The sequence below is a fragment of the Triticum urartu genome, chromosome 6 (genome assembly GCF_003073215.2).
Source record: "Triticum urartu cultivar G1812 chromosome 6, Tu2.1, whole genome shotgun sequence".
NCBI lineage: Eukaryota > Viridiplantae > Streptophyta > Magnoliopsida > Poales > Poaceae > Triticum > Triticum urartu.
Genome location: NC_053027.1, coordinates 447,680,478 through 447,752,566, shown reverse-complemented (window position 1 = coordinate 447,752,566; position 72,089 = coordinate 447,680,478).

Genomic DNA, 72,089 nt, shown 5'->3' with positions numbered 1-72,089 from the left:
CTTCAACGTCTTTTCATGGTCGAAGAGACGGCCAGACAGATGACATGGCACAAAACAGGCAAAAGAACCGAACTAGATGTAGATGGGAATCTGATGATGGTACACACATCAGATGGTGTTGCGTGGAAAAAGTTTGATGAATTACATGCTGACAAAGCGGCAGATCCGAGGCATCCTCGAGTCGGCATCAACACGGATGGGTTCAGTGTGTTTGGTATGATGGCAGCCCAATACAGTTGTTGGCCCGTATTTTTCTTTCCACTCAATCTCCCCCCGGACAGATTATGCAAAGAAAGAACATTTTCCTGACGTTGATAATTCCAGGACCCAACTATCCGGGGAAAATATGAATGTGTACATGCAGCCGCTTAAGGACGAATTGCAAGAAGCCTGGGATAATGGGTTCAAGACATACGACGCCTTTAGCAAACGGAACTTCATAATGCGTGTCTGCTACATGTACTTGATGCATGACTTGCCGGCGTATGCGCTATTCGTTGGCTGGTGTGTGCATGGAAGGTTCCCGTGCCCCACATGCAAGGGAGCTCTTGAGTTTCATTGGCTTCAGGCCGGTCGCAAGTTTTCTTGCTTCGACATGCATAGACAGTTCCTGGATCCTCGCCATAAGTTCAGGAAAGACAAGAAGAACTTCATCAGGGGTAGAGTTGTCAAAAACTATGCACCACCTGCATTGACAGGCCAACAGACCCTAGATCAGTTAAACGCTCTCAAGCCAGATCCACAATGTCCAGGGTACTTCAAGGGGTATAATACTAAGCACGCGTGGACTCACAAAACATGCTTATGGGATCTACCTTACTTCAAAGACCTCCTTTTCCCACACAACATCGACGTGATGCACACTGAGAAGAATATCGCCGAGGCACTTTTTGGTACATTATTCGGCATAGATGGGAAGTCAAAGGATAATACTAAGGCTAGAGTCGATCTGGAGGCGCTATGTGATGGGCCGTTACAAAACATGAAAGAACCGAAAGGAAAGCAGAACTGGGCGAAGCCAAAGGCATGGTTCAATCTTGGAACGCCAGCTAGGAGGGAAATTCTCTTGTGGGTGCAACAACAGTTGATGTTCCCCGATGGGTATGCAACGAATCTAAAGAGGGGAGCGAATCTTGATAAACTGAAGATATTTGGTCTCAAGAGTCATGATTGGCACATATGGATTGAGCGGGTAATGCCGGTGATGTTGCGTGGCTTCATCCCTGAGGATGAATGGCTAGTACTGGCAGAACTCAGCTATTTCTTCCGTGTTCTTTGTGCGAAAGAACTATCGCCTGGCGTGCTAGAAGAAATGGAAGAGTTGGCGCCGGAGTTGATCTGCAAGTTAGAGAAGATCTTTCCACCGGGCTTCTTTAATCCAATGCAGCATTTGATTTTGCATCTCCCGACCAAGGCAAGATTGGGGGGCCCGTGCAAAATCGTTGGTACTACCCAACTGAGAGGATGCAGAAGACGCTTCGAGAAAAATGTAAAAATAAACATAGAATTGAAGCATCGATGGCTGAGGCATTCATCACAGAGGAGGCGGCAAACTTCGTAACAGCGCACTACCAAGCCAAAAATCGTCATTTGCATAATCCGAAGCCTCGGTACAATGCTGACGAGCCTAAAAAGGGTGGATCCAACCTCAGCCTATTCAAAGGGAATCTCGCACCACCTAGTGTTTCACATCCAGTATCTTTGGATAACGAAGAATGGTGGACCATTTCGTTGTATATCTTCAACAACCTGATAGAAGTGCGGCCGTACATCGAGTAAGTTCTCGGTACATTGTTTCGCAACTTCTATTTCCTTTGAACTGCTCTTATTCCTGGATATGTCATACAGTTGATACGTCGCCCTATTCTCGTATGGAGCGGAGATCCAAAAGGATTCAGTCGAAGAGTATGAGCTTCTCACAAAGCAAGGAGGCGGCTATCCTGGTTTCATCTCTTGGTTCAAACAAACGGTAATTTCTATTAGACAATTTCATTTCATTCGCTAATTTGTGCATAATGCAACAATCCTTTCATATTAAACTTGTAGGATAATTCAGAGTCTATGGACGCCGAATTGAGACAAGTCGCTAATGGTTTTGACTATAAGGTCTGTTCATTTGACAAGTACGACATCAACGGGTATCGCTTTCGTACCTATGGCAAAGAGCTATCTATGGCCGACCGAAAGTCTACAAAGTGTTGTGTATCTGCTATCGGCGAAGGAGGTACCGAGTATTATGGGAGAGTTGAAGCAATTTATGAACTTCTGTTCTATGGTGAAAACCCACTGAATGTCGTAGTCTTCAAATGTTATTGGTTTCAGCCGAAGGAGACTAGAAGGACTCATGAACATATAGGGCTAGTTGAAATCAACCAAAGAACCCATTTAGATGTTCCTGATGTCTATATTACGGCTCAACAGGCGACCCAAGTATTCTATCTACCGTGGGCCTGCCAAACTAATCCAAATCTGAAAGGTTGGGATGTCGTTTATGAAGTGCCGCCACGTGCTAGACTTTCTCCCCCAAAGGAAGAGGATTATGAACCTCACATTAACCCAGACACATATGAAGGAGAATTCTTCCAAGAGACACGTCTTTCCAAAAAGCGTTTCAAGAACCGCTATACTTCACCCCAAAACATTGAAGTAGACAGCGACAATGAATCCGACATCACCCCAGAGGAGGAACAAGAAGAGCCGGAACAAGAAGAGGTTACTGCTGCGGATGACCTATCAATGCTTGACCGATTACGTCAAGGTGGCCTTGCACATGTTGATGCCAATGAACCCTATGAGCCCATCATTGATTACAGTGATGATGATGATTATGCATTTATTGATGATACTGATCGAGATTATTAGTAGTGTCAGGTATTCAATTTTTTATGTTGTACTTGATGATGATACACTTAAGTGATACACATATTATTATTCATGTCGGTACTTTTTTTTATGTTGTACTAATTTCGTTTATTCTTTGTCATGGCAGGTGTTGAAAGATGGTGGGCGCTGGTCGGGAGCGCGCCGAGGCCCCTTCTTCGTTGGCGCATGGTGCGAGGTCTTCCATTCCACACGCACCTCTCCGCCGAGCGTTGCTGGACAGTATGGCGACACCGCCGGGCCCTTCTTCGTCGACCGTGGTGCCCAGCAGGGGACGAGGTAAGAAGAAGAGAGGAGGTGGAGCACGTGGTCGCGGGAGAGGAGGTAGGGTGACTCTTACGGCGCCTTCCTCGCCGCCGCCCCCAGCTGTTTCACCCGAGCACGTGACTGCTAGGGTGGACTCGTCTGAGGAGGAGGCTGCACGGACTCCGGTCCACGAGCCTCCGGTCCACGGGTCTTCGGCCCACGAGCCTCAGGTCGACGGGCCTTCGGCCCACGAGACTTGGGCCCACGAGACCCCGGAGGAGCACACGTCTGGATGGGGTACCTGGTCAGGTCAGCCTGAGGAGCCGAGTGGCCACGCTGATGATGGCGGGGAGCCGAGTGGCCATGCTGATGATGGCGGGGAGCTGACTGATGAGGAGGGGGAGGAGGGGGGCAACGTCTACCAGCGTGGTGCTACACGGCTCCCGTCCGTGCCGGCGACCCGCGAGCAGAGGTGGTTGATTTTCCCTGATGGGGAGAGGTAAGTGCATTTAATCTTTTTGTACCTTCTGCATTCATGTTTCTTCAAATAACTGATGTGTTAGCCTTGTCATGCTGCAGGGGTTGGGACCACCATGAAAGTGTCCGCCGGCCCAACTCCGTCCTTGGAGTTCTGATTCGGCAAAACTTCCCGGGGTTTTTCATGTTGCCTGGTGAGGGTCAGCTTCCAGAGGTTGGATTGACTTGGGAGCACTACTTGACTGCCCCGGCCCTGCCAGGTGAGATTATCGACGGTGTCTTGTGCAAGACGAGGGCAGACGTCGTGATCAGAAAGTTCTGGGTAATTGCTCCTTTACACAATTAAAAATCTTCAACTAGCTAGTTATTAATTGTACTAATCAATATTGTCTCATTTGATTGCAGACATTCTACAGGTGTGAGGAGGGATACGAGGAGGAGGCGGATCATGTTATCCACAAGGAGTGCAAGCGCCTACTTCAGAACTTATGGCATGAGGTTCGGGTGCAGGCTGTTCGAGACTACTACGCCGGGCGTGGTATCAAGAAGCCCAAGCAGGAGTGCCGCGATAAGTTCTTGAGTAAGGAGAAGTACATGAAGGTAATTCTTAAGGCCTTGTACTTACTTCCTTCATTTAGTAATTCATAGCCGTAGCGCTCAAGTTTCTATTTGCTAACTTAGGCCCCTCCGAGATGGTGTGCGGATCGGATGGATTGTTGGGAGGTGTTGGTTAATGCATGGTGCTCAAAAGAATGGTTGGCCACCCACAAAGAGGCCAAGGACAAACGTGCCCAAATGGAAGGTGTGCCTCACCACCAAGGCAGCTCCAACTTATTTCAATACGGGCGGAACTGGGTATGTGGTTTGCTTCATGATTCATGCAATTCATTCATCATGCTAGCTTTAGCCCTTTAATTACTAATTTACTTTGTTTCTCTCTTTCAGGCACGCTACAATAAGGCGGATAAGGTGCCAGAGGTGTACGACCTGTATGCCATGGCCCACACTGGCCCTTACAAGGAAGTCAAGGCATTCTCTGTGTCTGACCTCGATGATCCAAAGAACTTCACCAACATCTCCGCCCACGACAAGCTCGTGCAATATAGAGATCAGGGGAAGGCGAGGAAAGGGGAGGACTTTAACCCGAGCCAGGGTCCCATTGATACAGAGCTGCTGATGATATCTGGTGGCGGGAGGTCCCATGGCTCCATAGCCATGGGAGATGGACTTATCCGTTGTCCTAGCACTGTCCCGGAGATCAAGGCGCGCCTGTCGAGCTCCGCTCCTGAGATAAGGCCTCGTGAACGGCCAGTCCAACTCGCCTTCAAGGTTAGTTATACGTACTCAGCTATCTTTCTCCATTACATTGTGTGCGCTTCCATCAATGATTACAAATGGTCATGTGAGTGGTGTTGCAGGCTGCTATACAGAGTGAGAGAGATAGAACGGAGAAACTTCTGGCGGAGGCGGCGGAGAGGCAGAGGGAGTTGGAGGAGAAGACGACAAAGATGTTGGAGCAGGAGAGGGCACGGAATGACATGCAGGCAAGGGCCATGTACGAGCTCCTTGTGGTAAGTTTCTTCTGCAGATTACTTGCTAGTCTTAACATTTGAGTCTCATTACTAACTAGTATGACTCTGTTGTGAAAACCAAATGTGCAGTCTGTGTGCAAGAAGTCCGGTCAGACCGCTCCGCCGATGCCAGTGATTGCTCCTAGGAGCACGGTGAGTTTAATTTGAATGGACATTACTTGCTAGTCTTAACATTTGGGTGTCATAATGCTAATGAGACATTGGAAATGATCTTTGGTGCAGCTTAACTCCAGAAACGCATCGCACGATCCTTCTCCAGCTACCGGTGCGAGCCAGCCCGCTCCTTCTCCAGCTACCGGCGCGAGCCAACCCGCTCCTACACCTCCGTGATCACGGTAAGTTTCTCTAGTGTTTTGCTTAACAAATGCATAAAGACCTAGACTTAGCTTTATTTCCACCAATATGCTTACCATAATGACCTAGAGTTAGCTTCTTTTCCTCCAAAATGACTTAATAAGCTTACTAACCTCATAAACCATCCATTCTACCTAAGTTAGCTCTAAAATGAATGATTTTACCTTAGTTAGCTTACAAGTGATCCAATTTATCCAAGTTAGCTCTAAAATGACCCATTTTACGTAGATTAGCTCCTAAATGATCCATTTTACCTACGTTAGCTTTAAAATGACCCATTTCACCTAGGTTAGCTCCAAAATGACCCATTTCACCTAAGTTAGCTCAAAAACGATCCATTTTACCTTAGTTAGCTCAAAAACGTGGCATTTCACCTTAGTTAGCTCATAAACCACCCATTTCAACTAAGTTAGCTCCAAAATGATCAATTTCACCTAGGTTAGCTCATAAACGACCCATTTCACCTGGTTACCTCATAAACGACCCATTTGACCTAGGTTAGCTCATAAACGACCCATTTCACCTAGCTTAGCTCATAAACGAGCTATTTCACTAGGTTAGCTCATAAACGGCCCATTTCACCTAGGTTTGCTCATAAACGACTCATTTCACCTAACTTAGCTCATAAACGACCCATTTCACCTAGGTTTGCTCATAAACGACTCATTTGACCTAGGTTTCCTCATAAACGACCCATTTCACCTAGGTTTGCTCATAAACGACCCATTTCACCTAACTTAGCTCCAAAATGATCCATTTCACCTAGGATAGCTCATAAACTACCCATTTCACCTAGGTTAGCTCATAAACGATACATTTCACCTAAGTTAGCTAATATATGGCATATACTTCTTCTTCTAGTCTTCTTCTTTTATTCTTTTTCTTCTAGTCTAATTCTTCTTCTAGTCTTCTTTTTCTAACTTTCTTATTTGTCATTTTGCAGGTTTCATTCACTTCACGGAAGCCAGCTTCCTATGATGGATTGCTTGCTTTTTCCTGTTTTTTCCTTTGATGCACTTCTTGTATTCCGCTCGCTTGCTATGATGAAACTTTGCATATTGTATTATGTATGGATCGATGGGACTATGTGCAACCTACTATGTATGTATGGATGGATATATATGTGCTGGATATTTATTATGTTGGATACATATGTGCTGGATATTTATGTGATGGATATATATGTGCTGTGAAATATTTGTTGTGATAATTGTTGGATATAAGAAAAATAGAACAAAAAAGAGGCAGTGCAGGCTCTTTGCCGTCCGCGACAGACGGCAAAGACCCCTTTGCCGTCGGTGGAAGACGGCAAAGGGGGCACGTGGCGCCCACCTGTGCTTCCTGGGGATGGACCATTTGGCCAATTTGCCTACCGTGGCAGATGGCAAAGCCAAGCTGATGGCAAAGACTTTGCATTTGTCGCCCGCCGGGCGGACGGCAAAAAAGAGCGGGCGCTGACGTATAGCTGACATCGTCTGGCGGACGGCAAAGAGGCGCTCAAGTTTGTCGTCCGCTGGCGGACGGCAAAGGCCGCCGTTAGCCGCCTAACGGAGTACCACTGGCGGATGTGCAACATTTTGCCGTCCCCCCTCTTTGCCGTCAGCCGCTGTAGGCAAAGGGCTCTTTGCCGTCCGCCATAAAAATCAGACGGCAAAGGACCTGTTTGCCGACCCTATCTTTGCCGTCACTGTTTGCCGTCCGCCGCGGACGGCAAAGTGCTTTGCCGTCAGCCGTCCTTGCCTTTGTCGTCCGCCATGGCAGACGGCAAAGTACTGGATTCCTGTAGTGGCTGCTCCTCACAGTGAAGTGACAAGACCCTGCGCCGGAGATGACACCTGAGTATAGGCGCCGTGTTCGGCATACCATAGTCAGCCTCACCGTCTGCAATCACTATCATCATGGCTGTAGAGCTAGCCTGCTTACAACTAGCCCTGTTCGACATAATTTCCCGTGCGTAGATGCCCGTGCATTGCACGAAACACCAAGATTGGGGGTGGACGGCTCCGGTAGCGGCCATCGCGCCAGATTTTTCCACGGCCTTCTAGATGTGGTGGGGAGGAGATAAGGTTGATTGTGAGAGACAAGGAGTTGTTTATAAATAGGGAACAAGTGCGGGCATCTTTTTGCAAAAATGGAGAAGCTTGGTTTGTACGCGTCAGATCTAGATGCGATGGCTATCAGTGAAAGATGGGAGGCACAACATCATCACCAACTCAGGACCTGTTTGATTCGCAAGATTTTGAAAATGCAGGAATAGGACACGGCAATATTACAAGTTGTGATGAAAGGATCTTGGAGACTGCGGCCATGTGTTTGCAATCCCCATCGCAGAGGCAGCTGTCGACGGTGAGGTTGAGGGGGACGCAGCGCCAGAGGTGGCGCCACCGCAGGGAAAGCAGGGCGGTCCGCACGGCAGATTTTGTGGGGAGGAGGCCGATGATGACGAGCAGCATGTCGTCGGGGAGGCTGCTGATGAAGTCCAGGCTCGCCGGATGCGGTTTTGGGTCGAGCCGCCTCCTCTTGTTGGCTGCCTCACCGTCCATCTCAACCGGTGGCGACGCCGGTGTACACGTGTGCTGGTGTGTGTTGTGTGCTAGGTGTGCGTGAGTGCGTTCTTCTGTGCATGCCGCCGCGCAGTGGTGAATTGTGCGCGAGTGCGTCCTTCACGCGCAAGAAGTTTGTCCTTAATTCACCCTCAATTTACTAGCGTGCGGGGTTCTACCTCGAGTGGTTTCAACTTTGTTTACTTCACCGCGTGTCAGATGGGCCTCTAGTTTACTTATTTCCACCCACTGCCACATGGGCCAGCACACGAAGATACAGAACACGAGCTGACAAGGCAGTATGTGGATTGGTTGACCAGTTAACTAAACAATATACAGAGCTATACGCTGACACAGTGAGTGTATAATCCGTCGGTATAGAGAGTTCGAGTGAGAGGGGAGGCCCGTGAGAGATAGTAGAGAGAGAGAGAAATAGCTACTCCCTCTGTTTGATAATGTAGTTCCAACATTTTTTTAAGTCAAACTTTTGAAACTTTGACCAAGTTTATAAAGAAATTACTTATATCTACAATACCAAAGATAAATGATAGTATGAAGTAAGTACATGTTGTGATGAATCTAATGATCGTTCCAGATGTAAATGTTTTTCTCCACCTATACCTGATCAAACTTTTCTGAGGTTTGACTTTTCAAAACATCCATATGCTTATGGACGTGATAGAGTCCCTAACTAGAGAGAGAGAGAGTGAGTGAAAAAAGTGTGTGTGCGTGTGTGAAAGAGACATGGACAACACACGATAAAACTAGAGAAAAAGCATGCGTGTCTTATGCAAACATATCACACATGCATCTTCGACAACGGAGGCAAGGTGAGGAGATAGTGTGTGGTTGTTTGGAACCGAGAGATCAAGACCCCTAGCACGTGGGCAAGAGGGGTCTGACAAACAAGGGAGAGAGGTCGAGAGAGACATACGGAGAAAATGCAGACATGGGGAGGAGAGATTGTATGTTTGTCATAAAGAGATCCCCTGGAGATCGTGATGGGACTACATGGGTGGGAGATCGGGTGACAAGGTGTGTGTGCGATAGAAGATGCCCCGAGAGATATCGAGATAGACATATGGATGGAAAGAGACAATGCGTGTGTTCCTGATGGCTAGTAAGAGATAATCATACTTAGGAGGGGGGAGTGCTTGCGCCTATGATGGAGTGAGGGATTATGGTACTTAGGGGGTGCGTGTCACATGGAGATAGAACAAGGGCGGAGAGTGTTGGATGGGTCTATATGTATAGCGCGAGCGAGACATGTGTATGTGTGAACCAGGGAGATATAAGGCCAGTTTGGCTTGCGTCCTGAGCATCTTTTCCCTGGCCTTGGGTTGTGGCTGGATTTGATGCACGCTTGTTTGGTTGCTACCCTGTGAAAAAGAAAGCCCGCCTGGCCTGGGTTCCCTTGCACTTTACTTAGCCTGGCTGAACTCCATACACTGCAAGTAGCCTAGCCCAGGCGGCCGATTTCGAACGCCTGGCCGTGCCTGGTCATGTGGCCACGAGGCTAACAGCAACAGATGGATATTAGCATTAAATAATTGATGCATGGATTGATTGATAGAACGTTGATGCTTTGCCTGGCCCAGGCATGAACCAAACGCTTCAGCACCACACAAGCCTGGCCAGGCAGAAATATTTTACATCTCACGTCCACACCAGACAGTACCGGCCATCAAGGCATGAGGGTCAGGTCATGAACCAAACTGACCAATAAAGTTTGAGAGAGATTGAGGAGCCCCGATAAGGCTGAGTGGCGCGTCAGATAGCTGAGAGGGGGAAAGAGATATTCCATCCGCTCGATAATGCAGTGCATGTAAATTTTTTAGAAGTCAAACTTTGGAAACTTTGATCAGGTTTACGCAAATGTTATTTATATCTACAATACCAAAGACACATCATACAAAACTACATCTCATGGTGAATCTAATGATATATGTTTGCCGTACTAGATGTAATTCTTTTTTCTCCACGTACATGGTCAAACTTTGTGATGTTTGACTTTTCAATAAATCTATATGCTATGGACCAAGGAGAGTGCCTCAGTCGAGACAGATCAAGTGCGTGTGAAGGAGAATGAGTAAGTGCGCAAAAAGAGTATGTGTGTGAAATAGAAAGTGACAACGAATGATAAGTAAGTGCGAACATATCACACATGCATCTCCGAGATAGAAAAGCGAGGCGAGGAGATACACGAAGATAGCTAGTGTGTGATTGTTTGCAACGGAGAGAGACACCCCTGTAGCACATGTCCAATAGAGGTCTGGTCAACAAGGAACAAAGGTCGAGAGGGACACATGGATGGCATGGACGCATGGGGAGGGAGAGAGGGTGTGTTTGTGATAGAGAGATCCCATCAAAATCGTGAGGGGACTATATGGGTGGGAGATCGAGGGAGTGCGTGCGCGATAGAAAGATGCCCTGAGAGAAATCGAGATAGACCATGCACCTGTTTGTGATGGAGACTAAGATTAGCTAGTCATAAACATATAGGGGGGACTGCGTGTGCCTACAATTGAGTGAGAGACCATCATACTTGGCTAGCTGGGCATGAGATTGTGTGTGCGTGCGTGTGAGATGGAGAGAGAACGAGGGGGAGAGATAGAGTTTTAGATGGGCCTATCGAGTGCGAGTGAGATATGCATGTGTATGTGTGAACCAGGTGGATGGAGAGTTTGAGAGAGGGGGGAAGAGCTCCGAGACGACATAGTGGTGCGTGAGAGAGTTACGGGCAAAGAGCCAAGGAATTTGTGTGTGTACGATGAGTGCACCCAAGATATATAGCTTGGACTAGCTAGAGTATCATACATAGTGTGCGAGAGAGACCTATAGATGGTGTATATATGCATGCGAACTAGAAAGACCCCCCCACACACACACACAAAGAGAGAGAGAGAGAGAGAGAGAGAGAGAGGGAGAGAGAGAGAGGGACCAACAAGGTTTTTGTGTCGGATGCGTGCAATAGAATTGAAGATTGTTGGAGAGAGAGAGAGAGAGAGAGAGAACATGAGTCCGGGAGAGGGGGAGGTCGCGTTTTATGCATCAAAGACTGATATAAACCATGTTTCGATATAAACTTGCATTCAAATATTTAAATTGGAGAACATGTTATCTGCAATCCACACATGAACGGATATATGCGTATATCAAACAAGTTCATTAATTTGACTTTCAACATGTTCATGGAGTACTATAATACTGTACAACATGCTACTCGATTGAGGTGTTCAATTTTGGATTTAGTTCACTATTTTGACCTACTGAACGAGCTATTTCATTGAATCGAGATATTTCATTTTGGGTTTGATTCGTTTTTGAGTGGGTCAACTATTTGTCATATAGTAAATCGCTAGCAACGAGCATGTAAAAACACATTACTCCCAAGCATCATCTCTCCATCTAAAAAAGAAGTGGCAAGCTAATATTTCAAAATTTGATCCGAATCGACTTGGTAAGGTAGACATGGATGATCGTTCTCCCAAAATTTGAACGAACCGTTAAACATCCTCTCTGCTCGGTGGAATTCGCCCGAGCAAATAAATGGGAGACGCGAAATTACCGTCCCATGTGGGAAACGCATCAATTGGCCCGTTGTACATCGAGGGTAGGTTCGTAACTTCATCCAAGCACGCCTTCTCCTCGGCCGAAATGACATGCGCCGAATAATTCATAAACCATGGTCGGCAAAACATGCTCTCCTCGCCCGAAATAGCTCGCGCCCACTATTTCAAAACACGCTCTCCTCGCTCGAAATCGCTCGCGCCCACTATAGTTCAAAACACGCCCTCCTCGCCCGAAATCGCTCCCGCCCACTATTTGGGGAGAAGCAAAGTTACTCTACTATCCCCGACCCTTAGTACACAGACCCAAGCCGAGAAGCCTATAGGCAAGGGTAGAACTATAACTCCCCCTCACATTTCAGACAAAATGCGTCCGTAAGACATGGTTCCACTCCCCTCCCAATCCCCCCCCCCCCCCCCCCCCCCCCCCCCCCCCCCCCCCCCCCCCCACCCTCCCCCCCCCCCCCGCCCGCCCCATTCATACCTCGTGGGCGCCAAATCACCTTCTCCCCGGGAAGCTCCCTTCTCCCGAGCCGCGAAACCTCAGCCCCACCTCCATGGCGCCCCCACTGCACCAATTTCACAGCCGCCCTCTTCCCTAATGCCGGAGACGCTGTCCATTTGCCGTCGTGCACTGGGCTGTGTGCCTCTTACTCCGTGCTGCTGGTGCTGCCTCGACGACGGCCGCGTGAACCATACCGGAGCCGATTCCCCCCCGCCGTTGTTCACGGCGCCGGAGCGGCTCCAACTTCGGATCCGTCCAGAGTCCTGGCGCTGCTTCATCGTAGCCGTCGACCATCGCGACATCGCTCTTTCCCTGCCGCCGGTCGCCACCGCAACCGCGCCGGCCTCACCGACTCGGCAGCTGGACCTGCCTACTTCACCATGCCGCCAGATAGGTCGCACCCTCATCTCAAATCACTTTATTTAGACGTCAGTTGTCTGAATTTTTATTCTGGGCCAATCGATTCCCAATGGGAAGCAGCACCCCTCGAGGATGCCCAATGGGAGGCGGCGGAGCTCCTAGGATGCCGGTTGGCTGGTGTCTAACGTAAGGGTGTGGGACCGCAAGTTCGGCGCGGAAGCAACGCTTACATGGCTATCTTTTAGAGTTGCATGGGTTGAAGGTACTGCCGCCGCCAGATCTGAATGACGGGGAGTCTTTGTGGATTGGCCCGGGGGCGGCGCAACCACGGCAGTGCGGTGGGGCGGGGAGCGGGGTTTTGGCCGGGGCCACGGACGGCGGAGGCAGGCTGCTCTGCCGTTGGTCGCTGGCTCTTCGGGGAACATTCCGAACAGTGTCAGGCGGGAGGCACAAGATGGCCAGCCATCCGACATAGATCGGACAGTACCAAAATAAAATAAAATCTTGTGACCCCAATTTAGTCTTCATTCAACAGACGTGTGACCACTCTCGTACCTTGTTGTTGATCTCTTAGTGTATTTCTTCAGATCAAAGAGATATGTCGTTCTTAACATTATGCATTATCTGCATCTTCAGACACACCGTCTTCCGACTCACCGCAGCTGCTCCAACAAGGGAAGCATACACCAGAAGGGAGCTATAGTCCCCACTCAACAGTTCCCTGCATCGGATGCGCGTGCCCGACATGGACAGCCACAACAACTACAGGGCCATCGACAAGTCAGCACATGATGCTCACTCCTATAGATGGCAGCCAGATAGGTTGTACCCTCATCTTACTTGTGTGCAACATTTATGGCTTTGTTATTCATCTAAGCATGGAAAATAGGTCATCACATTTCACTGTATATTCATGCTGATCTCTTACGGGTCTTGTTCAGGAGTTAACGATGTTCCATAGTTCAGCTAAGATACTTGTTCTTTAGGTAACGCTGTTCCATAGTTATCATCCATCAGCCAATGCTATCCCACAGGCTGGTGGTTATAGTATTATACCACTTCTAGTATTACCTATGTTGTTCTTTAATACTTTTGTGTGCCATCTAGTTAATCTCGAGTACAAACGATACATATTCTGTAGCTTTCATCTATGTTCTCCCTTTAGTTTATGAGACCTGTTGCTGCTAGTTAACCCCAGTCCTACTATTTATGTCGTCTCCTACATGCACTCATTACATAAATCTAAGTACTAGTTGTCTTCCATGCATGTCAGATATAATTGCACACACTAATATATCCACAAGAACCTCACGGAGCAATGTAAAGGCCAATAAACCTGATGTCAATGATACCCAATATGATGGAACATGTAAAGGAAGTTCTTCAGAAGACTTGCAGAAAGATGATGAATCCTCTTCACCCCAAAAGGTCCTTGCTCTAACTTGGCCTGTGATATGGGTACAACATGCATATAATGTCCTGGAGTGTATCTACTCTGTTGCAATGCCATGTGCTTAGCATGCTGATCATGCATGTAAATATGTCATGCCTTCCTGTTTTTCAGTACCTATTCCATTCATGATAACATGTTTTCAAATTCAAGTACTGTCATTCTACTCTATCGCAATGCCATTTGCTTAATTTGGACATCATGCTTCTGAATATCTTATGCATTGTTATTCATCAGTATGTACTTCATCTGTCTACCATACCATGTTTTTTTACATTGAAGTGCTGTTCTAGTGCTCTGTTGCAATGCCGTCTTATTTTCCCAATCATACACGTGTATGTTGCCTTAGTTATTTCTGTACGTATTCCGCTACCATACAATTTTACATTCAACTAGTGTTTTTTTGCTGTGTTGTCCTGTCGTATCCCTAGCTCTTACACCATACTCCCTCCGTACGGATTACATGTTGCCGAAATGGATAAAAAAGGATGTATCTAGAACTGAAATACGCCTAGACCCATCCATTTTTCCCAGATGGAGGGAATACATGTCAATATGTCATGCCTTTCTATTCTTCAGTACCTATTCCATCTCTCTGTTGTCGCATGTTTTATAACTAAAGCACCATTCTTCTATACAAGGCATGCAAGGGGAAGACGACTATGTTAGAATCTGAAGGGTTCCAAACAAGGCGTTTGCAAAAGATCCAAATGCCAGGAGATAATAAACCAACTCCAGTTTTTATAGATACTGCTCCAGCACAGAGAAACCCAACTCCTACTGATAATAAGCATATTCCAGTGGCTAAAGAACTAGTCTGCTCCAGTCCAGCAAAAACATGTCAACTCAATTCTAATAAGCATGTGCGTATCCTTGCATCATGAAATTTTATAGCATGCTGATCATATTTTCTACATGTTTCTTACCCATCTCTCTTTTAGAAAATAAGCTTAACAGATAGAAGAATTTCTGCAATGGTATCATTTATGAGGAAAGATTCTTGTAGGAATTCTCTGTGCTCCAATGTAGATGTTAGTACCAGTTGTATATCACTATATTTTTACATCAACATGTATTTTGTTAATCGGCGTGAATACAACCTTTATCTGATCTAAATTTAGTTGTAGCAAAATGTATGATTAAAGGCCACAATGTTGATTTTTGCAAGGAAAACTGCCTGGTAGTTTTGCATCCTGAGCTGCATGAGTGTACTATCTCATATCAGTGGGTTTGAATACTTTGGTTCTGCAGTGGGTTTTTCAGTGTTTTTTTACTGTGTTGTCCTGTCGTATCCCTAGCTCTTACATCATACTCCCTCCGTCTGGATTAAATGTCACAGAAATGGATAAAACTGGATGTATCTAGAACTGAAATACGCCTAGACCCATCCATTTATTTCCGGATGGAGGGAATGCATGTCAATATGTCATACCTTTCTATTCTTCAGTACCTATTCCATCTCTGCTGTAGCATGTTTTATAACTGAATCACCATTCTTCTATATAAGGCATGCAAGGGGAAGACGGCTATGTTAGAATCTGAAGGGTTACAAACCAGGTCTTTGCAAAAGATCCAAACGCCAGGAGATAATAAACCAACTCCATTTTTCATAGATACTGCTCCAACACAGAGAAACCCAACTCCCACTGATAATAAGAAGATTTCAGTGGCCAAAGAACTAGTCCGCTCCAGTCCAGCAAAAGAATGTCAACTCCATTCTAAGAAGCGTGTGCATATCCTCGCATCATGAAATTTTATAGCATTCTAATCATATTTTCTACATGTTTCTTACCCATCTCTCTTTTAGAAAATAAGGTTAAACGATACAAGACTTCCTCCATTGGGATCGTATTCGAGGAAAATATCTTGCAGGAATTCTCCATGCTCCAATGCTAATGTAAGTACCTATTGTATATCACTATATTTTTACATCAGCATGTATTTTGTTAATCGGCATGAATCTAACCTTTATCTGATCTAAAATTAGTTGTAGAAAAATGTTAAAGGCGCCAATGTTGATTTTTGTAAGGAAAACTGCCTGGTAGTTTTGCATACTGAGCTGCGTGAATGTGCTATCTCATATCACGCACATTACTGAATTGTAGTGCTTCTCTGGTTGCCCATTCATTCATTGTGTCAGTGTTGCTTTCCTATTACCTTACCTGGCTGATGATAGCTGTGCCATATTGTGTTAATTTGGTGTAGGCTAGTTGCCCAAACATTCATTGTGTCAATGTTGCTTTCCTATTATTTGACTTGGCCAATGATAGCAATGCTAGTGTGTTAATTTTGTGCAGGCTGCTGAAGATAAGAAGACAAACTCTGAAAATAGCAAGGCAACCCCATTGTTTCTTTCCAGCAAATCTAGGCCAGGTAATATGGCAATAACTCATGATTAATCTGTTTGGTTCTCGTCCTAATTTATGTTATGATGCAGTGGTCGAGACACTCTCCACTATCAATAATACAAGCCTGCCAAAATCGCCATCTGAATCTGTTCAGTATCCTGTGTATCGAATGCAATGGAATAAATGTATGTTTGTGAAACAATTAATGGCTGAAGCAATGATGGAAATGGTGGATGAATCAGAGGTGCAGAGTCGTGCGACACAACAACTAATCAATGTTTTCAGAGACAGTGTAGCAAAGCAGCAAGAACTTGCCCACATGTTTATGGGCGTCATCTGTGCTGAGGTTGAAGATTGTGACGTTGTAGATGGTTAGGTTCTACTCATTTATTTGCACTAGCAACAATCTTTGATTGCCAGTGGATGTAATTTCCTGTAATATATGCTGGATGTGCAACGTTATTCCCTGTATGCCGTACCTGTGCTTGATCGGTTTTGGTCCTGTGCATAATTGCTCGTCGTAATGGGCTCAAATTATCTAATTTGGCCTAAAGACATGAACGAACATTAGTGGGTCCATTAAGTTAATGGGCCGTTACTAGGCCGAAAGTTAATGGTCGGCCCTCTTACCTCCTGGGTCGTTAAAAGGCCGACATCGAAGCGGGCAACAGGTGGCCCCAATTTATTTCACGGGTCGTTAACAGGCCGTTACTAAGTTTGGGCTACATATGACCCAACTATACTGTAGGCCTTTAGCAGGCCGAAAGAGACATGGACCATGAAGAGCATGGGCCGCTAAGAGGCCGAAAGTCAGGCCGTATTGTAAACGGGCCAACTGTGTTGTGGGCCTTTAGCAGGCCGAAAGAGAAACCGGGCTGGTATTGGACCATGAAGGGCATGGGCCGTTAAAAGGCCAAAACTAAGGCCCGAGTACAAATGGCCCAACTCATTTATGGTCCGTTAACAGGCCAAAATGCACACAGGGCCGGGAATTGGCCCAACACTTACATGGGTCGCTAAAAGGCCAAAACTCAGGTCCGACTACAAATGGCCCAACTGATTTATGGGCCGTCAACAGGCTAAAAGTGACACCGGGCCAGAAATTGGCCAAACACTTAAATGGGCCGCTAAAAGGCCGAAACTCAGGTCCAACTACAAATGGCCCATCAGATTTATGGGCCGTCAACAGGCTGAAAGACACACCGGGCTGGAAATTAGCCCAACATTTAAATGGGTCGCTAAAAGGCTGAAAGATGTACATCCTGAAAATTGGCCCATCCATTAAATGGGCCGTTAACAGGCCGAAATATCATCGGGCTGATATTAAGCCCAAATATATAGCGGGCTGTTAACGGGCTCGAACTGATGATGGGCTGCAATGGTGTCAAATCTTTAACGGGCCGTTGACGGGCCGAATTGGCACATATCATATGGGACGTGGGCTTAAATGGACCTGACACAAGTAGGCCTTATATGGGCCGGCCTGCTAATTTTTACGGGGCCATCCTTTTTCACTGGAATGGGCCACTATTGGGCCATGCCACATGTCGACCTATCATAGGCGCCTCCTGTCCAATGAGTGGATGAAATTTGTCCCAACGGTGAGGCAACACGTGTTTCCTTCGGCCAATCAGAATTTTACACGTGGAAATTTCCCATTGGTCAGGGCTGTTAACGGGTTATCGGATCCAAAATCCGACCCGATAGCTTAACGGTGTTCTGTTATGGTGGATGCCACGTGTCGGTCACCCTTGACGAAAGCACTTCTGTGACGCGCGATTTATCGTCATGGAAGTGGACACTTCCGTGATGATAATTTTGGTAATGTCATGGAACACTTCTATGACAGCACATGTATGACTATCTTGCTTCTGTCATAAAATCGTCATGGATGTACATGCATGACAAAAAACGCGACCTACTGTGACAAACACGTATCATCACGGAAGTGTATTTTTTTGTAGTGCTATCTATGCTTTTCTCGTCTCAAACTCTATTCATGCTACATCACAAAGTTTGATCAAGTTAGATTTGGACCACTCTGTGTGAGGAGCACTCGGAGTCCCCGATTCGTCATAGACTTAAACTTCCAAAACTTCTTTGTGCGTTTCGGTCTGACCGATTCATCCATTTCGGTCATACTGAGATCACTAAGTCGATCTAGGTTTTTAATCTCGGTGCAACCGATTTGAACTTTTCGGTCACACCGAGTTGTAGTAACTGCTTGCAGTTATGCATCCCGGTGCCACCGAGTTGTTCCACTCGGTCACACCGATAGGGTCAGGCTATATATATCCCCGAGCCAAAATTTGGAAAATTCTCCGAACCCCTTCGCCCGCGCTCATCCTGCTCTGCCTCCCTGGGTCTCCGGATCGTCCTCCTCATCGCCAGCTGCCTCCCGCCGCCATCAATGAAAATTGTCTCTGCCATTGCCGCCGTAGCAGGTCCATCACCGCACTTAGGGTATGTACTTGATCCTTGTGCTAATCTCACTCCGATTCCTAGCACATTGTTTTGCCATGTATCTTGCCACGATTGAGATCACTCTATCCAGCGAAATTACTCCGTAGTTTAGTTGTGGATTGAAAATTTAGGGTTAGGTTTCCGCCGAAATCATCTCAGACCAACCGAGTTGTTGAAATCGGTTCCACCTATTTGGCTAAGGCCATTGCACATGTGATTCTCGGTCTGACCGAGAATTGCAAATCGGTGTGACCGAGTTCAATTCTTTGTGAAACCCTAGCAGTCTCGGTGCCACCGAACTGTGACTCTGTCTGACCGAGTTCACTAGTTTAGGTTCCAAAAGCTGCTTCGGTATCACCGAGTTTTCAAATCGGTAGATCCGAAATGCTTTCTGTGGAAAACTAAAACTAAGTTTTTGACTCATTCTTTTGCAAAAACCTCTGTACTTTGTGATGCTCATCTACTCTACCTCATCTATAATCTATTCACAGGGTCTGCTGTCAGTGTGTGCATCATGTCAGATCAGAGTGACAGTCAGAACAAGTCTGAGGAGCAAGTTAACATGAGTGAGGGCACTAGTCCCTCTAGCAGCTATGATGATGGAAGCAGGAGTACACCTAGAAACTTGCCTAAGGCAGCCACCAGGGCCAGAAAGAAGAGAACCTCAGATTCTGAGGATGAGGACTATGTGGCTATTGAGGAAGAGGCCACCTCAAAGAGGAAAGTTCTGAAAAAGGAATATGGCACAACTGCTGCCACTAAGCCAGGAGTGAGGACAAAGGTTCCTGCCAAGAGAGTTCCTATGTCAAAGGCCAGAACATCTACTAAAGAAACTTTGGGATCTACACCCAAAGAATAGGTTGTGGTAGAGAAGAAAAGGAAATAAAGGATCAACAAGACCATGGCCAGAGTAATTGGGAAGCCCTCAATGATGCAAGAGGAAGAGGAAGAGGTTGCTGCACCAGCACCTAAAGCTCAAAAGCTTATGGGAGATGCTATAAGATCAGGGGCTGCTCCATCTAAGCCCATAGAAGCTCCCAAGGCAGCTGCTCCAAAACCCAAAGCTGCACCCAAGAGAAGTAGAAGGAATATTCTAGCTGCAGAGAAGAACAAGGCCCCAGTGCCTGAAGCTGCTATAGAAGAAGAAGATGATGAGTCACATGTCTTGAGGAAGTTGAAGGCCAAAATTCCAGATCACAATGATGCTCATCCAGTAGCTGAGGACATGAAGCTCAGGAAGGATGCATGACTCAGACAATGGAGATCGACTGATCCCTATGTAGTCAGGAGAAGAACTGATGTGGACTACAAGTTCCATACAAAGGAACAACAGGACTTCTATGAGACAGTGTTGCTTGACAAGAAACCTATAGTCTGTGATATGAGATGGGTGGACTGGGAGTACATCAGGGAAATTTAAGAACACTATCCTGGAGTCTATGATAGTTTCAAGTCTTGTGGAGTAGAAGACTTTGTTGGGCAGAAGCTCACAAAGTGGAATGATGAGCTTATTATGCAGTTCTACTCCACAACTCATTTCTACCCAGATGGAAGGATTGTCTGGATGTCTGAAGGTACTAGGTACCAGTCAACAGTTGAAGAATGGGCAAAATTGATCAATGCTCCTAAGGAGAATGAAGATGACTTGGATGTCTATGCCAAGAAGAAGAAGGATCACAACACCATGGCACATATGTACAGAGAGATCCCAGATGCTGCTCTTGAGACACACAAATTTGGATCAGTACATTACCTTCTGTCAGGTTTGCCAACAATCAACTGGATCCTCAGGCACACTCTATTGCCAAAGTCAGGTGATCACAAGATGATCAGAGGCCATGCAATTAACCTGCTTCACATATTTGATGTGCCTTAAAAGTTCAAAGTCATGAGCCTAATTGTGGAAACTATAAAGAGAACAGCTGCAGATCAGAAGAGAAGTTGTGGGTATGCCCCACAGATCCAAGAAATAATCAACTCCAAGATGGGCACTGGCACATATCTCTGGGACAAGTATCATATGCCCATCTACCCAGACTTTGAGGACAACACTGTGGTGATGGATGAGAATGAACCATCTTCTGTGCAAGCACAAGCAAAGAGGGAGAAGGCAAGGACTGAAAAGGCTGCAAAGATGCCAACCATTGATGAGGCATCTCAATATGTTCTGAAGAGAAAGCAAGATTAGCTTGGCTACTTGATTGCCTCCACTCTAAGGATTGAGAAGGGATTGGCCACCCTGACTCAAAACCAAGAGAGCTTGGAGAGGATCATGGAAAAGAAGTTCTATGATTTAGATGTGAAGGTCACTGAGATACAGTTAGTTGTTGAGCAACTTCAGGATGAAGTGCAGGAGAAGAAGGGCAAGTCTACCACTGATGCTTTTGCTAGAGTGCCCAGAGGATAGAGATCTGCTGCAGTGCCAGTTACAGACACCAGAGCAACTTCATCTGCACCAGCTACAACTTCAATGCCACCAGCTCCAGCACCCACTCCACCGGCTCCATCTACATCAACTGATGCCTTCGTCCTTGGAGTTTTATCTACACCACCACCTGAAGACCAAGCCTGAGAGCCGATCTAGCACTATGCATTTTTTATGAACTTTTTGGTAACTTGTTGCCAAAGAGGGAGAAAATGTATAGATCATAGGCTTCGAGAGAGAGTGTTGCTCTTTGTTCTCTCTTGTTTTTTTGGTGGTTGAACTTTGTTATTTGCTTGTTTGAGATACTTTATGCTTTTGTGTGATACTTGGATGATCATGTTTTTGATCATATGCTACCTTAATGCTTGTTGGATGACATTATCCTTTCATATCCCCATATGATCATTCACTTTGCTTGGTGATGAGTGCATGTATTTAATTATTATCATTTTGAGCGCTCCACCAAGATGTATGTGACATGGAAGAGTAACCCATGATCCTAACTCATTGTGCATTTGCAGTCCAAAGCAAATCTTAAACTATGCAAAAATTTTGGGGGAGCTCTTGCTTTTCACATACTTCTCAAAGCGACAATGTTTTTCATTCTTATTATCATTTGTCGAAGCTTTGATCTATATGTTGTCATCAATTACCAAAAATGGGGAGATTGAAAGTGCAACTATCCCTAGGTGGTTTTGGTAATTCCTAACATCATATAGCTCATTGAGCTAATGCTATTTCAAGATTAATATTTCAGGAAAGCTCAATGATTGGCATGGCATGGATGAGAAAAGTGGACCCCTCAAAATGCTAAGGACAAAAGGATTGGCTCAAGCTCAAAGATCAAGACTCTACATTTTCTATTTTAGTGATCCAAGATCACATTGAGTCTATAGGAAAAGCCAATACTATCAAGGAGGGATGAGGTGTTGCTTAATGAGGCTCTTGCTCAAAATGCTTAGTGCTATGCTCCAAAGCCCTCAACTACTTTCTCACATCCACATATGACCTAAACCAAAAGTCAAACTCGGCCCCACTAATTCTTTCTATCCGGCGCCACCGAGTTCAAATGTCATAGCCACTGCCACAAACCCTAGGCAAACTGGTCTCACCGATAGGGATCTCGGTCTCACCGAGATGGGATTGTAATCTCTCTGTTTCCCTTCATAACGTTTCAGTCCCACCGAGATGAGCGATCGGTCCCACCGAGATTGCAATGTAAACTCTCTGTTTCCCTTTCGTAACATTTCGGTCTCATCGAAATGAGCGAATCGGTCCCACCGAGTTTACCTGACCAACTCTCTGGTTAGCTTATTACCAAAATCGGTCTCACCAATTTTGTGTAATCGGTCTCACCGAGATTATGTTATGCCCTAACCCTAACCATATTGGTCCTACCGAGTTGCATGTCGGTCCCACCGAAAATCCTAACGGTCACTAGATTTGTTGAATCGGTCCGACCGAGTTTACCAATTCGGTCCCACCGAGATTGGCAAGTTGTGTGTAACGGTTAGATTTTGAGGCTATATATACCCCTCCACCTCATCTTCATTCATGGAGAGAGCCATCAGAACAAACCTACACTTCCAACTTAGTTTTTCTGAGAGAGAACCACCTACACTTGTGTTGAGGCCAAGATATTCCATTCCTACCATATGAATCTTGATCTCTAGCCTTCCCCAAGTTGCTTTCCACTCAAATATTCTTTCCACAAAATCCATATCCTGTGAGAGAGAGTTGAGTGTTGGGGAGACTATCATTTGAAGCACAAGAGCAAGGAGTTCATCATCAACACACCATTTGTTACTTCTTGGAGAGTGGTGTCTCCTAGATTGGCTAAGTGTCACTTGGGAGCCTCCGACAAGATTGTGGAGTTGAACCAAGGAGTTTGTAAGGGCAAGGAGATCGCCTACTTCGTGAAGATCTACAGCTAGTGAGGCAAGTCCTTCGTGGGTGACGGGCATGGTGGTATAGACAAGGTTGCTTCTTCATGGACCCTTCGTGGGTGGAGCCCTCCATGGACTCGTGCAGCCGTTACCCTTCGTGGGTTGAAGTCTCCATCAACGTGGATGTACGATAGCACCACCTATCGAAACCACGACAAAAACATCCGTGTCTCCTATTGCGTTTGAATCCTCCAAACCCTTCCCTTTACATTCTTGCAAGTTGCATGCTTTACTTTCCGCTGCTCATATACTCTTTGCATGCTTGCTTGAATTGTGTTAAGATTGCTTGACTTGTCCAAAGTTGCTAAAATCTGCCAAGAACTAAAATTGGGAAAAGGATAAGTTTTATTTGGTCAAGTAGTCTAATCACCCCCCCTCTAGACATACTTTCTATCCTACATAAGGCTTGTCCCAAGGACCCCTTCCCATTGCCGCGCATTGACCAGATTGTTGACTCTACTGTCGGATGTGATCTGTTATCATTCCTTGATGCCTACTCGGGGTACCACCAAATCTTCATAGCGAGAGAAGACGAAGAGAAGACAACATTCATCACCCCATGTGGCACGTATTGCTTTTTACGTATGCCTTTCGGGTTGAAGAGCGTTGGCTTGACGTTTGCAAGGGCAGTCCAGATTGGTTTTGGAGGAGACGTTTGCGAATCTGCGCAAGATCAACCTCAAGCTGAACCCTGAGAAGTGTGTCTTCAGCGTTCCGTCTGGCAAACTTCTCGGGTTCTTTGTGTCACAGCATGGGATCAAAGCGAATCCAGACAACATCAAGGCTATTGAGCAGATTAGGGCACCCAAGCGGATCAAGGACGTGCGTCGGCTCACTAGTTGCATTGCCGCCATGAGCAGATTCATCTCCAGGTCTGCTGAGCATACCCTTCCCTTTTTAGAAATCTTGAAAAAGGCGAGCCTAATGGAGTAGACCCTAGAGGACAAAGCGGCACTTGTCGGCGTTTTGGGAATGGGGGTCCCCAGACTTGCCTGCGGCCTACGGCGTGGCTCAAAGGGGGGCCCAGCGCGGCCCATCTTCACCAACACAAACCCAAGACCCTCGCGAGGGGCCAAGCCTCACGGGGCGGACGACGTGGAGCTTCCTCAGGCACGACCAAATCAGGCTGGCTCGTGAGGAGGCGGAGAGATCAAGGCGGGGTACCTCACGAGGTGCCCGTGACGCAAGCCATGATGACCAAGGGCGCCAGGCGGGTGCCAGCCCGCGCAGTGTCCTCCTTTCCTCTTTGGTGCAAAGGGGGCAAGCGCAGCCGCGGAGTACCGGGGCATCAGGCAAAGGTTGCCATTTCGGTGCAACAAGACCAAGACCAGAAGGACTGCAAGACGGAGGTCATTGTGGAGCCCAAGACGGCGTCACCACCAGAGCTTTGCACAGGCAAAGACTACTTTTGTCAGGGTAGCTAGTACTAGCTGTCCCCCTTCAAATTAGCCCGCCATTGTTGGCTCCCTTCCCGCTCGATATTTGGGAAGAGGACCAGGGCCTCTATAAATAGGACCAACCACCCACAGGAGGGGGCAGCTGGGTGAGAAGTTAGAGGTTGGAGATCAAAATCCGAGAGAGAGAGAGAGAGAGGTGACTGAACTCCTCCCAGCAGTTCATCCCCCCAGCCAAGAACAGACCCTCGCGAGGCTGTTCTTCCTTGTATTGTTCATCATCATCAGCCCAAGAGGCAATCCACCACACCACACACTGGAGTAGGGTATTACACCACAACGGTGGCCCGAACCAGTATAAACCCTGTGTCTCTTGTGTTGTTCTTTCCATAGTTTAGATCTTAGCGAGGCGGAGGGGTGCAGGTAGGTAGGAAGCGAGATCTCTACGCGCACCCCAGTGTTCGAACCTCAAGGGTCTGCTGGAACCCGAAATCCGACATTTGGCGCGCCAGGTAGGGGTGCGCCGGGATTTGTCTTCCACCACCCCATTCTCCTCCGACCATCACGCCCATGTCTGACGCTCGTCGGGCCCGCGCTGAGCACTGGGCCGCTCTTGCTTCCCGCGTCGCCCAGACGGCCCCTGTCAACGGGCGTCCTCGCCGTTCCTCGTCACCTGCCGTCAACACCGCCACCGGCCCGGCAGGGGATGAGCAGCAGGCATCGTCTCAGCATCCGTCCGTGTGGCAAGACGGCCGCACCGCAACTCCCTCGCTCACCCCAGCTGGTTCTTCGTCCCGCGCGCTCCGCGCGCCCATGGAGGCTCGGGCTGCACTCATCGCGGCAAACGAGCTCCTGCGCTACCATCCTGTCGACGACGTCTACGAAGAATGGCTCGACCGCGTCGCCAAGCTCGTCCGCGCCGCAGGGGGCTCTCCTGCGCCGTCCGTTCCACTGCACCGCACCCCGCCCCACGGGGGCGATGAAGCTCCGGCGGCGCCCCGGCCGCCTCCTCCTCAGGAAGGCGCCATGGCTCCAAGGCGCGTGGCCCCTGGGCGGAACCCGCTCCGTCAGGTGCCAGCGCGGCAAGAACAGAGCTGTCAAGAAGTCCCTCGCCCGCAGGAAGCTGCCCGGGCGCTCCCTACTCCAGCACGTCGCGACCATGCTCCCGCTCCCGCGCGTCAAGACCCCGCACTGCTCCCAGCTGCAGCGCGTGGGGACATGCAAGACCAAGCTCTCCGTCACCCAAGGCCTTCCGTGGCCACAGCAGGCTGCCGCGCCTTCACCGCTGAGCTACGCAGCGTCGCGTGCTCCCGGCAAGTTCAAGCCAGACCTGCCTCCTCGTTACGACGGCACGGCTGACCCTGCGGAGTTCCTCCAGCTCTACGAGCTGGGCATCGAAGCTGCCAACGGAGACGAGAAGGTCATGGCGAACTGGTTCCCCATGGCGCTCAAGGATGGGGCCCGCACCTGGCTCCTGAACCCGGCTCCAGGCACAATCTCCTCCTGGGACGAGATGCGCATCCGCTTCATCGCCAACTTCCGAGGTACTCACGACCGGCCACCCGCCGTGAGCGACATGCGCCGCATCAAGCAACAGCCCGGGGAGACCCTGCGGAAGTACATCCAGCGCTTCAACAACGCACGCCTCAAGATTCCCAAGGTGACTAAGGAGGCCATCATCTCAGCCTTCTCCGACGGCGTGCGCGATGTCAAGATGAAGGAGGAGCTGGCGATGCATGAAGACCTGTGCACTTCCTTGGAGCTGTTCAACCTGGCAACCAAATGTGCCAGGGCCGAGGAAGGGCGTCTCTCCCTCCTTGAGCTGCCTGCCGCAGACCCAGAAGAGAAGAAGCCCAAGGCCAAGGATGTGAAGCGCAAGGGGGCTGCTGTGCTCGCGGCAGAACCAGACACCAAGCGGGGCAGAGATCAGCCCGAACCTTCCAAGGGCAGCCGGTACTGTGTGTACCACGACCTCCACACCCACAACACCAACGAATTTCAAGAGCTCCGAGCCGTTTGAGAAGGAAGGATCGGCCATCGCCCTGACCGCGGTGACCGGGGCTACGGTTGAGGAGGAAGGAATGCAGGACGTTGGGAAGACCATGGCCCGCGCCAAGGGTGGCGCGATCAACCTCGCGAGGATCGCTGGCAAGACCTGCCTCGCGAGGGAGACTAGAGGGATCAGCCTCGCGAGGATCGCCCGCAAGGCAACGCAGGCCTCCCACCGCTGCCGCCGCAGCCAAGGAGAAACGAGGACCGTCACCAGGACGAGGGGGCTGGGGGCTTCCAAGAGCCGCGCGCGATCGCCTACATCCTAGGCGGGGCACAAGCCCCAGCCTCTCAACGCATCTTCAAGCAGTTCGCCCGCGAAGTGAACGCAGTCCTCCCCAGGCTCGAAGCCACGCGCCCTCTCAGGTGGTCGGCGTGCGCCATCACGTTCAGCGCAGTAGATCAGCTCAAGTGTGCGGCTCTAGCCGGAGTCCTCCTAATGCTTTGTTCCCCAATCGTCAGCAACGTGGTGGTCACCAAGACCCTCATCGATGGCGGGGCAGGGCTCAACGTCCTGTCCGTAGAAACATTCAACAATCTCCAAGTGCCCTACAGCCAGCTTCAGCCAACCAAGCCTTTCTCCGGTATCACCGACGGCTCCACGGTCCCGATTGGGCAGGTCCGCCTCCCGGTCACCTTCAGGGCACGCGCCAACTACCGCACCAAGCTCATCGACTTCGATGTCGCTCACATTCGCCTGCCGTACAATGCCATCCTTGGGTACCCAGCGTTGGCCAAGTTCATGGCCGTAACTCACCATGGCTACAATGTCCTCAAGATGCCAGGAAGTAGTGGAGTCATCACGGTGCCCTGTGAAGAGAAGGACACGGTGTGTTCCCTGGAACGAGCCTTTCAGGCCGCATCACTGGAAGACCCGGATCGCGGAAGCAGGAGGCCTCTCGAGACCGCCCCTAAGAAGAAGAAGGCATCGTCCGACCTGACCACTCAGGAGGCAGGCCCCTCTGGGCCCGCGCCTGCATGGGGGGAACATCCTTCCATCGCATAGGAAAGCGCGCCCGGCGCCCTCCTCAGGCAGGGCTCGGGGGCTCTCCCCTGGAGGGCCACCGACCTAGCTAGGGTCATGAGGGAGGCGCTTGGGCACCAGATGGAGGCGTGTTTCGAAGCATGTTTCCCTCAAGAAGGAGCAAGGCAAGGAGATCCAGACCCTCGGGAGTTCGTCAGCAAGGCCACTCAGGAGCTACAGGAGTCAAGAGTCATGAAAGGCGGCTGCCGCCTACCAGCAGTGGCTCCCCATCCAGGTGAGGATGGTGGGCTGCGCGTCTGCGTCGACATACCAGGGCTCAACCGAGTCGCCTCTCTGGAGCGCCTTTGGCCCTCGCGAGTGGGGCGCTGCGGAGGCCCACCCCACAGCTACGTTTGCATGCCTTACGGCTTGCCGAACGCGGCTGCCACGTACCAGCGCCTCATGAGGGGCATCACGGAGGCACGAGAGGCTAGGCGTTCCGCAGCCCTGGCGGGGATGGAGATGGTCCGCGAGGAGCCGCCAGCGCCTCCGGAGCTTCCCGATGCCCCTGGGCCTGGGGGCTCGTGAGGATCGGCTCCCGCAGCCCACCGAGTCTGCTACACCAACACTCCTTCGTCCTCAACGTCATCAGGTGACATCTTTCGAGTTTCATTTCCAGCTGGGAGCGCCCCCCCAGGGCTGCATTATGAAGGAAATATGCCCTAGAGGCAATAATAAAGTTATTATTTATTTCCTTATTTCATGATAAATGTTTATTATTCATGCTAGAATTGTATTAATCGAAAACATAATACATGTGTGAATGCATAGACAAACAGAGTGTCACTAGTATGCCTCTACTTGACTAGCTCGTTAATCAAAGATGGTTATGTTTCCTAACCATGAACAAAGTGTTGTTATTTGATTAACGAGGTCACATCATTAGTTGATTGATCTGATTGACATGACCCATTCCATTAGCTTAGCACACGATCGTTTAGTATGTTGCTATTGCTTTCTTCATGACTTATACATGTTCCTATGACTATGAGATTATGCAACTCCCGTTTGCCGGAGGAACACTTTGGGTGCTACCAAACATCACAACGTAACTGGGTGATTATAAAGGAGCATTACAGGTGTCTCCAAAGGTAGATGTTGGGTTGGCGTATTTCGAGATTAGGATTTGTCACTCCGATTGTCGGAGAGGTATCTCTGGGCCCTCTCGGTAATGCACATCACATAAGCCTTGCAAGCATTGCAACTAAGATGTTAGTTGTGAGATGATGTATTACGGAATGAGTAAAGAGACTTGCCGGTAACGAGATTGAACTAGGTATTGGATACCGACGATCGAATCTCGGGCAAGTAACATACCGATGACAAAGGGAACAACGTATGTTGTTATGCGGTCTGACCGATAAAGATCTTCGTAGAATATGTAGGAGCCAATATGGGCATCCAGGTCCCGCTATTGGTTATTGACCGGAGACGTGTCTCGGTCATGTCTACATTGTTCTCGAACCGTAGGGTCCGCACGCTTAAGGTTTCGATGACAGTTATATTATGAGTTTATGAGTTTTGATGTACCGAAGGAGTTCGGAGTCCCGGATGAGATCGGGGACATGACGAGGAGTCTCGAAATGGTCAAGACGTAAAGATCGATATATTGGACGACTATATTCGGACATCGGAAAGGTTCCGAGTGATTCGGGTATTTTTCGGAGTACCGGGTAGTTACGGGAGAAGTAATGGGCCTTGATGCTGCGCCCCCCCTCCCCTCTAGTCCGAATTGGACTAGGGAAAAGGGGGCCGGCCACCTTTCCTACTCCTCCACTTCCTTCTCCCTTCCTCCCCTCTTGATGGACTCCTACTAGGACTTGGAGTCCTAGTAGGACTCCCATCCTGGCCGCACCAGGCCTTGGCCGGCCTCCTCCTCCTCCATCCTTTATATACAGGGGCAGGGGGCACCCCATAGACACAAGTTGATCCACGTGATCTATTCCTTAGCCGTGTGCGGTGCCCCCTGCCACCATATACCTCGATAATACTGTAGCGGAGTTTAGGCGAAGCCCTGCTGCTGTAGTACATCAAGATCGTCACCACACCGTCGTGCTGACGGAACTCTTCCCCGACACTTTGCTGGATCGGAGTCCGGGGATCGTCATCGAGCTGAACGTGTGCTCGAACTCGGAGGTGCAGTAGATTCGGTGCTTGATCGGTTGGATCGTGAAGACGTACGACTACTTCCTCTACGTCGTGTCATCGCTTCCGCAGTCGGTCTGCGTTGGGTACGTAGACAACACTCTCCCCCTCGTTGCTATGCATCACATGATCTTGCGTGTGCGTAGGAAAATTTTGAAATTACTACGTTCCCCAATAGTGGCATCCGAGCCTAGGATTTATGGTTTGATGTTGTATGCACGAGTAGAACACAAGTGAGTTGTCGACGATACAAGTCATACTACCTACCAGCATGTCATACTTTGGTTCGGCGGTATTGTTGGACGAGACGACCCGGACCAACCTTACGCGTACGCTTACGCGAGACCGGTTCCCTCGACGTGCTTTGCACATCGATGGCTTGCGGGCGACTGTCTCTCCAACTTTAGTTGAACCAAGTGTGGCTACGCCCGGTCCTTGCGAAGGTTAAAACGGAGTCTATTTGACAAACTATCGTTGTGGTTTTGATGCGTAGGTGAGATTGGTTCTTGCTTAAGCCCGTAGCAGCCACGTAAAACTTGCAACAACAAAGTAGAGGACGTATAACTTGTTTTTGCAGGGCATGTTGTGATGTGATATGGTCAAGACGTGATGAGATATAAGTTGTTGTATGAGATGATCATGTTTTGTGGAAATTATCGGCAACTGGCAAATGCCTTATGGTCGTCTCTCTATTGCATGAGATGCAAGCGTCCAATAATTGCTTTACTTTATCGCTATGCGATAGCAATAGTTGCAAGAGCAATAGTTGGCGAGACGACCGTGTGACGACACATTGATATAGATCAAGATGATGGAGATCATGGTGTCATGCCAGTGACGATAGAGATCATGACAGTACTTTGGAGATGGAGATCAAAGGCGCAAGATGATGATGGCCATATCATGTCACATATTTTGATTGCATATGATGTTTATATTTTATACATCTTATTTTGCTTAGTTTGACGGTAGCATTTTAAGATGATCTCTCACTAATTATCAAGAAGTGTTCTCCCTGAGTATGCACCGTTGCGAAAGTTCTTCGTGCTGAGACACCACGTGATGATCGGGTGTGATAGGTTCTACGTTCAAATACAACGGGTGCAAAACAGTTGCACACGCGGAATACTCAGGTTATACTTGACGAGCCAAGCATATACAGATATGGCCTCGGAACACGGAGACCGAAAGGTCGAGCGTGAATCATATAGTAGATATGATCAACATAGTGATGTTCACCAATGAAACTACTCCATCTCACGTGATGATCGGACATGGATTAGTTGATTTGGATCACGTGATCACTTAGAGGATTAGAGGGATGTCTATCTAAGTGGGAGTTCTTAAGTAATATGATTAATTGAACTTAAATTTATCATGAACTTAGTCCTGGTAGTATTTTGCAAATCATGTTGTAGATCAATAGCTCGCGTTGTTGCTTCCCTGTGTTTATTTTGATATGTTCCTAGAGAAAATTGTGTTGAAAGATGTTAGTAGCAAAGATGCGGATTGGATCCGTGATCTGAGGTTTATCCTCATTGCTGCACAGAAGAATTATGTCCTTGATGCACCTCTAGGTGACGGACCTATTGCAGGAGCAGATGCAGACGTTATGAACGTTTGGCTAGCTCAATATGATGACTACTTGATAGTTTAAGTGCACCATGCTTAACGGCTTAGAATCGGGACTTCAAAGACGTTTTGAACGTTATGGACCATATGAGATGTTCCAGGAGTTGAAGCTAATATTTCAAGCAAATACCCGAGTTGAGAGATATGAAGTCTCCAACAAGTTCTATAGCTAAAAGATGGAGGAGAATCGCTCAACTAGTGAGCATGTGCTCAGATTGTCTGGGTACTACAATCGCTTGAATCAAGTGGGAGTTAATCTTCCAGATAAGATAGTGATTGACAGAATTCTCTAGTCACCATCACCAAGTTAGTAGAACTTCGTGATGAACTATGATATGCAAGGGATAACGGAAACGATTCCCAAGCTCTTCGTAATGCGGAAATTGACGAAGGTAGAAATCGAGAAAAACATCAAGTGTTGATGGTAGACAAGACCACTAGTTTCAAGAAAAGGGCAGAGGGAAGAAGGGGAACTTCAAGAAGAACAGCAAGCAAGTTGCTGCTCAAGTGAAGAAGCCCAAGTCTGATCCTAAGCCTGAGACTAAGTGTTTCTACTGCAAAGGGACTGGTCACTGGAAGCGGAACTACCCCAAGTGATTGGCAGATAAGAAGGATGGCAAAGTGAACATAAGTATATTTGATATACATGTTATTGATGTGTACTTTACTAGTGTTTATAGCAACCCCTCAGTATTTGATACTAGTTCAGTTGCTAAGATTAGTAACTCGAAACGGGAGTTGCAGAATAAACAGAGACTAGTTAAGGGTGAAGTCACGATGTGTGTTGGAAGTGGTTCCAAGATTGATATGATCATCGTCGCACACTCCCTATACTTTCGGGATTAGTGTTGAACCTGAATAAGTGTTATTTGGTGTTTGCGTTGAGCATGAATATGATTTGATCATGTTTATTGTAATACGGTTATTCATTTAAGTAAGAGAATAAATTGTTGTTCTGTTTACATGAATAAAACCTTATATGGTTACACACCCAATGAAAATAGTTCGTTGGATCTCGATCGTAGTGATACACATAATCATAATATTGAAACCAAAAGATGCAAAGTTAATAATGATAAGTGCAACTTGTTTGTAGCACTGCCGTTTAGGTCATATTGTTGTAAAGCGCATGAAGAAACTCCATATTGATGGGCTTTTGGAATCACTTGATTATGAATCAGTTGATGCTTGCGAACCATGCCTCATGGGCAAGATGACTAAGACTCTGTTCTTCGGAACAATGAAGCGAGCAACAGATTTGTTGGAAATCATACATACTGATGTATGTGGTCCGATGAATATTGATGCTCGCGACATGTATCATTATTTTCTGATCTTCACAGATGATTTGAGAAGAGATGAGTATATCTACTTGATGAAACATAAGTCTGAAACATTTGAAAAGTTCAAAGAATTTCAGAGTGAAGTGAAAAATCATCGTAACAAGAAAATAAAGTTTCTACGATCTGATCGTAGAGAAGAGTATTTGAGTTACGAGTTTGGACTTCAGTTAAAAACAATGTGAAATAGTTTCACTACTCATGCCACCTGGAACACCACAATGTAATGGTGTGTCCGAACGTCATAACCGTACTTTATTAGATATGGTGCGATCTATGATGTCTCTTACCGATCTACCACTATCGTTTTGGGGTTATGCATTAGAGACAGCTGCATTCACGTTAAATAGGGCACCATCTAAATCCGTTGAGACGACACCGTGTGAACTATGGTTTGGCAAGAAACCTAAGCTGTCGTTTCTTAAATTTGGGGTTGCGATGCTTATATGAAAAAGTTTCATCCTGATAAGCTCAAACTCAAATCGGAGAAGTGCGTCTTCATAGGATATCCAAAGGAAACTATTGGATACACCTTCTATCACAGATCCGAAGGCAAGACTTTTGTTGCTAAATTCGGAAACTTTCTGGAGAAGGAGTTTCTCTCGAAAGAAGTGAGTGGGAGGAAAGTAGAACTTGACGAGGTAACTGTACCTGCTCCCTTATTGGAAAGTAGTACATCACAGAAAACTGTTTCTGTGACACCTACACCAGTTAGTGAGGAAGCTAATGATGATGATCATGAAACTTCAGAACAAGATACTACTGAACCTCGTAGATCAACCAGAGTAAGATCCGCGCCAGAGTGGTACGATAATCCTTTTCTGGAAGTCATGCTACTAGATCATGATGAACCTACGAACTATGAAGAAGCGATGGTGAGCCCAGATTCCGCAAAATGGCTTGAGGCCATGAAATCTGAGATGGGATCCATGTATGAGAACAAAGTATGGACTTTGGTTGACTTGCCCGATGATGGGCAAGCCATAGAAAATAAATGGATCTTCAAGAGGAAGATGGACGATGATAGTAGTGTTACTATCTACAAAGCTAGAATTATCGCAAAAGGTTTTCGACAAGTTCAAGGTGTTGAATACGATGAGAGTTTCTCACTCGTATCTATGCTTAAGTCTGTCCGAATCATGTTAGCAATTGCCGCATTTTATGAAATCTGGCAAATGGATAAACAAAACTGCATTCCTTAATATATTTATTAAAGAAGAGTTGTATATGATACAACCAAAAGGTTTTGTCAATCCTAAAGGTGCTAACAAAATATGCAAGCTCCAGCGATCCATCTATGGACTGGTGCAAGCATCTCGGAGTTGGAATATACGCTTTGATAAGTTGATCAAAGCATATAGTTTTATACAGACTTGCGATGAAGCCTGTATTTACGAGAAAGTGAGTGGGAGCACTACAGCATTTCTGATAAGTATATGTGAATGACATATTGTTGATCGGAAATAATGTAGAATTATTGTGTAAAGCACAAAAGGAGTGTTTGAAAGGAGTTTTTCAAAGAAAGACTTCGGTGAAGCTGCTTACATATTGAGCTTCAAGATCTATAGAGATAGATCAAGACGCTTGATAAGTTTTTTCAATGAGTACATACCTTGACAAGATTTTGAAGTAGTTCAAAATGGAACAGTCAAAGAAAGAGTTCTTGCCTGTGTTACAAGGTGTGAAGTTGAGTAAGACTCAAAGCCTGACCATGGCAGAAAATAGAAAGAGAATGAAAGCCATTCCTTATGCCTCAGTCATAGGTTCTATAAAGTATGCCATGCTGTATACCAGATCTATTGTATGCCCTACCACTGAGTTTGGCAAGGGAGTACAATAGTGATCTAGGAGTAGATCACTGGACAGCGGTCAGAATTGACCTTAGTGGAATAAGGATATGTTTCTCGATTATGGAAGTGAAAAAAAGGTTCGTCATAAAGGGTTACGCCGATGCAAGTTTGACACTAATCTAGATGACTCTAAGTCTCGGTCTAGATACATATTGAAAGTGGGAGCAATTAGCTAGAGTAGCTCCATGCAGAGCATTGTTGACATAGAAATTTGCAAAATACATACGGATCTGAATGTGGCAGACCCGTTGACTAAGAATCTCTCACAAGCAAAACATGATCACACCTTAGTACTCCTTGGGTGTTAATCACATAGCGATGTGAACTAGATTACTGAATCTAGTAAACCCTTTGGGTGTTGGTCACATAGCGATGTGAACTATGGGTGTTAATCACATGATGATGTGAACTATCGATGTTAATCACATGGTGATGTGATCTAGATTATTGACTCTAGTGCAAGTGGGAGACTGAAGGAAATATGCCCTAGAGGCAATAATAAAGTTATTATTTATTTCCTTATTTCATGATAAATGTTTATTATTCATGCTAGAATTGTATTAATCGGAAACGTAATACATGTGTGAATACATAGACAAACAGAGTGTTACTAGTATGCCTCTACTTGACTAGCTCGTTAATCAAAGATGGTTATGTTTCCTAACCATGAACAAAGTGTTGTTATTTGATTAACGAGGTCACATCATTAGTTGAATGATCTGATTGACATGACCCATTCCATTAGCTTAGCACACGATCGTTTAGTATGTTGCTATTGCTTTCTTCATGACTTATACATGTTCCTATGACTATGAGATTATGCAACTCTCGTTTGCCGGAGGAACACTTTGGGTGCTACCAAACGTCACAACGTAACTGGGTGATTATAAAGGAGCATTACAGGTGTCTCCAAAGGTAGATGTTGGGTTGGCGTATTTCGAGATTAGGATTTGTCACTCCGATTGTCGGAGAGGTATCTCTGGGCCCTCTCGGTAATGCACATCACATAAGCCTTGCAAGCATTGCAACTAAGATGTTAGTTGTGAGATGATGTATTACGGAACGAGTAAAGAGACTTGCCGGTAACGAGATTGAACTAGGTATTGGATACCGACGATCGAATCTCGGGCAAGTAACATACCGATGACAAAGGGAACAACGTATGTTGTTATGCGGTCTGACCGATAAAGATCTTCGTAGAATATGTAGGAGCCAATATGGGCATCCAGGTCCCGCTATTGGTTATTGACCGGAGACGTGTCTCGGTCATGTCTACATTGTTCTCGAACCGTAGGGTCCGCACGCTTAAGGTTTCGATGACAGTTATATTATGAGTTTATGAGTTTTGATGTACCGAAGGAGTTCGGAGTCCCGGATGAGATCGGGGACATGACGAGGAGTCTCGAAATGGTCAAGACGTAAAGATCGATATATTGGACGACTATATTCGGACATCGGAAAGGTTCCGAGTGATTCGGGTATTTTTCGGAGTACCGGGTAGTTACGGGAGAAGTAATGGGCCTTGATGGGCTTTACTGGGAAGAGGAAAAAGGCTGCTGCGCCCCCCCTCCCCTCTAGTCCGAATTGGACTAGGGAAAAGGGGGCCGGCCACCTTTCCTACTCCTCCACTTCCTTCTCCCTTCCTCCCCTCTTGATGGACTCCTACTAGGACTTGGAGTCCTAGTAGGACTCCCATCCTGGCCGCACCAATGGCCTTGGCCGGCCTCCTCCTCCTCCATCCTTTATATACAGGGGCAGGGGGCACCCCATAGACACAAGTTGATCCACGTGATCTATTCCTTAGCCGTGTGCGGTGCCCCCTGCCACCATATACCTCGATAATACTGTAGCGGAGTTTAGGCGAAGCCCTGCTGCTGTAGTACATCAAGATCGTCACCACACCGTCGTGCTGACGGAACTCTTCCCCGACACTTTGCTGGATCGGAGTCCGGGGATCGTCATCGAGCTGAACGTGTGCTCGAACTCGGAGGTGCTGTAGATTCGGTGCTTGATCGGTTGGATCGTGAAGACGTACGACTACTTCCTCTACGTCGTGTCATCGCTTCCGCAGTCGGTCTGCGTTGGGTACGTAGACAACACTCTCCCCCTCGTTGCTATGCATCACATGATCTTGCGTGTGCGTAGGAAAATTTTGAAATTACAACGTTCCCCAATACATTATTCCCAGGCCGCGTGGGTCCGTCCCTGCGGCGTGTATCCCTTTTTATTTCATGTTGTTAGCTTACCTTGATTGGGGGCGCCCCTCGGGCTGCATGATCCCCTAGTCGCTCGGGCCAGGCCCAGCGGCATGTATCCCACTTGTGTTAATTTCCGGATTATGTGTTAGGCCCACCATGCTTGATTCTTTAATGCCGGTCCACGGCACCTCTTCTTCTCCATGCCGACCACTTGCACGTTAAAGGGGTGTACCTGAGCATCACGACTCAGGGCTCTTACTGGCTCTCCAGCCCTCACCCTCTGGCCTTGTCCATGGCATCGCGACCTGGCATACCAGCGACGGCTGAGACCAACTTGAGGGCCGGGACCCGAGGACGTAGAGTGCTGACATCTAACCAAATTTGCAGGGACACATCACAAGATAAGGCCCAGTGCCAGGCGCAACCCGCCTAGAGGTAGGGCCCGTGAGTCCCGCGCTGGCTCACGGGTGCCCAGATACACCTCGCCAGGCCCTACCGTGCCAGCCACGTGTCAGGGCGGGCTGTACAAGCCCTGGGGGCTCCTCCCGGAGGGGGGCCCCCTCCCACATACTAGTGGAAGCACCATGCTCCGTGCTGGCTGACGACAGTGTCGAGGAGCGGCTATGCCCGTACACATACGGAAGCGCTATGCTCCGCGCTGGTGATAAGCAACTAAGGATGGTCCCCGGGCCGCATCAACCTCAGGGAGCCCAGAGCTCAGTGTCTAGCCTCATCGTAATGCCTCCCCTCGGGAGTGTCGCGCGAGGGGGCTGGGCACGGGCTCTGCGCTTGGGTCACACCTAGACGCACACCGCCCAGCCAGGTCCCCCTGGGCCTGGTTCGTCGCGCGTCTCTCCCCGAGCGGAGCCAAGGTACGAAGGCTGTTTGAGCGTCAAGGGGGACTCCTGGGCATCGCGACTCAGGAGCCTAACTGGTCACTTAGCCCCTCACTCCGTGGCCCCGTCCTAGTTTCCGGCCGGGACCAACGCTGGGTGAGGCATGCGCGCGGCCGGGCTCTGCAGACGTAGAATGGTAGATCCACCCGCATCACACCTCCCTACTTGTTCTTCATGCGCCAAGGGGGACTCCTGAGCATCGTGACTCAGGAGCCTAACTTTTCACGTGGCCCCTCACTCCTTGGCCCCGTCCTGGTTTCCGATCGGGACCAACGCTGGGTGAGGCATGCGCGGGGCCGGGCTCTGCCGGCATAGAACATAAACAAGTAGGAAGGAAAAGAGCAAATTTCAAGGAATTCAAAAGCAAATATTACAGTCCACACTGTTATCTCAATACCAAACGCAAGTTTAAACGCATCCCGAGGCATGATACATGTGCAGGAATTAAAGGCAGGACAGGAGCCACGGCGGAGTCACTTGTCGGCGGTGGAGCAGCGCGGAGTGGGTTCGCCTCATGGAGCAGTGGGGTCGGCAGCGCTTTGCTCCGGCTTGGTGCTGAAGGCCCGGAACTTCCCCAGCAGAGCCTCCGCGCGACCCTTCACGGCCTCGGCAGCGGCAACGGCACGCTCGCCGCTTACTGGCTCCAGCAGGCTGTCGAGGTCGACGCCGGTATCGCGAAGGTAGATGTGGGTGAGGACCCGCGTTAGTGATGTAGAAGACAGGACACGCGCCTCGGCCTCGGACGTGGGGCCAAGGCGAAGGGCGACATCTTCAAGAGCGCGAACCAGGAAGGGAAGCAGCTTGGCGGGGCCGTCCTCGGCTCCAGCCAGCGGGCTCTCCAGGGCGCTGTCGTAAAGCGTCCTCAGCGAGGAGCGAGCCTTCGCCTCCATCTCCGTGAAGGCCACGCGGTCCTCGGCAAGAACCAGGGCCTCTTCGTCCAGCTTGGCCTTCCTCGCCCCCAACTCCTGCTCCAGCGCGCCTAGGCGGTCACGACGTTTCTTGAGCTTGACCTCCCTCTCCTTGACGGCCGCCTCGCGAGCCTTCACGCCTTCTTCCTGCTCTTGGAAAAGGCGGACCTCGTTCGCGAGCTGGTCCCGCAAGCCTTGCAGTTCGTCCTCCAGCGCCTTGCAACGTCCACGGATGTCGACCACCTCCCCCAGGGCTGCGTCACGAGCAGCCTTCGCCTCAAGGACGGCCTTCTTCTCCTCGTCGCAAGCCGTCGAGGCCTGGACCAGCGCCTCCCGAATCGAAGCGTCGGAGCGAACCCATCATGAAGCCAGCTCCAAGCGCCCAGCCATGAAGCGGGGGTTGGCGCCAAGAAGATCCTGCCGCAGTCGGTCCAGCTCAGCAACAGCATGATCTAGGACGGCAGAAGGAGTCGGAGAGACAGCAGCCGGTGGAGTAGGAGGAGAAGGCGGCAGCGTGGCCACAGCATCCTGAGGCAGGGTTTGCCGCGCCCCAATGGCTGAAGTGGCGGCGGCAGGCAAGGACACCTCGGGAGTCACTTGGGCCGAGGGGGCTGAGCTCGCCTCAGCCGGCTTAGCCAGGCCTCGCGAGGACGACCGGGCAGGAGAAGCCTGTGCGTCGCAGTCACCCTCCTTCGCGGGCAGAGGCGCTACCACGGATGGAACCTCAGGAGCTCCCTTCGGCTTCTTTGCTGCGGGCGCCAGCCTATCCAAGAGGTGCGGACGTCAAGCCTCAGAAGCAGAGCAAGAAATAAAGACAGGAATTGAATGCTTACGGGTCGTCGCCAGTAAGCTCAAGCGGCCTCCGGCCAAATTTGAAGCCTGAAAGCCGGCTGGAAGGGTCAACCTCGGGAAGCTTGAAGGCAGAAGGTGCGTCTGCGGTCCGCCTCGGGGCCGGGGCGGACCCGCGGGAGATCAGCCCGGTCCTGTCCTTCTTCGGGATCGGGGGCGAGCTCCGCCGTCCTGCTCGTCGTTATCCTCGTCGTCATCTTCGTCGTCATCCTCATCGTCATCGCTCGGAGAGAGGCGGAGAACATGGGACCTGCGCCGGGGGAGGGGAGACCTCAACTCTCCGTCAGTCGCCTCGGAGTCAGGCCCCTTTTCCCGCTCCCCTCCTTCCTCCTCTTCGCTGGAGTCGTCGGAGGGCACGTCCACCGGTTCCTCGGGAGTTTCCATAGGCACGGGCCCATCCCCGTTGAAGACAGGCATGGACTCCACTACCTGCTCCCAGTCGTCGCGGAGGAACAAGGGCGTAGGAGCGCCCACCAACCTCGCCACATTGCCCCCGACCAGAGATTGGAGAACCGCAGCCAGGTCTCCGTCGGCCAAGGCCGCGGGGCTCGGACGGGGCCTCCACATTGGAAGTGAGTACTGCCGAAGCGGAGCCAGCTGGTGCTCCAGGAATTCCCTCAGCAGCGACGCGCCGGTCAGCTTCGCCGCCGCCATGTCGGCCGGCCTCAGATCCGTGTCCATCTTCTCCAACACCAGTTTCGCACGGGGGTTCGCGAGCTCCGCTCGACCCCAATCGCTGGAGCTCGTGGGCTGCTCTGTGGGCAAGATCAACCCAGGGTGGATGCGCCCAGCATCCACCAAGACCCACTTGCTCCTGAAGCCCTCAATCCTTTTCCCGGGGTTCGAAATGGCAATGGCGGCACCGTACGCGACGAAGCTTGCGCATGCAGAAGAAGTACCGCGAGAGGTCCGGAGGTAGAAGTAATGGCGCAGCAAGGCCACTGAGGGCTGCACCCCTACGCGAGCCTCGCAGTAATAGGCGAAGATTGCCAGGAGAAGGACGGAGTTGGGGTGGAGATGCAGAGCCTGTAGCTTATAATGGCGGAGGACAGAGAAGAAGAACTCGGAGAAAGGAGGCACCAGGCCAGCAGCAATGGCACTTACTAAGAACGGATAGAAGGTGCTCCCTTGACCCTCAGGGGTGGCGGAGCCGGCTTTGAACACCTTCGCCCCGTTGATGCCCCGCGCTGTCGCCATCCGGCGCAACCGGGCAAGGCTCGCCTCCGACACGTTCGGCGGTTCCAGGGCAGACGAGTACCAAGCCAGGCCGGGGGCTGACGAGGCGCCATGGCTTTCTAGGTCACACGGTCGGAGTGGATCTGGAAATTTTGGAGGAAGGAAGGAGAGGCGCAAGAAAGGGGATCTGAGCAGCAAGCGGGTAAATCAAGAAGCAAAGCCTAGGTGGATGCCGCTCCTTTATCAACTCGCGCGGTTGCTAAGGCGCCCACGTCCAATCAACCGCCACGCGGCGCCCAAGGCCGCAGCCTGTTAGGGCCCACGGCGCTTCGCTCTTGCCCTTCCGCCTCCCTGCACGGCCAAGTCCGGGCGCGCCTTGGGCCCGGGGGCAACTGTAGGCGTTCTGGGAATGGGGGTCTGCAGACTTGCCTGCCTGCGGCCTGCGGCGTGGCTCAAAGGGGGGGCCAGCGCGGCCCATCTTCACCAACACAAACCCAAGACCCTCGTGAGGGGCCAAGCCTCGCGGGGCAGATGACGCGGAGCTTTCTCAGGCACGGCCTCATCAGGTTGGCTCGCGAAGAGGCGGAGAGATCAAGGCGGGGTACCTCACGAGGTGCCCGTGACGCAAGCCATGACGACCAAGGGCGCCAGGCGTGTGCCAGCCCGCGCAGTGTCCTCCTTTGCTCTTTGGTGCAAAGGGGGCAAGCGCAGCCGCGGAGTACCGAGGCATCAGGCAAAGGTTGCCATTTCGGTGCAACAAGACCAAGACCAGAAGGACTACAAGACGGAGGTCATCGTGGAGCCCAAGACGGCGTCACCACCAGAGCTTTGCGCAGGCGAAGACTACTTTTGTCAGGGTAGCTAGTACTAGCTGTCCCCCTTCAAATTAGCCCGCCATTGTTGGCTCCCTTCCCGCTCGATATTTGTGAAGAGGACCAGGGCCTCTATAAATAGGACCAGCCACCCGCAGGAGGGGGCAGCTGGGTGAGAGGTTAGAGGTTGGAGATCGAAATCCGAGAGAGAGAGAGAGAGAGAGAGAGAGAGAAAGGTGACTGAACTCCTCCCAGCAGTTCATCCCCCCAGCCAAGAACAGACCCTCCCGAGGCTGTTCTTCCTTGTATTGTTCATCATCATCTGCCCAAGAGGCAATCCACCACACCACACACTGGAGTAGGGTATTACACCACAACGATGGCCCGAACCAGTATAAACCCTGTGTCTCTTGTGTTGTTCTTTCCATAGTTTAGATCTTAGCGAGGCGGAGGGGTGCAGGTAGGTAGGAAGCTAGATCTCCGCGCGCACCCCAGTGTTCGAACCTCAAGGGTCTGCCGGAACCCGAAATCCGACAACACTGCAGGATTTGAAGAAATACCTCTCCTCTACAGAGATACTGGTTGCTCCCAAACCACAGGAACCATTGCTGCTATACCTGGCGGCAACGAACCAAGTGGTCAGTGTGGCACTAGTGGCGCAGAGGGAGGTCGACGAAGAGGCAAGGCCCCCGGCAGGGTCCGATGCTGGCGGGACAGGGCCTGCGCAACCAGACGAAGTGCTGCAGAAGAAGAAAATGATGTAGCACCCGGTTTACTTTGTCAGCTCACTCTTGTAGGGGGCTTGATCAAGGTACTCCGGCGTGCAGAAATTGCTCTTCGGCCTCCTTATGGCCTCGAGGAAGCTGCATCATTACTTCCAAGCACACGAGATCACCATCATCACCCGCCTCCCGTTGCAATGGATATTGCATAACCCGGACACAACCGGGAGGATTGTGGAGTGGGTCGTCGAGCTGTCGATCTTTGGTTTGAAGTTTGAAAGCACTTCGACAATCCAGAGCAGAGTCTTGGCGGAGTTCATTGTCGAATGGACCTCAACGCCAGACGAAGAGATCCAAGAGACCACCCTCCCTGGCAAGGAGGCAAGCCACAACTAGATTAGGTACTTTGACGGGGCTTTCTCACTTCAAGGCGCCGGTGCTGGTGTGCTGCTCGTCGCACCCACCGGAGAGCACCTCAAGTATGTAATCCAGATGCACTTTCCCCGGGAGATGTCCACAAACAACACTGCTGAATACGAGGGGTTGCTTGCCGGTCTCAGGATCGCGGCAGACCTCGGGATCAAGAAGCTCATCGTCAGGGGTGATTCGTAGCTTGTTGTCAGGCAAGTCAACAAACATTATCAAATCCCGTTGATGGAGGCCTACGTAGATGAGGTGAGGAAGCTGGAGGAGCGCTTTGACGGTATACAGGCGGAGCATGTTCCCCGAGTGGAGAACGACATTGCTGACTACCTGCCGAAGCGCGCCTCCTTCAAACTACCTATGGAACCAGGTACTTTTGTGCTTCGGTTGAGTCAACCATCCGTTGAACCATAAACAGAGCAGAACAAGTGAAGGAAATCAGGCCCGACAAGTACTTTCCCGCCGAGCTCCCAGGAGCCGCCGGCAAGGATGTTGCCGTGGACACTGAGCCAGCCATGGGGCAACCGACTTCGACGGGGCGTCAAGTCCTAGCTGTAGAGACAACTGCTCCCATGGCAGAGGAAGTGCCTTTAGTCCTTACCATCGAGCCTCACACTCCGGCATGGGCATAACATATCATCTGATTCCTCCAAACAGGGGAACTCCCTGAGGAGCAGGAAGAAGCGGAGAAAGTAGCCCGTCGGTCCGCAATGTATCAGTTCATTGACGACGTCCTGTATAGAAAAAGACCAAACGGTGTGAAATTGAAGTGCATTCCCCGGGAGGAAGGACTAGAGTTGTTGGCAGAGATACACGGAGGCATATGTGGCTCCCACATAGGGTCAGGGGCCCTTGCCGGCAAGGCATTCCGGCAAGGTTTCTTTTGGCCCACTGCCCTCCAGGATGAAACAACACTACTAACCATGTGTGAACCGTGTCAGTTCCATTCAAAGAAGCTTCATCAACCAGCTCAAGCGCTCCAAACAATCCCTCTCTCCTGGCCATTCTTGGTCTGGGGGCTCGACATACTGGGCCCCTTTCCCCGTGCTGTCGGGGGCTTTGAGTACTTGTACGTTGCAATCGACAAGTTCAGAAAGTAGTCGGAGGTGGAGACAGTGAGAAAGGTGACAGCACAATCAGCCGTCAAATTCTTCAAGGGGCTAGTTTGCCGTTTCGGTGTGCCAAACAGAATCATCACCAACAACGACACACAGTTCACAAGCTACGCCTTCATGCAGTACATCTAGGACCTTGGCAGCAAGGTCTATTCTGCTTCTGTTGCACATCCATGGAGCAACGGCCAGGCTGAGAGGGCAAATGCTGAAGTGTTGCGAGGCCTCCGGACAAGGACTTTTGACAGGATACGCAGGTGCGGACAACGCTGGACTGATGAATTGCCGGTGATTCTTTGGTCAATCAGAACGATGCCAAATCGAGCCACCGGTCAGACACCCTTCTCCCTCGTTTACGGGGCAGAAGCAGTTCTCCCCATGGAACTCACATATGGGTCACCTCGAGTACTCGCTTATGATGAGCTTGAGCAAGAGCAGTTGCGGCAAGATGACGCAAGGTTCCTTGAGGAAGATCGTCTTCGGGCGGCTGTACGAGCAGCGTGCTACCAGCAAGCCTTGTGCCGCTACCATAGCGGCAAGGTTCATGCCCGAAGCTTTGAGGAACGCGACCTTGTTCTTCGGCACGTTCAGTCAGCCAAGAATTCCAACAAGTTGACGCCGAAGTGGGAAGGCCCTTATCGGGTAATACGAGTCACCAGGCCTGGCGCAGTCCGCCTGGAGACTGAAGATGGCGTTCCAGTGAGCAACTCCTGGAACATCGAACATCTTCGCGAGTTCTACCCATAAGGCGCAGTTGTCGCCCCCCCAGCAAACCACCTTTTGTACAAGCCTTGCCGACAAGGCATGTAACCCTTTGTACAAAGCCAGGCGCATACCTGAGCATAAATAAATGAAGCGCTAGCGCCCTAAGTTTTAGCATGCATGCTAGGTTGAGTCTCTTCCTCGGTTAGGGTTGATAGTGCTTAGCGGCGGCTAACCCCTAGCATAGAGGTCGAGTGTGCGTCACTCTCTTCCTTTCCATCTTCTTTGGTTCGCAGGGTACATGGACATTTCTGCTGAGCTAGTGGGAGGAAAAAGAACAGGCCGGCGCTCCGGCCCCGGCAAACTAAGGTTGCAGAGGGCTGCAGAGACAAGGATGTAACCGTGACAGGCCAAGGTTGCCGGGGGCTGCAACGTCAGATAAGTTTTTCTCCCCCCACTCCGTGCGCCCGTATGAACCTTGAACGTATAAGGCTTTGCTCACTCTCGTACCATCTTGTCCCCTCCGTCCCGTGTCCGAAAACTCTACTTTGGACCAGAACTTGGTTGTAGTGCAATGGGAAGAGGGCGAGCGAAAGGCCTAATCCTACTCAGCCCCTACCTCCGCCAAGAGCGTGAGCGTAGTCGGGCCATAAAGCAGGAGGACGGCAAGGCCAGTTGCCGGGATACCATGTTTATCTTAAGATAATGAGGACGCGTTCCTCGGTGTGGCCCTCACCCATGCACAAATGAAGCCCGGCAAACACCCTTCCTTCCATTCATACGTTGCAAACAAGTAGAATTCATACAGAATGGGTACACGAGCAAGGGGGTTACAAATTTTGAAATCTAACGAGAGCCCGCAGGCTTACAAACTAGAAAAGATAAGTGCCCCGTGATCCCCATTCTTGCCCCTTTCCTCCTAGGTGCGACAGGTGAAGGCAAAAAGGAAGGGACGGGAAATGCGCCGATGGATAGCTTGACGAGGAAGGCCCTCGGAAGAGCGCACGGCGGAGGGAGGGGCGACGCGGTCAGTCGGAGACGAGGTCGACGTGCCCTCGGACGACGCTCTCGTCATCGTTGTCGCTGTCCTCCTCGTCACTCCCGCTTGAAGAGGAGTCTTCATCATCGGAGGAGCTCTCCACGCAGCACTTCAGGCGAGTTCTAGAGTCTCCAAAGACCTTGACCGAGAGCAGGCCGTTCTCCATTAATTTGAAATAGAGAACGAGCCCCGCCATTAGTCTATGGTTGCGAGAAAAGGTGTTCCATCCGTGGCGAAGATACATGACCTGAGGGGCGGAAAAGTCAACATCGACCCGTGTGCCGCTGTTCCCGGAGCCCCTCGTATGCAACCTCAGGGTCTGGGGCGGATCGAGCTCCATCTTCCGAGCGAATGGCGCAGGAAGACAAAGGCGACGACACGGTGGCCGACACAGCCTGATGAAGAACTCACGAGGCTGGTCCCCGACATGGCCCTCCATCGGGGGAGGCATCACTGGCGGAGGCAAGGTCGGTGCGCCGCCCCGTCCCCCTCTTCCTCGGGACCTTTTCGGACTCAAATCCACCCACCCACCTAGACATAAACAATCTTTCCCACATCAGGCAAGAGCCCCATGAAACAGTACATCATTATTGGGCCACCTTGTGATGAATAGGGTTAAGGACTGTCGCGAGGAAGACGTAGTCTCATTCTTCTGCAATAATTGCACGGATAAGGGAATCCTTAACGCCTTAAGTCGCCGTGACATATCATGCTTCGCTGACTTGGCGTCCCTAGTATGAAAGTACTGTGCGATGGAAAGCACCTGGAAAACCGAAACGAAATTTTGGGATAATCCGGCTCAGAATATACACCCAGTCCGAAGTAAAAGGGTGCACTATCATAAGACACCCGAGCTAGTTACAAAGAAACAAAAAACCCTCTACAAGGCATGGAACCGTATTGGAGGGATGGCTTAACGGACCCTGCAAAATTCAAAGTACAGCGGATGCCATACCAACATACAGCCTTAGAGCATGTTGGATACTCCAGTAGGTGGCCAAAAGTGGTGAGGATCTTCTCATCCCAAATGCCACAGAGCACCATCCCGTGGATAACAATACGGTATTAATAGTCTTTGAAACCTTCGCATGTCACATCCCTGCTTTTAGTCATGCATTAGGGTTGGTTGAACTTGTGTGTCATGTTTAAATTTCTCTTAAACTTGAAATGGGGCCTAATCAACCCCAACACCCCCCCTGAAAATGCTAATTTCCAACAATTGGAATTTCAATGAACCCAAAATGCCCTTCATAAAAGCCCACCATTTTTGGTCTTGACTAAAACCTCTGCCAAAAATGGTCTTGCAATTTATGGAGCCATTCTGGATTTTTTTGAACAAGCCATAAGTATTTGAATTTGGGCATTTTAAATGCTATAAATAATTTAAAGTGCTCAAATAATCTTGGAAGCATTTTTAGGCAGTTGGGAATATTCCCAAATGTGTCTCTGAATATTTCCAGAGTTTTTGGAAATGAAATAGTATTTATTCTATTTCAATACACATAGCAGGAAATAAATAAAAGCAAAACAGAAAGAGAGAGAGAGTTAGAGGACTTACCTGTCGCCTGGCCTGGCCCAGCTCGGCCCAGCCCACTGGCCCCTGCTAGTCGTCCTCCTCCTCTCGCCAGGAGGATGAGAGGCGCGTGGCCGGCGCCCGCGGCCACACGCCGGCCACCTCCTGCTTCCGCCGACGCCCCGGACGCGCCTACGAGTGCCACGCACTCCCCCACGTCCCCCTCTCATTCTCACCACTCTACCCGTGCCCCTCTTCCCCCTCTGGCTCTGTCCCCATCCCCTGCCGAGCGCAGCCGTCGCCGCCGACAAGCACCATCGCGGCCACCGCCTCTCCCTCGCCTCTCTGACCGGCCCAGAGGCTCCGCCTCGACCCCCTCTTCCTTCCACCCCGAGCCACGCCACCGCGGGAGCCCCACATCACCGCCACGAGTCGTCTTCCCCGAGCACGGCCGCCGGACTCCATCGACGGATTCGCCGTCACCAAGCCATCTCCGAGCAAGCCGAGCCCCTCTTCGTGATCGCTGTGAGCTCCGCCACCGTTTCCCCCTCTCCCCGCGCTCGTCCGCTTCCTCTAACCACCACGGCCATCGGGGCCGAAGCTCGCTGCCGCCACCACACGTCGCCGTCGTGGCCACAACCATGTTGGGCCGCAACCGAGCACGCCATCGTCTTCAACGCACTCGCAGGAGCCCGTAGCACCCCCGCACGCCCCTCGCCGTGCCTGCTAGCGACTAGTTCAACCTCGCCTGAACTCCGGTCGCCGTGGACGTGCTCGCCGCCGTTGTCTCCGGCCACCCAAGCTCCACCTACTGCCACCAGTCGACACGGCTCACTCCTCGCATCACGTAGATGGTCTCCGCCGTCCTTTTGGTCGCCGGAGTGCAAAACCCGAGCCCCTCCGCCGCGTCTGGCCTCGCCGGCGGCTAAACGACGGCGAGTTTGACCACTTTTTGACCATGGACTGACGCGTGGGCCCAGGTTGACTCCCCCCCTGAGCCTATGACAGGTGGGGCCAGCCTGCTAATTAGTTTAGGATTAGAGTTAACTAATTTTAATTAGTTTAGTCACTGACATGTGGGCCCAGGCCCCACTAACAGTTAATTAGTAGTAATTTAATCCTGTTAATTAGCTGAGCCACTGACAGATAGGGCCCACCAGTCAGGTTTGACCTGGCCGACCCAGTTGACCCGCTGACGTCACACCTATGTCATGCTGACGCATTAATTCAATTACTGGAATTATTCTTATATAGGAAATTCCAAAAAATAGCCAAAACTTCTAAAAATCATAGAAAATCAACCATAGCTCCAAATCAAACAATTTATATATGAAAAATGATCAGAAAAATTCAATCTATCAATCTGTAATGGTTTCATGCATGACAAAACAAGTTAACCTTGCTGTTTAAGCAGAATAAGATAATGCACTAATAAGGCTATGTTAAATGAACTAACATTTGAATCTTTGATTCAAATGGGTTCATTCCTTTCTGTTTTTAGCTTGCATTAGGCCAAGACACATTCATTTTGCCATGTCATAGCATGCATCATATTGTTGCATATTGTCATGTGTTGATTATGTTCGGTGTGTCTTTCGTGGTAGGTTCTGCCTCCGAGGATAACCCCGAGTATCCGTCTGAAGGGCAGTACCCTACTACCACTACATCAGGCAAGCAACCCATTGATCATTCCGATACAAACCCATGTTCTCGCTTCTGCTCTTGTTTACTGCATTAAGACAATGCGATTCAAACTGCTGTGTGCTACGGTAGTTGAACCCTTATCCTCTGCATGACCTGTCATTGCCACAGTAACTAGATGAAACCTACTAGCATGTGTAGGAGTTGATTGAGCCATGTATGCACTACTAGGAAAAGGCCTACTAATGGCGCACCAGTTTTGCCTACTAATGGCGCATCACTGGTGCGTCATTAGTATCACGCCACTAGTATTTATTACTAATGGCGCACCACTGGTGCGCCATTAGTATCTGGTATACTAATGGCGCACCACCCAGTGCACCATTGGTATATAACACCATGCGCCATTAGTATGCCTCCCAGGGCCATATTTAACCATGTGCTTTGGCACACTAATGGTGCACTGCGGATGGATGCGCCATTAGTATACTTGGCATACTAATGGCGCACTCTGTAGTGATGCGCCATTAGTATGAATATTAGGTTTTATTTTTTTACTTTTCTAATTTTTGCACAGGTTACAAAATATATTATTTGACAGAATATAGACAGTAGCACACAGCAACAGCAGATTCATCGAATACAATAGAAGATTAGTCTCCGAATACAATTCATCATATTAGTCTCCGAATTCAAAAGACCGAACAAAGATAAAACATTACAAGTCTCGAGACCGCGAGTATCGAGTTTGTCGGAACTAATACTAATCCTAACAAGTCCTACTAATCATCATCATACAACTTCTACTCGTTATTCATAACCAGTCATACGATCATCATCTTGATAGTGATCGAACCAACCCTACTTAATTGTTCTTAGCACATGATCATCAGTATTAGGCAGGACCTAAATACCCTATTTAAGCTACAATAGCATAAAACAATATAGACCCTGACTCTCCATTATGGAGAATGGAGAACATCCTATCTCCAATTCTTGCGCTTCGCTTCCTTTTGCTTCCAAGAAGCTCCTTACGACTGTCCATACATTTTTTTCCATCCTTTGATTTTCATGTCTCCACTTCTTTTAGAAATCTCGTATGGACAGTTGAGATTCGTAGGATGACCTGGCTGTATGTTCAAAACATTAAGACTACCTTTCTGATACATCATATGAGGCACACAATTCTCTAGGATTATCTGTTGAAAAACATAGTAATAACTTCATAGTTAGCAATGATGTACTAGTTTTAGAAGTATGCAAAAGATGCACGGATGTCGTAATAGTAAAAAACTTACCGGGGTATCTCCATGGTAGTTACCGTAGTTGAACACATGCACTAGTGGCACGTATTTACCATAATGTTGAGGAGTTTGATTGTGGATATTGTAATTCTCAATGTTAGTACAAAATCCGACCAGATGATTTTTCTCCTTGTAAGTTGTTAATTCGGAGCCATCGGTGTAGTGGGTTTTGTCTACCATCTCCCGCACATTCTTTGAACAATAAAAATAAGCTGTGAATGGAAATAAGCTGTCAACTATTTTGAAATAAACAATATAAATTAGCTAATAACTATGTTTGAGAAACTCACATAGCGGTAGAACTGGAGGCGTATCAACAAGGACCCAAATGTCCATATTGTCTTGGTTGATGTCAGGATTACCAAGATCCATGGTGATAAGCATACCCTCATCAAAACCATACATCTTGCAAAATGCTTCCCAATTTTTGCAACCAAAATGGGTTACGCTCTTAGAATTATATAGATATACTTCAAAGTCCACATCGTGATGAGTCCTTAGGTGAATTTTCTTTGTTTCAGAAATTTCATGGTCTTCAAAATCCATTCTCTCCAAGACATAGCGTCTGCATGGCATGGGATAAGCTATACTCGAATTGTAAAAGATGAAAATTACACGTTGAAATAGTTGAAGTCATGCTTAATTATGAAAATAACACTTGTCGTCATTGTGTACCATTTCAACTTCGAAGGTCTCCTCGAGCTTAATGCTGAAGCGCCGATCATCGTCCAGGTGAGGCATGTCGCACAGACCTCGATCGTCGTGGCACCAGTCACACTCCCCCGGGAGACTTTCATCGTCCGATGATGATGACGACATATCCTACGTTCATAATTCAAAACTACATCATTTAGGGTTTGTCGACACCGAGGCATCCTAAAAGCTAAGATTTTATCATTTAGGGTTTGTCGACGCTGAGGCACCCTAAAAGCCTAAGATTTCATCATTTAGGTTCTTATCGACACCGAGGCACCCTAAAAGCCAAGGTTTTGTCATTTAGGGTTTGTCGACGTCGAGGCACCCTAAAAGCCTAAGCTTTCATCATTTAGGTTTTGTCGACGCCGAGGCACCCTAAAAGCCTAAGCGTACATCATTTAGGTTCTCATCGACACCGAGGCACCCTATAGAAGCCAAGTTAAGTTTTCATCATTTAGGGTTTATCGATGCCGAGGCACCCTAGGTTGGGCCTAATCACTTGGCACTAATCACTTGGCTCTATTGCCACCTATGTTGGGTTTATCATCTAGGGTTTATTCATGCTAATGAGAATTCTAAGTTAGGCCTAATCACTTGGCTCTATTGCCACCTATGGTTTAATGCAGCAAGAATGGCGGGGCAGTTGATCCTACTTAACTAAGTACTAAGATACCCCGGCCCATGCATTAGTCACAAGTACCCCATATGTCCTATTTTTAGCAAAGTCATGCTAAAATTCACGGAAAATTTCGGCATGACCTTTGTTGAAAATAGGACATATGGAGTACCCGAATTTGCCGGAACAGAAGTTAATCGACATTCCGGCAAACTCAAGGGCCTCTCGGGGTACAGCAGCAGCATCACAAGTTGACAAAATTCCCAAGTAGTACAGGAGCAGCATCACAAGTAGTACCAATGAACATATAGTCCAACAACTTGAAAAAGCTGAAGTTCTCAGCATGAAGTAAACAGGAGTATCCAGAATAGTTATTTGCTTGATCTCAAGTTTGACATATACGATAGTGATAGATGTAAGGAGCAGAACAATGCCAAAGCCACAACCTCAAATCAGGAACAAATAAAAACACAAACTACAAATTGATGCGATCTAAATATACTTTTCCCTTACAACAAAATAGCACTGTGATTTACAATGTAATACTCCAAGCTGAGCTGAATATTTTCAAAGGTAGGACTATTTAGTTCATGAAACATAACATAAAATTTTGTTTCCTCTTGTTCAGTAATAATTAGTTTTTTTAATGAATAACAATGGCATTTGATTTCTGCTGGTTTATTTAGAAACAACAGATCCCCAAGTCAAAAAACCAGAATCCTGGAACACTTCAGGAGCACTTGAATTTCAAATCTGTTGGTTTCTGTTGTTTATATTTAAATAAACAACGCAACTTCAGTAACATGGAACTAAGAGCAGAATAGTTATTTGGGGTACTAGCTAGCCAGACACCACCAATTATCAAACTTAGTTGTTAGCTGAATATTTCAAAGCAGACTTAGGTATAGATGTCACCCATACTACCTTGGTTGGAACAGTCAATGCAATCTACTCGGACGGTAATAAGGCATGCATTTACAAGTTTAAGAAAAGTCTATAGATCTTGCTTCAGTTAATCTGCAAGGAAGCCTATAGATCTTGCTCGAATGCAGTAGCAAACTGAAGAGGAAAAACTGAAGATTACTGTGAATAACAATGTACAGTAGCAAACTCAAACTGAATCTAGTAACCATCTGAATTTACAATAGATTTTCTACTCCAAGTTTAGGCCCAAACATCTTAATTACTTTAGCTAAGACTGTACATTTCTGAACTTGTTTCAATTGTTGAACATGTTTCAATTGGAAACCTCGACGGTGCACCAGGTGGAAGAGGAGAGCAGCATGGGGAGAGGGGAAGCTCACCGGGTGGCACAAGGAGGCCGGCGAGAGCTTAGTAGCAGCAGAGGGTGGCGGTGCCCAAGGGGGAAGACGAGGGCGATGCAGCGAAGACGAGCTCGAGGCCGGGGTCGGGGAGGACGAAGCGGAGCTCGTGGACTTGCCGCCGGGGTGCGGGGACGGCGATGGCCGCGGCTAACACGGCGACGAGGCTCGGGATCTGGCGGAGAAGGCGAGCGGGGGAGAGGGCGAGAGGGCGAGCACGGTGGCGCGGCTATGGCGTCGGCCGGGCGGCGGAAGGAGGGGGCGCGCGTGAGGGTGTGGCGAGGGGGGATCGAAGTGGATCTGGCGAGGGAGGGACGAAGTGATCAATCGAATTAGCAATGGCGCACCCCAGAGCGGTGCGCCATAAGTAATCTTTTTTTGGTAGCAATGGCGCACCACCCAGAGGTGCGCCATAAGTAACTTTTTTTGCATAAGTAATTTATTATTATTATTATTATTATTTTTTGTTGCATCTAATAATTTTTTAGAAAGTGCATATGAATATGAAATAGTAATAATTTTTTTAAAACAGTAATAATTTTTTAAAAATATCATCAAATTTGTTATTTGAAAATATTTATGAATCAAAAAAAATATCATCAAATTTATTATTTGAAAATATCATCAAATTTGTTATTTGAAAATATAAACAAATTTGTTTTTTTTGGATTTTTAGTTGCATTCATTTGTGACGGTGGAGCGGGGAGGGTGCGGGGGTCGGCGGCGGGTGGAGGGGGGGGGGGTCGCGGCGGCGGTGGAGCGGGGGGAGGGTGGGGGGGGGTTGCTCGGCGGCGAGGGCGATCTGGCGAGGGGGATATCTATCGAGAGGGAGGGGGATCGAGATCGAGTGTCCTCATGAATATTCAATATTTTTTCATATGTAATATGAAAAAATATCATCAAATTTGAAAAAATATTCATGAATTCAAAAAGTGCCCATGAAATTTAAAAATATTCACGATATCAAAAAGTAAAAAAAAAGTGCCCATTACTACTTTTAACTAGTAATGGCGCACTATGCAACGGTGCGCCATTAGTAGTTTTGCAAAAAAGTTAAAAAAATACAGTAGTGGCGCACTCTATGGCTGGTGCACCATTAGTCGTTCTAACTACTAGTGGCGCACTCTGCCTGGATGCGCCATTAGTATGTTTGAAAAAATGAAAAAAAAACATTTTGTTACTAGTGGCGCACCGTGTGCCTGGTGCGTCATTATTGTCTTCCACACTAATGGCGCACCAACAGATGGTGCGCCATTAGTATATAGTAATGGCGCACCACATGTCTGGTGCGCCATTAGTGTCAATTCCATCTATAGCCCTTTTCCTAGTAGTGATGTGTTTCCTACCGTGCTATGCCTGCTATGCTTAGAGTTGTGTCAGGTCTGGTTCATCCGGGTGATGGGCTAGAGTGAAATGATTATGTCGGTAATGTGAGGGATGTGTTGAACATGATTTGGTAAAGGTATCGATGAGAGGCCATGTAGGAGTACATGGTGGGTTGTTTCATTGAGGCCGTCCATAAGAACTGAGATCTGTATGTGTGATTTAAGATTCAGTTACTACCATACATTGGGCCCGAAACCAATGGACCCTCTCAGCTTCTTATTCACCCTAGTACTTTGTCCAGGAGTTGCAATTAGTTTCTGGTGTTTGTAGGTTATGTGTTGGCAGCCGTGCGTAGCGCTCACCCTAGGGGTGGGCTATGTTGCGGTAGATACACCGTGGCAGGGTGTACCGAGTCACCCGTTTGGTGTCTCGGGAATCCTGTTCACATCGTTCGGGGCCGTATGTCGAAACCTCGGCCGGACTCCCTGCGGATGGAACCTGGATAGGCGATAAACCTGGACTAGAGGCTTGAGTGTTTAGGTAGGCCGTGGTCGACACCCTCGTTGGGCTTCCGCTTGAAGGTTGCCGAGTACATGTCGTGTAAACGGCGGTAAGTGGTGAAAGCGTGTATGAAGAAGTACACCCCTGCTGGGTATAAAACTATTCGAATAGTCGCGTCCGCGGTAAAGGACTACTTGGTTACCTATACAGTTCATAGACAAGCTAATGGATACTACTAAAAGACTCAAGATAAGTGTGAGTACCGAGGATGGCCCTCTCGTAGGATGACGAGGGAGGATCCCCGGTGGAGTATTGTGTTGGTGAGTAGTGGACTCGTGTGCGAAAACTATTTTACTGGTGAAGTTCCGTAGGATAGCTTAGCCAAGAGTCAAAGCTGGCTTGCTGCAATAACCCCACCACCTTCTTGAGAATGAGCATGTATAGTAGGTTCTGATGTAAGACTTGCTGAGTACCTTTGTACTCATGTTTGCTTAATTACTGTTTTCAGATGACAACACCGCCCCCTCTGATGGGTTTTATGTAGACCTTGATGTCAACGAGTGACTAGCCTCCCAGGTGGTGATCCTGGCCATGGAGGGCCCTATGTAGATAGACAGGCTTCGAGAAGCCTTCTTGCTTTCTAGTGTCTATACTCATACTATTTGCTTCCGCATGTGCTTGTATGCTTGTATGACTTGAGTGTCGGGTCATGTGACCCCTATCTATATGAACATGTTATGTATGGCTCTCTAGAGCCTTTAAATAAAGTACTTGAGTTGTAGAGTTTTGTTGTGATGCCATGTTGTATGTACTCATATCGGGCATATTGTGTGCATGATTTAAATGCTTGGTATGAGTGGGATCCGAAAATCTAGTTATTTATCCTTGGCAGCCTTTCTTATGGGGAAATGTAGTCTAGTGTTCCTTGAGCCTTAGTAGTCTGCTACAGCCCGGTTCACCGGAGTCCTGCTAGCCCAGTACTACTGCTCAGGACACTTGACTGCCCGGCATGTGTTTCACTTTGTTCCTATGTCTGTCCCTTCGATGAAATGTCACGCGGTGACATCCAGAGTCCTGCCTAGCCTGCTACAGCCCGGGTTCCCCAGAGACCTGTTAGCCCAGTGCTACAGCCCGGATTCACTCGCTGATGACCGACATGCTCGATGTGATTCATGTATGCCTGTCTCCATAGGTCTGCGCCGCTTTGGGTTCACGACTAGCCATGTCGGCCCGGGTTCTTTGTCATATGGATGCTAGCGACACTATCATATACGTGAGCCAAAAGGCGCAAACGGTCTCGGGCCATGGTAAGGCGACACCCGTGGGAATACCGTGCGTGAGGCCGTAATGTGATATGAGGTGTTACCGGCTAGATCGATGTGACTTGGAATCGGGGTCCTGACAGCGTTGGCATCAGAGTCGGACTGCCTGTAGGTTCGTTGAGCCAAACTGGTCAATGTCGAGTATAGAAATGCTTTAGTTATATGTAGGGGAATTGATTGTGGGAGGGAACGTAAGTCTCTTTTACTCCTTTACCTTATGCCCTCTGATCTGAGTCATTCTCTTCTCATTCAACGTGGGTTAAGGACTAGGCTCTCTTCTTCTATCAGGTTCACGTGTTACTAATCCGTAGTAGCTTATAGGATTGTTGTTACAAGCCTCAGTACAGTTTCTACTACTTTTAGTATGTTGTCAGTTGAATCAGAACCTTGATATGATGTTGTTGAGTGGTATTGCAAACTGTTGTGGATGTCTCAAATCCTTCTCTGAGCATTTACAGCTGTTATGCTGTCCAATTTTCCCTAGAAATTCTAATGCCTTTGCATTGTGGTTGTGCTTTCAGATGGCCACTCGTGCTCAAAACCAAGTGGTTCGCCTGACCCGGTGCCTCGATGTGCCCGGTCATACTTCTATGTTAGTCCGGGTAATGGTCGAGATGGGTTACCATTGGTATCCCGAATACACTATCGAAGAGCAGTTCAGAGACTTCAACCAGAGCCAGTACCTCTGTACCGTCAGGATATACCCCTCTTATCCTGGAGCCACTGAGCCCCTTCACTGTTCCTATGGACTCGGGGTTACTGTTGAGATGGCTGTGCAGGATGCTGCCTATTCCATGATGACCATCATGCGAGTCCGGACTGGCCTGCTTCGGAACACCGACTTCTGTTATATGCCAGCTTCACTTCCGGGAGCGCAAGGGTATCTCCAGGCTATCTATGCTGACCCCACACAGGAGGAGTCACTACTCCGCACCACTGCCGAGATGCTCGAGGATAAGGACCGTGAAAATCGGGCCTTGCATATGGAGCTTTTTAACTCTCGTGCTGATCACTGGGCCACTTTGACTCGGTTTGCACCGGCGGTACAGGCAGGATACATGGATCTGAGGGATCTGTACCCTGTACGGTCTGGATTGCCAGATTGTATGGAGTGGCGCGATGTGGGAGGCATCACCCCTCCTCGTGGTCCCCGTCTGCTACCACCTGTGGGACCAAGGCCACATCCGAATTCCTTTGGTCCGCAGGCTCCGCAGGACTGTCTGTTCCCAGATGACCATGTTCCACTTCCAGGTTTTGGTGGCGACTTCTATGAGGATTACTACGGAGCCGTTTGAGCTAGTAGTAGTTTCACTAGTATTGTAGTCGTTGTATTCTCCACAGTCCTGCGTGACCGTGGGATACGACTTGGTGTGTATCACGCCCCGGAGGTGTAGAAAAATAATGTATAGGAGCTTGGAATGCCTTCGATGAGATGTAATGTCTTTCACTGTAGTTGTACCCTAGCCTGGGCTTGTACTAAACTATGTACGGTGTGTATGACCAATGGTATATATATGGCAGTTTCTATATTACCATGTTGTGCAATGAACATCTTAGCATTCCATGTTATCCATTACGTTCTGCACTTCCTTGCTAAGTTTGTGCCATCCTTATCTAAACCGTTGTCTTGTTTTCTCCTAGGATGGTCAACACCCGCAGCAACCCTGCTGCCCTGGAGCAAGGGGAAGCCAGTGCAGCTAGGGGTGAAAATCTGCCTCACCCACCTTCTCTGGCCGAAGTGATGCTGGAGGCGGAAAGAAACAAGCGTGAGACTAACCGCTTGTTGGAGCGGATTAAGCAGAACACTGCACGCCATCAGCGAAATGATTTTGTGTCAATCAATGACTTCATCAAGCTGTACCCACCAAAGTTTAACCATTCCGTCGAGCCCCTCGACGCGGATGACTGGCTTCGCAGCATCACCCACAAGCTACGTTCTGCCAACGTAGCCGAAGCTGACAAGGTTACTTATGCTGCCTATCACCTCAAAGGCCCTGCTAGCCTTTGGTGGGAAAACTTTGAAGCTATGCGCCCGGTCATCCAAATCACTACTTGGGCTGAATTCAGTGAGGCTTTCCATGAGCATCACATTCCGGAAGGTCTCATAGATCGCAAGAAGGAAGAGTTCTGCAATTTCACCCAAGGAAGACTGACTGTGGATGCATATAGTCGTGAATTTGGGAATCTGGCACGATATGCTCCTGAAGAAGTATCTACCGATGCTAAGAAGCAGGCAAGGTTCCCCAAGGGACTTAGCCCTGAGCTTCGCCATGATCTTCGTCTGCACGAGTGCACCTCCTTTCAGAAGTTGGTCAATAAAGCCATCAGTGCTGAGTCAGGCCAATCTGACTATGATGCTTCACGCAAGCACTCACGTGATTTTGGCTCTTCATCCGGCTCTGGAGCTCAGAAGCGCCGGGTGTGGATTCCAAGAACGGCACTGCCACCCAGGTTCATCCCGGGGCCATCCTTTGAGGCGCCTCGTCCCAACCAGCAGTTTGCACCGCCCATGCCCTATGGTGGCCCCGCTGCTAATGCTGCTCCACGCCCCAATGTTGTGACATGTTTCAAGTGTGGAGAGCCGGGTCACTATAGTTGAGAGTGTCCCCAGAACAACAACCCCAATCAGTCTGGAAAGCCCGTTGGCCGTGGTAAGCCAGCGGGAAAGACATTCTACGCCAAGCCGGTCACCACTGCACGTGGCCATGTCAACTATGTCTCAGCCGAGGAGGCTCATGAGGATCCTAACATCGTCCTTGGTACGTTCCTTGTTAATTGCCATCCGGCATCTGTTCTTTTCGATACTGGAGCATCTCATTCATTCATATCCAAGAACTATGCTCGATTGCATAACATGACATTCTGTGACATGCCCACTTCCATGGTAATTCAAACTCCGGGTTCCAAATGGCAAACTTCTAGAGTAAGCCATGGGAACGAAATTCTTGTCGATAGACTTGTCTTCCTTGCATCCTTAATAGCTCTCAAGTCCTCGGACATAAACATCATCTTGGCTATGGACTGGATGTCAGCTCATTATGCTAAGATTGATTGTGCCCCTATAACCGTTCAACTTACCCACCCATCGGGCAAGACAGTCAATGTCTTAACTCGAGTGGCCAAGCGCCTGCTTTACTCCCTAAATGCCAAACCCCTTCCAGACCTTGAGGATATTCTGGTAGTCTGGGACTTTCCGGATGTCTTTCCAGAAGAACTGCCAGGTGTTCCACCTGACAGGGATGTCGAGTTTGTGATAGGCCTTGTTCCAGGAACCGTTCCAATTTCTAGGAGACCCTATAAGATGGCACCCTTAGAACTAGCCGAGCTTAAGAACCAACTCGATGAGTCCTTGAAAAAGGGTTTCATCCGTCCTAGTTCCTCTCCTTGGGCTTGCCCCGTCCTCTTTGTCAAGAAGAAGGATGGAACGGATCGGATGGTTGTAGATTACCGACCTGTCAACTTGGTCACTATCAAGAACAAGTATCTGCTTCCCAGGATCAACGATCTGTATGACCAGCTCGCTGGATCCTTAGTCTTTTCCAAGATGGATTTGAGGTTGGGCTACCATCAAATCAACATCAAAAATGGGGACATTCCCAAAACGGCCTTTGTTACTCGTTATGGCCAATACGAGTACACCGTTATGTCCTTCGGTTTAACCAATGCCCCAGCCACCTTCTCTCGGTTAATGAACTTGATCTTCATGGAGTATTTGGATAAATTCGTCGTAGTATACCTCAATGACATACTCATCTACTCCAAGAATGAAGAGGAACATGCCAAACATCTAAGGCTGGTATTGACGAAACTTCGAGAGCATCGCCTTTATGCCAAATTCTCCAAGTGTGAATTTTGGTTGCCAGAAGTGACCTATCTAGGCCATGTAATCTCTGGTAAGGGTATTGCTGTCAATCCCGAGCGAGTTCAAGCCGTCCTTGATTGGACTCCACCTGAGACGGTCAAGCAAGTTCGGAGCTTCCTTGGCTTAGCGAGCTATTGCCACCGCTTCTTCGAGAATTTCTCCAAGGTTGCTAAACCTCTAACTAAACTCCTCAAGAAGGATAAAAAGTTTGAGTGGACCCCACAGTGCGAGTTCAGCTTTCAGGAACTGAAAAGACGCCTGACATCTGCTCCCATACTGGTACCACCAGATTTCTCCAAGGACTTTATTATCTATTGCGACGCCTCGCGACAAGGACTAGGTTGCATACTCATGCAAGATCGTCAGGTAATTGCCTATGCTTCACGGCAATTACACCCACATGAGGAAAACTATCCCACACATGATCTAGAGCTTGCAGCTGTAGTCCATGCACTCAAAACTTGGCGACATTACCTCCTTGGTAATCATTGCAAGATCTTCACCGATCACCAAAATTTGAAATATATCTTCACCCAACCGGATTTGAATCTCAGGCAAAGACGTTGGGTCGAGTTGATCTCGGATTATGACTTAAGAATAACTTACACCCCGGCCAAAGCCAATGTCATGGCTGATGCGCTAAGTCGTAAATCTTATTGTAACAACCTGATGTTACAACAAAGTCAACCACTTCTCCACGAGGAATTTCGTAAGCTCAATCTTCACATTGTTCCTCGAGGATTCCTATCCACCCTGGTGGCGAAACCTAGCCTTACAGATCAGATCATCAAGGCACAGAAGGTAGATCTGGGAATCTCCCGTATTAGGAGAAACATAAAGAAAGGAGTCGCGAATTGTTTCTCCGTTGATGATCAAGGTGTCGTATACTTTGTAAACCGCTTAGTGGTTCCCAAGGCACGAAACCTGAGGCGGCTGATCCTTAAGGAAGCTCATGAATCCCCTCTCACCATTCATCCCGGTAGTACTAAAATGTATCAAGACCTACGCCAGAGGTTTTGGTGGACTAGGATGAAGAGAGAAATCGCTCAATACCTTGCTAATTGCGATGTTTGTCGTCTTGTTAAAGCAGAGCATCAACGGCCTGCTGGCACCCTTCAACCTTTGGCTATTCCTGAGTGGAAATGGGATAAAATCAGTATGGATTTCATTACCGGGTTTCCCAGGACCAAGAGAGGGAATAATGCCATCTTCATCGTGATCGACCATCTTTCCAAAGTAGCCCATTTCCTACCTGTTCGTGAGAGTATCACCGCTAGCCAGCTAGCTGACTTATACATCTCCCGAATAGTGTCTCTTCATGGTGTCCCATTGGAAATTAACTCAGACCGTGGGAGTCTCTTCACCTCTCGATTTTGGGAAAGTTTCCAAAATGCTATGGGAACTCGTCTCTCTTTTAGCACCGCCTTCCATCCTCAATCAAGTGGTCAAGTAGAGCGAGTCAATCAAATTCTGGAAGATATGCTCCGAGCTTCTGTCATCTCATTCGAAATGGGTTGGGAGAAATGTCTTCCATTCGCGGAGTTTGCTTATAAAAATAGTTATCAAGCTAGCTTCGGCAAAGCTCCTTTCGAAGTTCTCTATGGACGAAAATGTCGAACACCTCTTAACTGGTCAGAAACCGGGGAAAGACAACTCTTTGGCCCGGATATGATTCAGGAAGCAGAAGAGCAGGTTCGCGTTATTCGTGAGAAATTGAAAACAGCCCAATCTCGTCAAAAGAGCCAATATGATCGTAAACATAAGCTCATGACTTATGAAGTCGGCGAGAAGGCTTACCTTCGGGTTACTCTGTTAAAGGGAACCCATCGTTTCGGTATCAAAGGCAAATTGGCTCCTTGTTACATCGGACCCTTTCGCATTCTTGCCAAACGAGGAGAAGTTGCCTACCAATTGGAACTACCTTCGCATCTTTCCAGAGTTCACGATGTCTTCCACGTTTCTCAACTCAGGCGTTGCTTCGCGGATCCTATCCATGGAGTGGACCACGAAACGCTTGATCTACAAGATAACCTCTCATATCGGGAATATCCCGTTCGTATCCTTGATCAAGCCGAGCGTACCACTCGACGCCATAATATCAAGTTTCTCAAGGTTCAATGGTCACACCATTCCAAGAAAGAGGCCACTTGGGAAAGGGAGGATCGTCTTCGACTCGAGTACCGCACCTTCTTCCCAGAGGATCCTAAATCTCAGGACGAGATTCTTTTGAGTGGGGGTGAGTTGTCACATCCCTGCTTTTAGTCATGCATTAGGGTTGGTTAAACTTGTGCATCATGTTTAAATTTCTCTTAAACTTGAAATGGGGCCTAATCAACCCCAACACCCCCCTGAAAATGCTAATTTCCAACAATTGGAATTTCAATGAACCCAAAATGCCCTTCATAAAAGCCCACCATTTTTGGTCTTGACTAAAACCTCTGCCAAAAATGGTCTTGCAATTTATGGAGCCATTCTGGATTTTTTGAACAAGCCATAAGTATTTGAATTTGGGCACTTTAAATGCTATAAATAATTTAAAGTGCTCAAATAATCTTGGAAGCATTTTTAGGCAGTTGGGAATATTCCCAAATGTGTCTCTAAATATTTCAAGAGTTTTTGGAAATGAAATAGTATTTATTCTATTTCAATACACATAGCAGGAAATAAATAAAAGCAAAATAGAAAGAGAGAGAGAGTTAGAGGACTTACCTGTCGCCTGGCCTGGCCCAGCTCGGCCCAGCCCACTGGCCCCGGCCAGTCGTCCTCCTCCTCTCGCCAGGAGGACGAGAGGCGCGTGGCCGGCGCCCGCGGCCACACGCCGGCCACCTCCTGCTTCCGCCGACGCCCCGGACGCGCCTACGAGTGCCACACACTCCCCCACGTCCCCTTCTCATTCTCCCCACTCTCCCCGTGCCCCTCTTCCCCCTCTGGCTCTCTCCCCATCCCCTGCCGAGCGCAGCCGTCGCTGCCGACAAGCACCATCGCTGCCACCGCCTCTCCCTCGCCTCTTTGACTGGCCTAGAGGCTCCGCCTCGACCCCCTCTTCCTTCCACCCCGAGCCACGCCACCGCGGGAGCCCCACATCGCCGCCACGAGTCGTCTTCCCCGAGCATGGCCACCGGACTCCATCGACGGATTCGCCGTCGCCAAGCCGTCTCCGAGCAAGCTGAGCCCCTCTTCGTGATCGCTGTGAGCTCCGCCACCGTTTCCCCCTCTCCCCGCGCTCGTCCGCGTCCTCTAACCACCACGGCCATCGAAGCCGAAGCTCGCCGCCGCCACCGCACGTCGCCATCGTGGCCACAGCCACGTTGGGCCGCAACCGAGCACGCCATCGTCTTCAACGCACTCGCAGGAGCCCGTAGCACCCCCGCACGCCCCTCGCCGTGCCTGCTAGCGACTAGTTCAACCTCGCCCGAACTCCGGCCGCCGTGGACGTGCTCGCCACCATCGTCTCCGGCCACCCCAGCTCCACCTACTACCACCACTCAACGCGGCTCACTCCCCGCATCACGTAGATGGTCCCCGCCATCCTTTTGGTCGCCGGAGTGCAAAATCGGAGCCCCTCCGCCGCGTCTGTCCTCGCCGGCGGCTAAACGCCGGCGAGTTTGACCACTTTTTGACCATGGACTGACGCGTGGGCCCAGGTTGACTCCCCCCTGAGCCTATGACAGGTGGGGCCAGCCTGCTAATTAGTTTAGGATTAGAGTTAACTAATTTTAATTAGTTTAGCCACTGACATGTGGGCCCAGGCCCCACTAACAGTTAATTAGTACTAATTTAATCATGTTAATTAGCTGAGCCACTGACAGACAGGGCCCACCAGTCAGGTTTGACCTGGCCGACCCAGTTGACCCGCTGACGTCACACCTATGTCATGCTGACGCATTAATTCAATTACTGGAATTATTCTTATATAGGAAATTCCAGAAAATAGCCAAAACTTCTAAAAATCATAGAAAATCAACCATAGCTCCAAATCAAACAATTTATATATGAAAAATGATCAGAAAAATTCAATCTATCCATCTGTAATGGTTTCATGCATGACAAAACAAGTTAACCTTGCTGTTTAAGCACAATAAGATAATGCACTAATAAGGCTATGTTAAATGAACTAACATTTGAATCTTTGATTCAAATGGGTTCATTCCTTTTTGTTTTAGCTTGCATTAGGCCAAGACACATTCATTTTGCCATGTCATAGCATGCATCATATTGTTGCATATTGTCATGTGTTGATTATGTTTGGTGTGTCTTTCGTGGTAGGTTCTGCCTCCGAGGATAACCCCAAGTATCCGTCTGAAGGGCAGTACCCTACTACCACTACATCAGGCAAGCAACCCATTGATCATTCCGATACAAACCCATGTTCTCGCTTCTGCTCTTGTTTACTGCATTAAGACAACACGATTCAAACTGTTGTGTGCTACGGTAGTTGAACCCTTATCCTCTGCATGACCTGTCATTGCCACAGTAACTAGATGAAACCCACTAGCATGTGTAGGAGTTGACTGAGCCATGTATGTGTTCCCTACCGTGCTATGCCTGCTATGCTTAGAGTTGTGTCAGGTCTGGTTCATCTGGGTGATGGACTAGAGTGAAATGATTATGTCGGTAATGTGAGGGATGTGTTGAACATGATTTGGTAAAGGTATCGATGAGAGGCCATGTAGGAGTCCATAAGAACTGAGATCTGTATGTGTGATGACCATACATTGGGCCCGAAACCAATGGACCCTCTCGGCTTCTTATTCACCCTAGTACTTTGTCCAGGAGTTGCAATTAGTTTCTGGTGTTTGTAGGTTTTGTGTTGGCGGCCGTGCGTAGCGCTGACCCTAGGGGTGGGCTATGTTGCGGTAGATACACCGTGGCACGGTGTACCGAGTCACCCGTTTGGTGTCTCGGGAACCCTGTTCACATCGTTCGGGGCCGTATGTGGAAACCTCGGCCGAACTCCCTGCGGATGGAACCTGGATAGGCGATAAACCTGGACTAGAGGCTTGAGTGTTTAGGTAGGCCGTGTCCGACACCCTCGTTGGGCTTCCGCTTGAAGGTTGCCGAGTACATGTCGTGTAAACAGCGGTAAGTGGTGAAAGCGTGTATGAAGAAGTACACCCCTGCAGGGTATAAAACTATTCGAATAGCCACGTCCGCGGTAAAGGACTACTTAGTTGCCTATACAGTTCATAGACAAGCTAATGGATACTACTAAAAGACTCAAGATAAGTGTGAGTACCGAGGATGGCCCTCTCATAGGATGACGAGGGAGGATCCCCGGTGGAGTATTGTGTTGGTGAGTAGTGGACTCGTGTGCGAAAACTATTTTTACTAGTGGAGTTCCGTAGGATAGCTTAGCCAAGAGTCAAAGCTGGCTTGCTGCAATAACCCCACCACCTTCTTGAGAATGAGCATGTATAGTAGGTTCTGATGTAAGACTTGCTGAGTACCTTTGTACTCATGTTTGCTTAATTACTGTTTTCAGATGACAACACCGCCCCCTCCGATGGGTTTTATGTAGACCTTGATGTCAACGAGTGACTAGCCTCCCAGGTGGTGATCCTGGCCATGGAGGGCCCTAGGTAGATAGACAGGCTCGATGTGATTCACCGCCCCCTCCGATGAGTCCTGTTAGCCCAGTGCTACAGCCCGGATTCACTCGCTGATGACCGACATGCTCGATGTGATTCATGTATGCCTGTCTCCATAGGTCTGCGCCGCTTTGGGTTCACGACTGGCCATGTCGGCCCGAGTTCTCTGTCATATGGATGCTAGCGACACAATCATATACGTGAGCCAAAAGGCACAAACGGTCCCGGGCCATGGTAAGGCGACACCCATGGGGATACCGTGCGTGAGGCCGCAATGTGATATGAGGTGTTACCGGCTAGATCGATGTGACTTGGAATCGGGGTCCTGACATCGCATCAAATAATAGGCACAAGCGAACACTCCGCAGCCTCGCCGAAATCTGCCATGTGGCAACAATGAATCCATGGAGTGACACGGCTATTACCTTCAATGCCAGTGACGAACCCAAATTCCGAACAGCCCGAGCACCAGCTGCATTGGTCCTTAGTCCAATTGTGGACGGCTTTCGACTCACCAAAGTACTCATGGACGGCGGCAGTGGATTAAACCTCATTTATGAGGAAACTCTTCAAAAAATGGAAATAGACTGGAACCGCATTGAGCAAAGCAGCACAACCTTCAGAGGAATCATCCCCAGTCGGGAAGCACGCTGTGCTGGGAAAATCACACTAGATGTGGTATTCGGCACGCCAGAGAACTATAGGTCCAAAGAAATTACATTCCAAGTGGCCCCGTTCAGTAGTGGATACCACGCCCTTTTAGGATGGGAGGTGTTCACGATCTTCCAAGCTATACCTCATTATGGGTACATGAAGCTCAAAATGCCCGGGTGAAAGCACAAGTGCTCCCTAGGTGGTTTTGGTAATTAATGACAACATATCTCTTGTTGGACTAACGTTTCTATCTAGTATGTTTCAGATAAGTTCAAAAATGGAGTGGCATGGACTAAAGGTTGTGGGAAATTCTCCAAGATGCTAAGGATAAAGGATTGGCTAAAGCTTAAAGCTCAAGACTCTTCATTTTACATTTTAGTGATCGAAGATCACATTGAGTCCATAGGAAAAGCCAATACTATCAAGGAGGGATGAGGTGTTGCTTAATGAGCCTCTTGCTTCAAGTGCTTAATGATATGCTCCAAAATCCTCAGCTACTTTCCCACTTCCACATATGACCTAAACCTAAGCCAAACTCGGACCTACCGATTATTTCTATCCAGCGCCACCGAGTTTCACTTGTCATAGCCATTGCCAAACCCTAGCAAATCGGTTCTACCGATAGGGATCTCAGTCTCACCGAGATGGGATTGTAATCTCACTGTGTATGTCCATTGCCAAAATCGGTCTCACCGATCTTGTGCAATCGGTACTACCGAGGTTACAATGCAAACTCACTGTGTATGCTCATTACCAAAATCGGTCTCACCGAGTTTGTGTAATCGGTCCCACCGAGTTTGCCTGACCAACCCTCTGGTTAGCTTATTACCAAATCGGTCTCACCGAGTTTGTGTAATCGTTCTCACCGAGATTACGTTATGCCCTAACCCTAACCATATCGGTCCTACCCAGTTGCATGTCAGTCCCACCAAAAATCTCTAACGGTCACTAGGTTTACTATTTCGGTCCGACCGAGTTTGTTGATTCGGTCCCACCGAGATTGGTAAACTATGTGTAACGGTTGGATTTTGTGTGGAGGCTATATATACCCCTTCACCTCCTCCTCACTCGTGGAGAGAGCAATCAGAACACATCTACACTTCCAACTCATATGTTCTGAGAGAGAACCACCTACTCATGTGTTGAGGCCAAGATATTCCATTCCTACCACATGAATCTTGATCTCTAGCCTTGCCCAAGTTGCTTTACACTCAAATCTTCTTTCCACCAAATCCAAATCCTGTGAGAGAGAGTTGAGTGTTGGGGAGACTATCATTTGTAGCACAAGAGCAAGGAGTTCATCATCAACACACCATTTGTTACTTCTTGGAGAGTGGTGTCTCCTAGATTGGCTAGGTGTCACTTGGGAGCCTCCGACAAGATTGTGGAGTTGAACCAAGGAGTTTGTAAGGGCAAGGAGATCTCCTACTTCGTGAAGATCTACCGCTAGTGAGGCAAGTCCTTCGTGGGCGATGGCCATGGTGGGATAGACAAGGTTGCTTCTTCGTGGACCCTTCATGGGTGGAGCCCTCCGTGGACTCGCGCAACCGTTACCCTTCGTGGGTTGAAGTCTCCATCAACGTGGATGTAGGATAGCACCACCTATCCGAACCACGGGAAAAACATCCGTGTCTCCAATTGCGTTTGAATTCTCCAAACCCTTCCCTTTACATTCTTGCAAGTTGCATGCTTTACTTTCCGCTGCCTATATACTCTTTGCATGCTTGCTTGATATGTATTGTGAATGTTGAAATTGTGCCTAAACTCCATTTAAACCGAAAAAGCTTAAAAATTGCAACTTTAGCATTAAGTGTCTAATCACCCCCCCTCTAGACACACCTACTTTCGATCCTACAAGTGGTATCAAAGCTTTGGTCTCCATTGCCTTGGTTTAATCACCATTGGAGGAAGATGGATGTGTCTACTTTAGGGAGTCTTAGACATAGAGTGCCTATTCTTGATGGAGAGTATTTTCATGAGTGGAAAAATGAGATGCTTGTAATTTTCAATCAATATCATTTGAACAAGTATATTGCTAGCCCTTGTGCACCTCATATTGATCCTTTGCATCCTACCCTAGATGAAGATATTGACATAATTCGCAATCTTAGAACTGTTGAGCTCATCATTAGAGGATTGCCCAAAAATTTGATTGCTAGTTTGCCTACTCTTAATTGTGCCTATACTATATGTAAATTTCTTGAGGAACGATTTCCCGATTATTGCTTGAAAAAATTGGATGAAATTCTCCATAAATCTATTGCCTTGAGTAAGATGAACTCTAGTGATCCTAGTTTTGGTGATTGTCTATTTGAGCTTACCAATGTCAAGCGTGCTAAAGGAGATGTTGGAATCATTAGTGATATTATATCCGAAGCTATAAGAATTCATAAAGGTGACCACTTTGATGATCATTTATCTAATGAATTACCCTCTCTAGGAAATGATCAGTCACATGATCATGGTGAACATGGATACTATGATGATGATGATGATGATGATGATGATAGTGACTTCGATCTTAATGATGCAATGAGACATTTTGGTCTTATGGAAAATCTTCGGGGATATGTGTCAGGAGGAAAGGAATGGGTTCTTGATAGTAGATGTACTGATCATATGACCAGAGATGAAGAGATGTTCCGTGAGCTTGCTGAAAATGACGGCCCTCGAAAATATGTCACCTTTGGTGATAATTCAAAGGGTAAAGTGGTTGGCCTTGGTAAGGTGGCCATCTCACATGATAGTTCCATTCAAAATGTCATGCTCGTTGAATCTCTCGGCTACAACTTACTTTCAGTATCTAGACTTGCTGATTTCGGTTTGAATGTCCTATTTACTGAGGTAGATTGCCAAGTGTTTCGTCGAGACAATCATAAAATGGTCTTTACCGGTATACGTAGAGGTGATCTTTACATTGTCGATTTCTCTAAAAAGGCACAACCTAAAACTTGCTTTATTGCTAAGTCCTCAAAAGGTTGGTTGTGGCATAGACGCCAGTGCTTGTCAAGCAGGTAAACAGGTTGGAGGAAGGCATCCCGTGAAGAACATCATGACCACAAGGAGGCCACTCGAGCTACTTTATATGGATCTTTTTGGTCCCAACGCCTACAAGAGTCTCGGTGGAAATTCTTTTGGTCTAGTTATAGTTGATGATTTTTCAAGATTTACGTGGGTGTTCTTTCTTGATGACAAGTCGCAGGTCCAGAAGATCTTCAAAAACTTCGCTAGAAAGGCCCAAAATCAGTTTGACGTGAAGATCAAGAAGGTTCGGAGTGACAACGGAACGGAGTTCAAGAACGCAAATGTGGACACCTTTCTTGACGAAGAAGGGATTTCACACGAGTTCTCGGCTACGTACACACCTCAACAAAATGGAGTTGTTGAGAGGAAGAACCGGACGCTCATCGAAATGGCGAGAACGATGCTTGATGAGTAGAAGACGCCGAAGCACTTTTGGGCAGAAACGGTTGAGATAGCTTGTCATGCAACAAATCGCTTGTATCTTCACAAGCTACTCGGCAAGACGGCATACGAGCTCCTCACCGATAACAAACCCCAAGTTGGATACTTTCGAGTATTCGGCTCAAAGTGCTACATTCTTGACAAGCATCGTCGTTCAAAGTTTGCTCCTAAATCTCATGAAGGTTTTCTACTTGGTTATGGCTCAAACTCTCACACTTACCGTGTCTACAACAATTTGACCCGAAAGGTTGAAGAGACGGTAGATGTGAAGTTTGATGAATCTAATGGCTCGCAAGTAGAGCAATTGCCAATCGATGTAGGAGACAAAGACCCTTCAGAAGCAATCCAAGACTTGTCTATTGGCAAAATTCGTCCAACGGAGGTGAAGGAGAGTACCTCGTCCGTCCAAGTGGAAGCTTCTACTTCACGACAAGGTGAACCAAGAATTGATACGGAAGCATCCACAAGTGGGACACACCAAGATGAAGAAGACGAGGAAATGCATCAAGACGAACATCAACAACCTCCTTCTCCACCACGACAAGAGAATGACAACGTCAACAATGAAGAAGGCCAAGAAGAAGAACAAGATGAAGAAGATGTTCAACGAAGACCCAAGCAAAAGCTCTCACGAGTTCGAGCAAGAATTGCCAAAGATCATCCTGTCGAGCAAATCTACAATGATATACAAACTGGGAGAATCACTCGCTCAAAAACTCGTTTAGCTAACTTTTGTGAAAACTATTCATTCATCTCTAGCATTGAACCTATGAAGGTTGAAGAAGCATTGGAAGATCCGGATTGGATAAACGCTATGCATGAAGAGCTACACAACTTTGAGAGAAACCAAGTTTGGACATTGGTTGAGAAGCCCGACAACAACCACAACATCATTGGTACCAAATGGGTGTTTCGCAACAAGCAAGATGAAGAAGGACAAGTGGTTCGCAACAAAGCACGTCTCGTCGCCCAAGGGTACACACAAGTCGAAGGTATGGACTATGGTGAGACATATGCTCCCGTTGCTAGACTTGAGTCCATTTGCATCTTACTTGCCTATGCTAATCACCATAATATCACCTTGTACCAAATGGACATTAAAAGTGCTTTTCTAAATGGTGAAATAGAGGAGGAAGTTTATGTCAAACAACCTCCCGGCTTTATCAATCCTAAGAAACCAAATCATGTTTGCAAACTTCACAAAGCTCTTTATGGTCTTAATCAAGCTCCTAGAGCATGGTATAAATGCTTGACCAAGTTCCTTATTTCAAGTGGTTTTGAAATTGGTAAAATTGATTCTACTCTTTTTACTAAAAGGGTTAATGGAGAACTATTTGTATGCCAAATTTATGTTGATGATATCATATTTGGTTCAACTAACCCTCTCTTTAGTGAAAAGTTTGGAAAGCTAATGTCAGAGAAGTTTGAGATGTCTATGATGAGTGAACTCAAATTCTTTCTCGGTTTGCAAATCAAGCAAACTAAGGAAGGTACATTTGTCTCTCAAACGAACTACACCAAGGACTTATTCAAGAAGTTCAATATGCAAGAATGCAAAGGTATGCCTACACCCATGCCTACTAGTGGACATCTTGATTTGACCAAAGATGGTGAACCGGTTGATCAAAAGGTTTATCGCTCTATGATTGGTTCTTTGTTATACCTATGTGCTTCACGTCCCGACATTATGCTAAGTGTGTGCATGTGTGCACGTTATCAAGCTGCTCCTAAAGAATGTCATCTTAAGGCCGTGAAAAGGATAGTGAGATACTTAATTCATACACCAAACTTTGGCATTTGGTATCCTAAGAGGTCTTCTTTTGATCTTGTTGGCTATTCCGACTCGGATTATGCCGGAGACAAGGTTGATAGAAAGTCCACTTCGGGTACTTGTCAATTTCTTGGTATATCTCTTGTGTCTTGGTCTTCCAAGAAACAAAACTCGGTATCCTTATCCACCGCCGAAGCGGAATACATTGCCGCTGGTTCATGTTGTGCTCAATTACTTTGGATGACCCAAACTCTTAAAGATTATGGGATCTATGTGAAACATGTTCCACTGCTTTGTGACAATGAAAGTGCTATCAAAATTGGTCATACTCCTGTACAACATTCTCGAACTAAGCATATTGAAGTTTGTCATCATTTCATTCAAGACCATGTTGCTAAGGGTGACATTGATCTTAAGCATGTTCGCACCGATAAGCAATTAGCGGATATATTTACTAAACCTCTTGATGAGAAAGTATTTTGCAGGTTGAGAGGTGAATTGAACATTATTGATGCTTCGAACTTGGAGTAGGAACTCCATTGGATTCATGCAAGACATGAGCTTATGACTAATCTATGATATATCTCTTATGATGACTATCTTATGTCCTGGATATATTTGTACCTTGCATGTTATCTAACTCATGTAGGTACTTGGCTGAATCTAATTCTATGAGATTGCAACTCACTCACATCTTGAGCAATCTCTACATCACCAAGTCTCTACACAATGGTGGTTGAAGACAAGGAAGCACAAAACCATTCAAACATATCCTTTGACAAATTCTATGTTGAGCTTCATGATTGTCATTTTTGGATACACAAGTGCTCTTCCTTGCAAGAACTAACCCATGTAGGTAGATGAACTCAAACTCCAAGTGGTGCTCCCAACTCTTGATGAGCTACATCAACCTTGAGCACCCACACAAGTTCAACTACATGAGCAAGACCCACACCACCACCCAAGGTATGTTATTCCATCTTAGAGAAGCTTTACTTCAAGTCATGAGTCAAAGCAACTCAACAAGATGTGGATACATCAAGTTGCTTAAACGAAAAATGGTAACCCCATTTTGAGCT